Consider the following 72,089-nt stretch of genomic DNA (forward strand, 5'->3'; position numbering starts at 1 on the left):
GTATAGGAATGCTGGTGGTTTTTGCACATTGATTTTGTATCCTGAGACTTTGCTGAAGTTGCTTATCAGCTTAAGGAGATTTTGGGCTGAGACGATGGGTTTTTCTAAGTATAAAATCATGTCATCTGCAAACAGAGGCAATTTGACTTCCTCTCTTCCTCTTTGAATACTCTTTATGTCTTTCTCTTGCATTATTGCCCGGGCTAGAGCTTCCAATACTATGTTGAATAGGAGTGGTGAGAGAGGTCATCCTTGTCTTGTGCCAGTTTTCAAAGGGAATGCTTCCAGTTTTTGCCCATTCAGTATGATATTGGCTGTGGGTTTGTCATAGATAGCTCTTAGTATTTTGAGATATGTTCCATCAGTACCTACTTTATTGAAACTTTTTAGCATGAAGGGCTGTAGAATTTTATCGAAGGCCTTTTCTGCATCTATTGAGATAATCGTGTGGTTTTTGTCATTGGTTCTGTTTATGTGATGGATTATGTTTATTGATTTGTGTATATTGAACCAGCCTTGCATCCCAGGGATGAAGCTGAGTTGATAGTGGTGGATAAGCTTTTTGATGTGCTGCTGGATTCGGTTTGTCAGTATTTTATTTAAGATTTTTGAATATATGTTCATCAGGGATATTGGCCTGAAATTTTCTTTTTTTGTTGTGTCTCTGCCAGGTTTTGGTATCGGGATGATGCTGGCCTCATAAAATCAATTAGGGAGGCATCTCTCTTTTTCTATTGCTTGGAATAGAATAGTTTCAGAAGGAACAGTACCAGCTCCTCTTTGTACCTCTGGTAGAATTTGGCTGTGAATCCATCTGGTCCAAAAAGAGCCTTTCCCCACTCACTCTACACGTCTCTGGTCCCACTTCGCCATGAGCTGCTTTTTTTTTTTTTTTTTTTTTTTTGAGACGGAGTCTCACTCTGTCCCCCAGGCTGGAGTGCAGTGGCTCTATGTCGGCTCATTGCAAGTTCTGCCTCCCAGGTTCATGCCATTCTCCTGCCTCAGCCTCCCAAGTTGCTGGGACTAAGGCAACTGCCACCACGCCCGGCTAATTTTTTGTATTTTTAGTAGAGATGGGGTTTCACTGTGGTAGCCAGGATGGTCTTGATCTCCTGACCTCGTGATCTGCCCGCCTTGGCCTCCCAAAGTGCCCAGTTTATATCATATTAATTATGTGTAGTTTTGTTCCCTGGTTGTTCCATAGATGTTTTGTTTCTTTAACTAGAGTGTTTTGCTTGGCATGTAACCCCATAAGAGCTGGGCATGGGAAATATGCTTAGCTCATGTTGTGACTGAGGGTACCCCAAGCTTCTGCACTATGAGCCTCCATTTTGATTGTTTTAGGGCCTGTGCTAGGGAGAAATGATGGGGGTATGGCTTTCAGTCTTATGTCTTCAGTACTTAATAGAAGAGCCTTTATTCTGTATTTTCCATAGAATGGTACACCGACAGTCTAACCATGTTACTTGTTGACTTCAAATCTTCAAAGGCCCCTTATTGCCAGAGATAAAGTCAAATACTGTTTGGAATGACATAAAAGATACTCTGTATTCTCGAGCTTCATGCTCTACTACTCCTTCCCGCCTAGTTTTTGTCCCAGTAGTGCTGCATTGTTTGTAATTGCTCACATGGTACAAGCCATTTCATTCTTCAGAGATTTAACATGTTGCTGTCACAGTTGGGTATGCTAGTCTCCTCCTTTCTTGCCTGGGTAACATAGACACTCCCTTCAAAATTCAGATGGGTTACCTTTTTTAGGACACAGAAAAGTCCCCTTTGTCTGTGCTCATACTGTGTCCCATGTATACTTTCATCATTGCTTGTAACACCTCATTGATTGATTCCTCAAGCTTACTTTGAATACCTCCTGCGTGCTAGGTATTGTCTTCTGTGCTGGGAAGTCTGCATTGGCAAAACCAGATAGTTTCCTTTATACAGAAAATGTACTCTAGAAAATATTTACACAAAAACATTCTTTTTTTTTTTTTTTTTTTGAGATGGAGTCTCACTCTGTCACCCAGGCTGGAGTGCAATGGCACGATCTCGGCTCACTGCAAGCTCCACCTCCCGGGTTCATGCCATTCTCCTGCCTCAGCCTCCTGAGTAGCTGGGACTACAGCGCCTGCCACCACGCCCGGCTATTTTTTTCTTTTTGTATTTTTACCAGAGAGGGGGTTTCACCTTGTTAGCCAGGATGGTCTCAGTCTCCTAACCTCGTGATCAGCCCACCTCGGCCTCCCAAAGTGCTAGGATTACAGGTGTTAGCTACTGTGCCCGGCCTACACAAACACATTCGTAAATGACAAATGTGAAAAGTGCTGTGAATTGCAACCGTGAACACCAAGCCAGCTGGGTAAGTCGAGGAGGCTTTCTGCCATGGAGGAGTCATATAAGCTGACCCTGGAGGGCTGAGCTGCACTCACCCAGGTGAAGAGAGAAGGGGAAGAATGATTTATTGAAATTATTGGTTTACCCATCTGTGGCCTCATTCAGAGCTTAAGTCACGTAAGGAGAGATTCTGTATATATTACATTATTCTATCCCCAGAACCTAGTGCCGTGCATGGAACATTTATCAATGTCTGCTGAACAGAACAAAGCTGCTCAATGATCGCTCAAAAGTATGAGGTCTTGTTAATGAGTACCATAAAAGCTGGCTATTTGTAGCCCCTGCTGCAAGGGAGGAGGAACTCCTCTCATTTCTTTACTTCCTGTAACCCTCTTGGATTTCCTTTATTCAAATTGTCGTTTTCTCTCTCCATTCTTACTACACTGGATTTCTCAGAAGAGCTTCCAAGACTCTTCCCACAATTACTGTGGGACAACAGTAAATAGTCTGCAATTTTCAAGGGCTCAGTATCTTTTACTCCTAAAAATGGCTGTATGTTGACCTTTTGCCACCCAGCTGTGGTGTGATGGAAACTGGGGGGGCCCAATCTGAGAGTGAAGTGCCTTGTAATCCTGGATTTCAAGAATGAGCCTGAATTTATTTTCCTGTCAGCTCATGATGGTGGCTTGTTTCTGACACTCTTTGCAGTAGTAATAGACTGAGCCTTCTTAGGACTGCACAAAGAGAACTTTGAAAAGCCCTTTAATTTGTCTTAAGTTGATGTAGCTGTTTATTTTCTATTTAGTTCTATCTATTCTTTTTTAATATTAAAAGAAAGTTATTTTTAATACAATTAAAAGCTTAAAAATATAAAGTAAGAAATTTCTTATTTCTAGCCTGCTTTCAGCTAACAGTTAATAAATGTATTTTGGCTCATGCTCAAATAAAATACACAATTTGTGGCTACCATCCTTGTCCTAACCCTCTTTGCAGCCTTGAAGATAGCTTCTCTCACCAAGAAAAATCATCCCCATTGTTTAAGCATTTAACCCAACCCTATTGAGCTTTTTCATCTTAGTCCCTAAACTAAATGTTTAAAAAGTAGGTTAAATTTCAAAACTGACCACAGGTCGAGTTGAGAATGAGATGCAAAGTTGAGCATATGTCTCTAAAGCCCTAGATGACTTTCCAACTTGTTCTTTCAGGCTGGTAGGAGGGATTCTGGGTTGAAGCCATGGACTGGTACAAACATTTCTGGAGAAATATACATCATGACTTGCACATTCTGGAATAACAACAATCATGTTTTTCCAATAGCATATAATCTCAAATTTTTCTCTCCAGGAGGAAAAAAAGCATAAGCCATCCCATCTGGCAGTGGCTAGGTTAGTTTCACACTGGAAAACTGTTGTAGAGGGTAGATGGGTCTCTCTCTAAAGTGATGGAACCACAATAAAGATTCAAGAAACAAAATAATAATTGCAATTAAAAATGAAACACTGCCAAATTCTTGAGCTGCCATCTAGGGTTTTAGTGGTTTGGTTATTTGTATCTCCACTACTTCTACACTCTGGATACAGAGATTCCAGGGATTAGCGGGTGGCAATAAAGTTTCATTGTAGCACAATGAGAAATGCAAACAGCATTACAATTTTTGAGGCAGAATGAAACCAAGCTCTTTTTAATTCATGTTAGCATAGAAGCAATGTAACCAAAAAAATACAGAAATAGTCTTATATTTGGAAAAAGGACGGTAGTGGGATGCATTGTTTTGTGTAATGGATTGATTTGGGACATGCACTTACTCTTTTTTTTTTTTTTTTTTTTTTTTTTTTTTTGAGATGGAGTCTCTCTCTGTCTCCAGGCTGGAGTACAGTGGCATGATCTCGGCTCACTGCAATCTCCGCCTCCCGGGTTCAAGCGATTCTCCTGCCTCAGCCTCCTGAGTAGCTGGGATTACAGGCACATGCCACCACACCCAGCTAATTTTTGTGTTTGTAGTAGAGATGGGGTTTCACCATGTTAGCCAGGATGGTCTTGATCTCCTGAACTCATGATCTGCTCGCCTTGGCTTCCCAAAGTGTTGGGATTACAGGTGTGAGCCATCGTGCCCAGTCATACTTACTCTTACTGTGTCTATTTTGAACCTCTTACACAGTTTCTGTCTGTAGGAGATTTATTTTCACTAATACTTTATGGAATTGGCTCTTATATTGGTGTATATTGCTTGATTTTTTTCTATGTTTTAAATAATCTAAGAAGGAGACACTGAAAGCAAGCTTTTCAGTTTCAGTTTTAAGGCAATCCACTGAGTGCGTTGCCTTAATACAATTGTGTTGACTTGTGAGTTCATTCTGTTTCACTTACCCTTGAAATGAGGAAGTAAGATAGGGATATATAAACAACTCAAAACTTAATTACTTACGTTAGGATGGAAAATATATGATTTAACACACACATCAGGGGAAAAACAAGGTTCAAGTAATAAATATGTTTATGATTAAGGACCAGAGGAAATTCCATTGCAGGCACATCCAGGCTCACTCACACACAAGGCATGCCACTGATAATCCTGCACATCCTTCCCCCTCCATCTCTGCCTCAGCCTCCATTTAAATGCACATTCCTCCAAACAGAATATACACACAGACACAGGATAAAATTGGTAAAGAAAGCTCATGTCAGTTAAATGCCAGATTTTGATGAGAAAGGTTATTAATTAGATGAGCTACGAATCTCTAAGGCAGATTACTGTAAATGGGGAGGGGTGAGGATGTTGTTAGAATTGAAACTTAGAGCCTCACAAAACATGATTTGTGTGGTATCTTTCCCATGGTGATTTATTTTTGTGAACAAAATTTCATTTGTATAAAATATATTGTTGGCAATTGGTATAGTCATTTAATTTTATGACAGTGTATTTTAGGAATAAATGCATTCCCCAAAGGGGTATTGACATAGAATTAGCAATAGAAATGATGTCACTGCTATAAGGAAATCCAAAGTGGCGAAGATTCCAGGGAGTCCTGTAGAGGTCTATAGCCTATGGATTATTAAACACCGCTGCATGATAAGGGGTGAGAACAAAAAGAACAAATGCAAATGTACATGATTTAGAAATTCCGAAACATGGTTTGGGCAACTGGAAGTAGAAACCAAAAGCTTTCTCAAATATGTTTTAAGTGAACGATCAGCCTACAAAAGAATACTTTTTTAACTTTGACCAGCAATGTAAAACTTTTAAAATATGTATAAAATCTTAAATATGTAATCAGTTTATACAGAAAAATAGGCCAGGTGTGGTGGCTCATGCCTGTAACCCCAGCAGTTTGGGAAGCTGAGGTAGGAGGACTGCTTGAACCCAGGAGTTTGAGACCAGCCTGGGCAGCATGGTGAGACCCTATCTCTACAAAAAATTTAAAAATTAGCCAGGCATGATGGCATGAGCCTGTAGTCCCAGGAACTCCCAAAAATCAATAATAAGACTTGGGCAGCTCAAGAGGAAATTCTAAAGAAAGGGGATCTGATAATTAAATCATGAGATGTATCTTGGACCTCCTGGCGTTAACCTTCTGGGAGGCAGCAGGAAGGAGAAAATCTCAGCCAATGTCTCTATTCAGCAAAAAAATGGAGCCCAGAGAAGCTAAAATGGTTTGGGTAGAACTCTACAGTAGTTCTCTCTGACTGATAGGGGCTTCCTATGTTTGATTCAGTTGTAGGAATCCTATCAATGAAAATTAGTTATGGCAGGAGCTTGCTCTGTCAGCTGTGACCCACTATTGCCTTCTACTACGCTTCTAATTACATGTCTGGTCGAAAGGCGTTAGGACCTCCACAAATACCAAAGTGTACCGAAAGTAAATTGAAAACCAGTGGGAAACAAAATGCAGTTTAAAAAGCTTCACAAAATCAGCAACCTTAAGCAGAAAAATTACCATTTTGCCCCGGATAAAATCTCAGGATGCCCATCAAAAGCAATCCTTTGAGTATTTCAGGGTCTCAAATTGTATTAGTGGGAAGGAGGCAAAACAATTCTATTTGGACTTGAACTGAACCAAAGTTTAATTTGAGATAAATTCCATAATTTACCTAGGAATCAAGGTCTTTTTCCTTGTCTTTTATTTACTTTTTTTTTTTTTTTTTTTTTTTTTGCGGGGGGGTAGGGTCTTGCACTGTCACTCAGGCTGGATGGAGTACAGCGAAGCAATCATGGCTCACTGAAGCCTTGACTTCCCAGGCTCAGGCGTTCCTCCCATCTCGCCATCCTGAGTGGCTGGGAGTACAGGCACATGCCACCACCCCTGGCTAATTTTTCATCTTTTGTAGAGACATGGGTCTTGCCATGTTGCCCAGCCTGGCCTCAATATTCCTGGGCTGAAGCAATCCTCCCACCTCGGCCTCCCAAAATGCTGGGATTACAGGTGTGAGCCATAGTGCCCAGACTGTTTACAATATTATTAAAGTTATAGCTTTGAAAGAGTTGAAAAGTGTTTTCACTATCTAACTCTACCTATGCTCATTGTGAACAAAAGTTCTGTGTTTTGGGTCCTGTACGTGACAGAAGATAAATACTAAGTGCATCAGCAGAGGGTGGAAGAAGTGAATTCCATGAATGCTCACCCTAGCTGCAACAGAAAACCATCTATTCTCATCTTTTTTTCAGCTCTATAAAAAGGAAGACTGTTTCACAATCGTGGATGAGTAGCTGATCACAGCTTTCATAAAATATGCATACACAAGCACCTCAAAGAACCAGTCTCTTGTTCCAAACATTTCAACAGCAAAAGACCTTCCTGTAGCCAGCCATTTAGAAAGTGAAATGTTGCCTAGAAAATAATTGTTGGAATCAATAAACAATTAAAATTAGGGGTGGAAAAAAGCAAGAAAAAGCCATCATCAGTGTGTGTAAGAGTACAAAGTCCTGGATTTCCAAGCTGACTTATATAATTGTCTCAGGTTTCAAGAAGGATTCAGTGTATACTGGTGGCGGCTTTATTCTTAATAGGCCAAATAAAACTTGGGGTCTGGGAATCACAGCAAAATACTATGAGCATTATCATGCAGCTGTCTGCCCTGGAAAAGAGGAACCCGCTCTGTGATGATCAAAGACTGTGGCCCAGATAGGACGGCCTGTAAGGGTGATTTCCACCTCAATGGCTCTATTTGGGAGACGGCCTTCCCCAGACCTCAATAAGGCAGGTTGCAATTGCTCAAAGATTGCTCAAAGAACAGATTTAGATTGCACTGTATTATTTTGAGTATTAAGTAATAATCATTTGGTGAGTCAAAGTGCAAATAGTGCATATCGGAGGGTATTCTTTTGGGTGGCTACTTTTGCATATGGATTTGTCTGCTTTTTCTTGCTGTGAATTTATTTCATTTTAATTGATTTATTTATGGTATTCCTTTTTACCTTACTAGTTGTCCAAACCCCAAGTCCATTCCATTGTGAGATATCTATATAGCCCAGCAGCAGAGGAAAATTGAGGATACTCTCCTTTCTTCTGATTTCCCCACAGGACTGGTGATTTATCTTTCTTTACTTATTTTGATTTTTAATAACTGCAAGAATCCTTAAGTGGCCTAATTTAAAAAGAATTAGCCCAGCCCTGGCAGAAGGTAGTGCATACTTGGAGATCTCCCCCGAGACATGAGATGTTTCCTGCTAAATTGAATTCAGTTGTCTCGTATGAAAACAAGTACACAGGGCCTGAGAATTTGTCTGGGAAGCCATAAACAATGGGGGGCATCCAGTGGAATCGGTGCTTCCAAACTGGGGGTCACTGGTTCATGGGGTGCCAGTGGGGTGAGGGAAGGGTCATAATGCATTTAAAAGAATCATCCGGCTGGACGTGGTCACTCACACCTGTAATGCCAGCACTTTGGGAGGCCGAGGCAGGTGGATCACGAGGTCAGGAGATCAAGACCATCCTGGCTAACACAGTGAAACCCCGTCTCTACTGAAAGTACAAAAAATTAGCTGGGTGTTGTGGCGGGCACCTGTAGTCCCAGCTACTCGGAAGGCTGAGGCAGGAGAATGGCGTGAACCCGGGAGGCAGAGCTTGCAGTGAGCCGAGATTGTGCCACTGCATTCCAGCCTGGGCAACAGAGTGAGACTCTGTCTCAAAAAAAAAAAAAAAAAAAAAAAATCACTGAAGTCTGGAAGAGTGGTCACATAGGCTGCTGGTGTATCGCTAATTTCATGACAAGCACCAAGCTGTGCCCACGCCAGTTGATGCCAAGAAGATAAAGAGTGGGATGGAAGAGCATGGATGTCACAGGGGGCGTTCAGAGGGAGTTTGGGCCTTAGTTTCCCCTCCTTTCAAGGGAGAGCATCCACCATGAATGGGTAATGCCTGCCAGAAGAATGCCAAGGGAAAATTAGGCTACTGGGCAGCCATTTGAAGCCAAAAAAACAGAACAGGGCACTTGCTCCCTGAAGAACATGTGGAGCATTTTTGTGATCACTCAAAGTTGGCATTAGAGGACAGGACGATACCATAAAACAATTTGTTGTTATAATTGAAAATCAAAAGCCGACATCCCCAAATTGAATAATGTCACTCTTTGCTCTATTCTTAATTGCTATGGTGGGCTTATACTGAATCTACAATGGTGTTGTGCTCACAGTTGAGTGATGGAAAGGAAGCATTAGAAAATTAATTGAATGCCCTAAATAACTGTGAAGAGAGAAAAATGAGGATGGTTTTAGTTAGGAGTTCTCATGGGGGTCTAACATAGCACTTCACATGAAATAGGCACAACAAATAATGGTACATACTAGATATCCAGTAAATACTTTCTTGATTAATAGCTGAATGGATAACAGGCTTCATTGTGGGGAGGATCTCCCCTTAGGAGATGGCTTTTTTTCCTCCTCCAAAAGGAAACCACGAGCAAGAGGAATACAGAGTGACAGACACAGATGAGTTCATGTACTTATTCAACACTTACTATTAACAGCCTTTTACGTGCTTGGCACTATTCTAGGCACTGGGGATAAACAGATAAACAAAAAACAAAATTCTCTAACTTCATGGAATATGCATTCTAGTGAGTAAGATCAATCATACAAAAGAGAGCACGTATCTATATATGTTGACTAGCTTTAAAGATTTAGAAGAAAATCAAGGCTGAGTCAGGAGATAATGGGTGATTAGCATATGGTGGCATTTTCATGGCATGAACAGGAAAGGTAGTGATCATTTGAAATCAGGATCCGGAGGTGACATTTGAGAAAAATAAAAGAAAAATGAGAGAATGACCATGGAGAGACCTGGGGAAAAAATGTTCCTGGCAGGGGAAATAGCAAGGTAAAGGCCAAGAGGCAGGATTGAGCTTGGTGAGTGTGTTCTGACCTATAGGAACTCCAGGTTGGTTCAGAGGAGTGCAGGAGGGAGGCAGTGGAGGGGAGGGAGGCAGTGGAGGGGAGGGAGGCAGTTGGAGGGGAGGGAGGCAGTGGAGGGGAGGGAGGCAGTGGAGGGGAGGGAGGCAGTGGAGGGGAGGGAGGCAGTGGAGGGGGAGGGAGGCAGTGGAGGGGAGGGAGGTAGTGGAGGGGAGGGAGGTAGTGGAGGGGAGGGAGGCAGTGGAGGGGAGGGAGGCAGTGGAAGGGAGGGAGGCAGTGGAGGGGAGGGAGGTAGTGGAGGGGAAGGAGTTGGAGAGACAGGCAGGAGCTGACCATGCACAGGCAAGGCTGGCTACATTATTTAGGAATCTCAGTGCAAAATGAAAATGTGAGGTCCCTTGTTCAAAAAGCAATAAAAAACGGCTTCAAAGGTTACTAAAATAGAAAGCTTTTTTTTGTTTGTTTTGTTTTGTTTTTGTTTTTGTGTTTTTACAGTCTCTCCCTTGTCGTAATTTTATTTGCTGTTTATGTCTTACTCCCTTGGGTTTGGGAATATTCATGGGGGAGTACAGACCCCCATGGACACCTGGGGTCCCTGCTTTGCTACTTAGTGTATGCAAAATCCCCTGGCTTCATGGACTAAGCAGGGTTCCTCCTCCTGCCCAGCCACTAGGCCACCAACCTGCCCTATTTGGCTGCAGGGAGAGGAAGTCAATCTCCCCTTCCCATGGACCCTCCCCACCCAATGTGATGGGTGGCACCCATAGAATTGCAACTGCTGTGCTGGGATGTGCTAGTTAACTGGATTAGGGGGAGTAAGGGGCTTGCCCTGCTGCCTACCCCACCCTACCCCGCCATTGCCTGTCAAAGTGTTGTGGTTGCCTGGCCAGTCCAGGTCCGTTCTGGGTGCAAGTCGTCAGCTGCCATGTGTCAGAGAGAGAGAAGGTGAGGCCAGGTAGGGCCTGGGACACCAGGGAGTGGAGAGCAGGCAGCCAAAACCCATCCTGGGAAGGAAGAGAAGAGGAGGGAGGCGGGATTGCCCATGAGCTAAGGCTCCAAGCCCCGAGTGTATGCTCCATGGTTCCACTGTATTTCACTTACAAAGCTCAAATTAAGAGATACATGATTAAAAATTTGAAGTTATCAATTGTAAAGCATGAAGTACCAAGCACAGGACTCTTCTGGCACACAGACTTGAGTGATTGCACTGGTCAAACGTCCATGCAGGATGGCACAGGTTATGGCAAAGGCTTTGAGCTTTAAGTGAGATGGATCGATGGGGAATGGGTGGTTGAGGGGAATGGCAGGGAAAATGATCTGACCAATGTTTTAAAGAAATTGTCTGGCCTGGCACGGTGGCTCACAGCTGTAATCCCAGCACTTCGGGAGGCCAAGGCGGGCGGATCATCTGAGGTCAGGAGTTTGCGACCAGTCTGGCCAACACGATGAAACCCCATCTCTACTGAAAACACAAAAATTGCTGGACATGGTGGTGCACGTCTGTAATCCCAGCTACTCAGGAGGCTGAGGCAGGAGAATCGCTTCAACCCGGGAGGCAGAGGATTGCAGTGAGCTGAGATTATGGCACCACATTCCAGCCTGGACAACAGCGCAAGACTCCCTCTCATAAATAAATAAATAAGATCAATTGTCCCAGCAGCCCTGGCAAGGAAGAAAAACAGGGAAATCAGGAGGGTTATGAGATGTTGGTAGCTTGACTTCAGGCAGTATTGACAGAGGTAGTGAGAAGTGGTCACATTTCATATGTTTCATATGTGTTTTGTAGGAATGACTTCTAAGTTAGTTTTAAGGAAACTGTTTTGGAAAAACTGTTCAACATGGGGAGTTGTTTCCTGTAGACCTGAGGGCAGAAACCACTGACAAACAGTTGCATATGTGCCACCGTGATGGACCTGGATCAAATATTTCCAGAATCACAAATAGTAGAAAACAACATTTGGGTACAAAGAAGACAATTATTTTAAAATGGCAAATTTAAAATATATTTTATTAAGAAATATTTTTTCAACCAAGCGATCAGGAGTGCCAAGATCGCATGATTTATGTAAAACACAACTTTGGTCTGAAAGTAACAAGTGAATTTTACAAAAGAAAATATCCTGATCCCAGTTCCAGGGCTTAGAGAGAAAATGCTTTTGCTGAATGTTAACCAGGAAAGGTGGTAACCAGCTCTTCAGTCTTATAGAAGAACCTTGATTTGTTCATTCTGTAATCTCTTTGAGAGCTCATCAGGAAAAATGTACTCAGGAGTTTTTTTTTTTTTTTTTTGAACCTTTTTTTTTTAATTATACTTTAAGTTTTAGGGTACATGTGCACAATGTGCAGGTTTGTTACCTATGTATACATGTGCCATGTTGGTGTGCTGCACCCACTAACTCGTCATTTACATTAGGTATATCTCCTAATGCTATCCCTCCCCCCTCCCCCCACCCCACAACAGGCCCTGGTGTGTGATGTTCCCCTTCCTGTGTCCATGTGTTCTCATTGTTCAATTCCCACCTATGAGTGAGAACATGTGGTGTTTGGATTTTTGTCTTTGAGATAGTTTGCTGAGAATGATGGTTTCTAGCTTCATCCATGTCCCTACAAAGGACACAAACTCATCCTTTTTTATGGCTGCATAGTATTCCATGGCATATATGTGCCATGTTTTCTTAATCCAGTCTATCATTGTTGAACATTTGGGTTGGTTCCAAGTCTTTGCTATTGTGAATAGTGCCGCAATAAACATATGTGTGCATGTGTCTTTATAGCAGCATGATTTATAATCCTTTGGGTATATGCCCAGTAATGAGATGGCTGGGTCAAATGGTATTTCTAGTTCTAGATCCTTGAGGAATCACCACACTGACTTCCACAATAGTTGAACTAGTTTACAGTCCCACCAACAGTGTAAAAGTGTTCCTATTTCTCCACATCCTCTCCAGCACCTGTTGTTCCCTGACTTTTTAATGATCACCATTCTAACTGGTGTGAGATGGTATCTCATTATGGTTTTGATTTGCATTTCTCTGATGGCCAGTGATGATGAGCATTTTTTCATGTGTCTTTTGGCTGCATAAATGGCTTCTTTTGAGAAGGGTCTTTTCATATCCTTTGCCCACTTGTTGATTGGGTTGTTTTTTTCTTGTAAATTTGTTTGAGTTCATTGTAGATTCTGGATATTAGCCCTTTGTCAGATGAGTAGATTGCAAAAATCACCATTCTTATTCAACATAGTGTTGGAAGTTCTGTCCAGGGAAATCAGGAGAAGGAAATAAAAATCATTTCAATTAGGAAACGAGGAAGTCAAACTGTCCCTATTTGCAGATGACATGATTGTATATCTAGAAAACTCCATCGTCTCAGCCCAAAATCTCCTTAAGCTGATAAGCAACTTCAACAAAGTGTCAGGATACAAAATTAATGTGCAAAAATCACAAGCATTCTTATACACTAATAACAGACAAACAGCCAAATCATGAGGAACTCCCATTCACAATTGCTTCAAAGAGAATAAAATACCTAGGAATCCAACTTACAAGGGATGTGAAGGACCTCTTCAAGCAGAACTACAAACCACTGCTCAATGAAATAAAAGAGGATACAAATAAGTGGAAGAATATTCCATGCTCATTAGTAGGAAGAATTAATATCATGAAAATGGCCATACTGCCCAAGGTAATTTATACATTCAATGCCACCCCCATCAAGTTACCAATGACTTTCTTCACAGAATTGGAAAAAACTACTTTAAAGTTCATGTGGAACCAAAAAAGAGCCCACATTGCCAAGTCAATCCTAAGCCAAAAGAACAAAGCTGGAGGCATCACGCTACCTGACTTCAAACTATACTACAAGGCTACAGTAACCAAAACAGCATGATACTGGTACCAATACAGAGATATAGACCAATTGAACAGAACAGAGCCCTCAGAAATAATGCCACATATCTACGACCATCTGAACTTTGACAAACCTGACAAAAACAAGAAATGGGGAAAGGATTCCCTATTTAATAAATGGTGCTGGGAAAACTGGCTAGCCATATGTAGAAAGCTGAAACTGGATCCCTTCCTTACACCTTATACAAAAATTAATTCAAGATGGATTAAAGACTTAAATGTTAGACCTAAAACCATAAAAACCCTAGAAGAAAACCTAGGCAATACCATTTAGGACATAGGGATGGGCAAGGACTTCATGTCTAAAACACCAAAAGCAATGGCAACAAAAGCCAAAATTGACAAATGGGATCTAATTAAACTAAAGAGCTTCTGCACAGCAAAAGAAACTGCCATCAGAGTGAACATGCAACCTACAGAATGGTACTCAGGAGTTTGACCTGGGGCATCTCCAGCCTGAACTCTCAGCTCTGTCCCAGCTGTTTCTGGGCCCCAGTGAAGCTGTTGCTAACGTGCTGGTTCTCTTAGCACAAACACCAGCCCAGAATGCCGAAACCGCACCCATGTCAGCTCACAGCCTCCCCCTGGAGGTGGCCTCTCCTCTGCCTGGTTCTGCCTGTTTAGAGAGATGCCCACCCCGTATCTCCTGATTATTTTCCTTTTACACTCCTCAAGCTGAAAGTAGCCAACTGGAAAGAGAAGGTGATCTTTTCTGGGATATAATAATAATCCTTATTTTTGAAAGTGCTTTCAAAAACATTATTGAAGCTGCATTAACATTTCCCAGAGACATTAACTATCTTGACATAATAAGAAGTGGGAAGAGATGAATATCTGAAGGAAATTACATTGCCTTTCAAAACTTTACAGAGCCAAAGTTACTACATGATACTTAATGAGAAAAAAGTCAAAGTTCTAGAAAAAAAGGAAGGGTAAGAAAGACGATTACCAAGTATGTATGCTTCAGTTTATTCACCTAAAACATCAGAACTGTAGAGTCAAAAATGTGTTTTGCATTCCTGAGTCAGTGACGCTGTAAGATATAAATGGTGCATTCTGGTGGCAGAGAGACATTTTCCACCTATGTTTCTTTGCTTGGCAAGAAAATGTTTTGAGGTGGTGCAAGAGGCCAACCACACATTTTGTGTGTGGACCATGATCTGTCAAATCCTGTGTTTGTCATTTTAAAACTTTTCTTCATGGGGTATAATGTGGATCTGCAAATGTCCTTTTTCTTTTCCCCCCGTGTGAAATCCCAGGTTTTGTACCTTGGGTATTTTCAAAACCTGATTTCACTGGATTAATATTTCTTTTCCTGGTGTGAGAATAATGAGTGTCAGTGTGGTTTTTATACCAGCTTGTTTTCCTTGTGATGCCCTCAAGGAAAGGCGTTGTAGGAGCAGTCTGTGGTCTGTGGCCACAGGCAGAACCGTACAAAGTGGCACATTGTGCAAGTGCATAGATAAATCCAAACTCAGGGCTGGTCCTGTCAGTTCAGGGAGCTCAGAGACGTGTTTGGCATCACAGCCGGCACCTTTCTATTGAGCCCAGACATGTTTCCATGGCAAAGGAGCCGCATCATTAACTGCTAGGGTGTTGCTATGGCATTTGCATGTTATTACGAACTTGATATATGTTGAAATGGAAGCATTTTATATTTTCTAAAGGAATTATCTACTGGTTATTTTTGTGTAGACAAGTCAATATGTCTGAAAATAACCATTGTAATTTATGTTATTAATTAAATATAACTTACTGTGTTGAAAGGATGGATATCTTAATTGTCAAATGTGAAAGGGCTCAGAGGGGATTTTGACAGTCACCTTTCTAAATATATCTCATGCTCACATCAGAATAAGAATTTTGTTTGCTACTGAAGAGAATCTCACTTCTCCATCAGCATAAAGAGATTACAGCAGATGCTAATCCAAAAAGAAATTTGAGAGAAGGTGCTCCCCTGTTCTGCTCTTGGGCAATGGGATGCATGAACTGTTCCAGACCCCCTTTTCCTAGATTCCCTGTGCCCCTACTGTACCATCACTCCACTGGTACAAGGAGATCTAGCACCATATTCACACTCCAAGGATGTACACGGGAAACTAACACAAGTCTTTTCTACATCTGGCTTTCAAACCAGTGTTGCCCTGGGGGACAGTAGCAGTATGCAGGCCCCTCTCCCAAGGGACACGCTTGAGCCTAAGCACTACCTCTTCATCTCTTTTTTTCCTCCGCCACTCTGAGAAGTCTTATCCAGTCTAGAGCAAGAAAACAAGCTCTATATTATTATGCCTTCTATGTAAATCTATTCAGTCTGTGTTCTTTACTAGGGATTCCAGTCTGTTTTGAGAATTAAAAGCTGAAAATTGATTGATTCATTCTGTTATGCTTCTGAGATCTTACTGCCATAGCTGGTGTCTCAAACACAGATGAAAATTACGTGGAATAAAGAAAAAGAACACATCAAAATAGTCTAATGTTACCTGTTTGACATACAACATGGTCAGGCACTTCTAGAACATAAAATACTATGGGATGTGTCAATACAGCTTGTACCTGTGCAGCCAATTACCCACAGCATCATTTACCCATCAATTACCCATATGGTCTGATTTCATGTGATTATAGGTATTTTAGAGCTTGGAGAGACTTTAGGGTTTATCTAGTCCACAGTGGCAGTGTAGGTTTTTTCCCTTCCTTTTCTCTTTTCAACAGATATTGAAGAAATTGAAGAAAAGAGAATATAAGTAACTTGCACATGGTGACATACATATTTAGAGGCAGAATCCACAGTAGAACTTGGTACCTAAACTTCTACTAGTGGTCTCTTTCTGTCAAGTCTTGATGCATTGAATGCTACAATGCCTGGTCTTCCAGTTCCTTGCCATCTCCCCTCACGGCTTCCTCCCTTGAGAGAGACCCCAAGATGGGAGCACACTGAGCTTAGACAAAGGGCCCAGTGTGTAAGAAAGGATTCTCTGAGCCCATGAAATGGCCTCAATGAACAAATGTTTAGAAAAGAGAAAGTCATTGGTGGGATCACTTGGAAAATTCTGTAAAAGACCATCCAGTTAAATCTGTAGGATCCTGAGATACTGGGCTACTCTGAAAACCTGGTAAATGCTACAAACCCTTTCCCAGACAAAAGCAAGTTTGCATGAAGTTTGCACATGCATTTAAATGGTTTGCAGATCACCTAAAACCCAATCTGTGAGCCCATTTTAAGAACCCCATTATAGAGATAAGATAACTTTTTGAGATAGCAGGTATTGCCTGGGAAAAGACCAGAATGGTGACCTTCTCTAGAGCACCACCCTGGTCACTGTAGTAGATGGAATAAGTACAAACAGGTTGGTCCAAGGGGCATCTCAGAGGGTTGGGAGTAGAAATGTTTGGATTTGAAATATTTTAAGAGTGTGAGTTTTGATAACTGCACCCACCCTTCAATCAAAGTCATTCTTGATGGGGAGAGGGCTACAGTCTGCCCGGCAAGAGCGAGGCTAAAGAGGGCTTAAACAGAGCAAGGGCTGTGCAATTGAACAAAGGCAATCTTGTTGGCTCCTGAGTTCTATTTGAGCTAATAAGCTACGGGGGAGGGTGTACTTTTGGGAGAAGAGAGCTGTAACCTTCCTTAGCTTGGCAGGAAAGAAGGGGACATTGCTGATTTCCAAGTTCTCTGGTCCTTGTAGATTTTATCCAGTCGTAGTAACAACAATAAAAACATTAATTAAGAAGCCACATCACGGAATTTCTATTTCTTATTACTTTGAATCTGAGCCCCTTAACAGGAGGGAAAGAGGCTAGGGTGAGGGTTGGGGGTGGGTTCTAAGGTTGGGGGACAGTGTCCCTCACTCACTATGTAATCAGTACATATTCTGCACCCTCAACATGACAAACACTGTGCCGTGTGTTGGGAATAAATAATAAAATGTTGGTCATGGTCCCTGACTTTATGAAGTATAAATGTCAGTAAGATACGTTGACAAGCAAACTGACAATTGGTGTAATGCAGAAGGTGGTACAGGGGAACCCCATGGGGAGGTGTTCCTAACCAATTCTGTGGAGATGCTTCCTGGAGGAAATGGAGACTTGAAGGATGGTTGAGGTTAACCAGGAGAAGAGGGAGGACCAGGGTCTTTCAGGTGGAAGAAAATGCCCATGTGACAGCGCTGGTGCTTCATGGATATTGAGTGAAGAAGGTGAGGGTGAGGGAGGGAGCCATAAGGGATGAGCTACTACTGTAGGCAGGTACTAGACCACAGGATGAGGCTTTGTAGGATATTCTAAAAGGTTAGGGCCTGAAGGTGAGAACAAGAAAGGGCATTGAAGGGTTTTATGTGGAGAGATGACCCAGTGTACCATTCAGCCTGGTGTGACTACCAGGAAGAGACATCACAACAGAATCTCATGTTAATATGCTATTTGCCAAATTCTCATGACTCTTAGGCCTTTAGGGACAGAAGAAAACAGTAGTCTTGCCCCACATACCTGTTTAGGTCCCCACACAGATGCACATTACCTGCAGCTTTGGATGTAGATTTTAGAAATGAATCAACCATTGTACAGTTTTGTTTCCCATGTCTTGCTATGCAGGCCAGTGTTATAAGTTTGATGCAGCTGAAGATGGTAGTGTTAGTTGGTGGCCCTTCAGAGATAATTCTTATGTCCCATCCCATGGAAGATAGAGAAGTATGGGAGATAAAACTGTGGGCTCTTTCTTCCCTTGCCCTCATTCATTAAGCCCCTCCCACCTGCCTTCCTGGGAGGAGAGACTCATCTGATTGGTGAGATAGAGAAAAGGCTCTGATCACGTGTGGCTCCACTTCTCCTTGGTCCTCTCTGTTTGGAGCCACCTCTTGCCAGGATACCACTGCTCTGCTCATGCATTTGGAGCTCACCCAGGTGTAGTGAGCCTCTGCAGTGGGGAGACCTGGGCTTTGAAGTGTAGATTTTGTTTATGGGAGATTCATTGGAGCTACATTTTTGTTGTAGGTCAAGCTGCATTCTCAAATTCAGCTACCCTAGACATAAAGCTCATTATTTTAGCTTTCATCTTACTGATTCCTGTATTCACCTCATATTTGGCCTGAACTCAAGAGGGAAATCAACAAATGTTACTATGTAGACCCTGAAAACCTTCAGTGTTAGCATCACTAACTTTTCCTTACCTACACATGGATTGCTGGTTTTCTGTCTTGTCTTCGCTAAAGACTGAGTGTAGCAATAGACTCATCGTTATTAATCTAATTTGCCTCTTAACCCTTACAAGAAGGCAGTCTACATAGTGGGAGCAATCTGGAGAGGGAAGAAGTATAAGACCACCCCTCTTATCTTCCACACTCACCTTTAGCTAACACTTAATTTCTATCCCTTCCCCCAAGAAAGAAATGAGAGAATTGGTTAGCTTAGAGATGGCTCTTATGACATCCATTTACAGCATTTAGGAAACTAAACGGAGAAACTAGAAGGTAGTAGAGTGTGGAAGGGAAAAAACAAGAGATCTTTCTTACCCTTTTACGTCATCCAGTGTCCAGGGAATTCGCTTTTGGATATTAACCTCATCCCTGGCTCCATCTTATTTGCCTAACCTTATCTTCCCTTTCTCTTATTTTCCTGTTGTTTTCAATTCATCTTATTTCACCACATGCATCTTTAGAAACTTCTTAAATCATTTTAGCAACGAGGTAGGAAATAGGTAAATAAATAAAATCTACCCTAAATATTCAAGTCCCTTCAGAGCTGCTTGGCTGCACAATCTGCTTTGACATGTAGAGTTTCATTATCTAGAAACACTCTATGAAACATGGCAAAGTCCACAGTGAATGATTTCTAAAAATTATTAATATTGCTGCCATCTTCTACTAATACAGATTTTTCAGTTATATCCTTATGTTCAATTCATATTTAAGTTAATTGAATCATTAGTTTTAAGAGCTACTGTGTTTCTGTGATATGTCCAGAGACCAGCCTCTATTGGTCCTTGAGTCTCAAGGTGCAGCCTAGTTAGTATTCTGTTGTAAATATCTATAGGAAAAGTCTAAACACTCCTTATTAATCAGTTCAATGCCTCATTAAAGTGTTTCCCAGATTTTGGAGTGCAATCTTGGATGATCATGACTCATTTAGGGGAGGGATGGGGCAAGGCGAGCATCCTTAGCATCTGCCTGCTGCAAATACTAGATTGGTGTAAAAGTAATTGCAGTTTTTGCCATTACTTTTAATGGCAAAATTACTTTTGCACCAACCTAATACCAGTCAATAGAGAAGTCTGAGAAAGAATTATGGAATTACGGATGGTGGGAGCTCAGATATTAAGCTGAGAAACCTACATTTCTTGAAAAACATCATCTGGTCTGCATTTAGAAACCATTCAATCCAAACGTCCTATCCTTTGGAAGACTATCTCTATCTGTTTTAACAAGTATTTCTGTGACTTTGTCTTCAGCACGCTTTAATTTTGGTGGCTACTGTGTTAGGTGCTAACCATATCTCCTCCCGGAGTTCTGGCTCTGGTTCTAGTTCCTTCATTGAGTTTTATGAAGAGGGAAATTTATAGGCTGACTCAAAGGTCATGTATTTCTGTTCACTGATTCTTTAGTCCACTGACCCCATCTTATACCTGATTTTCCCTTTGAGCCCCAAATTTATAGCCTCATGTCTACATATATTTCAGTTTTCTGAGTGTAATTTCCTTATAGTCCAGAGCAAACATTATGCATTGAATAAGTGTTTTATCCCTTAATTGTTCTTGTTTTCATCTCTATTCTTGTTACTTTTCTGTAATTGCCTATAAGTATGTGTGTGTGAGTGGGTGCACACCCACACCCACATTTCCATACGTCTGCTGAGTTGGCAGACTGGTAGGCCTTGGGAAGAAGCATGTATTGGGAAGAAGAAAATACCACTTGGTAATAACAGATTCGGTAGGAAAACTTTTACTTCTTTAAGGGTAAAAAGGAGGAACCATGTTCCATGTTAAAAGAATGGTACATGTAATTATCATCCCAGCTGCAAATAAAAATACCCCACCACGGTTACGAAAAGGAGTCTCACAGCCTTGGGCCTCCAAAAGAAAGAACCCAACTGTATCAGATGCCCATTTCCTTCAGGGGTCACAGAAAATGAAGCTTGCTTCACCTCAGGGGCTCATGAATATTTTCCCTGTTGTTTCTGGACCATCTGGGTTGATTGTCCAAGACAGTGACTTTCCTGTTATGCAGTCACCCAGAAACAGAAGCAGAAGCGGCACACACTCTGTGATCTTTCCCACTTCCTTTCAGCCACTGCTATATTGAACTGTTCCTGAAATCACTCCAAACAACTGCCAATGGTGTTTGCATCTATTCCTATCCCCAGTTCCCACAATCCCCAGCAGGGGTGTGATGGTGCCCACAGCCTTTCCTCTTCACCTTGGTAATATCAGGTGAGTAAAACTGGCCCTCTATGCCCATTGTCTCCACTACACCAGTCATTCCTGAGATGTGGAATTAGATAGAAAGAATGTGGGTCACCAGCTGGTTTTAGTTAATTGAAAACAATTATGACTACCTGTTCTGTTCTGGGAACTGTGCTAGGTGTTAGACCCAATATGGAGACGGGAGGCTCTTCCTGGCAAGAAAGCTGTTCATTTATTCAGTTCTTTATTCATTTCACAGTTATCAACTGCTTACCACATACCAGATGGTGTTCTAGCTGCTGAGGAATACAGCAGTAAACAAAACCCAAAAAGTTGATTTTTTCATAGAGCTTACATTCTAGCATGAGAAGAGAAACGATAAACAATAAATGTAAATGAGTAAAATATATCAGGTTATGGTTGTCTTTTTGATGTGTCAATTTGAACAGACTATAGCCCTTAGTTATCCAATCAAACACAAATCTAGATGTTGCTGTGAAGGTATTTTATAGATGTAATTTAAGTCCACGATCACTCGATTTTAAGAGAGATTATCCTGGAGAATCTGAGTGAGTCTGATTCAGTCAGCTTGAAAAGCCTTAAAAGCAGGACTGAGGCTCCTCTTAGAGGAGAAATTCATGTGTAAGACAACAGCTTCAGCCCATGCCCAAGAGTTCCAGCCTGCCCTTATGGTTGGCCTGACCTATGGATTTTGGACTTATTTATGCAGCTGCCACAATTGCCTAAGCCAATCTCTTGCAGCAAACTTCATGTCATCCTTTATTGGTTCTGGTTCTCTGGTTGAACCCAAACTGATTCAGTGCTATGAAAAAAAATAAAGCAGGAAAGGGGATAAACCTGGTTATGGAATGGACATACAAACAAAAAATTAAAGCAGAATTTACTCTTGCTATCATGCCTTTATGGGTAAAGAGCTAGAGTAATACGGTGGAAGTTGAAATTAATCTGCTAGTATCACAGATTTCCTTTCTTCAAAGCAAAGATCTTAAAGCTCAAATCCTGTGGGATATTAAGCAGGGATGTTTTTTTTCTGAGCCCTTTTCAATTTTTAATTTCTAAAATAGGAATGCCAGCTTTATATGATTAATATGTAAGTGAGATAAGACATATATAAATTATCTAGCACCCTTCTTGGAACATAATAAACTCCGCCTCCCGGGTTCACGCCATTCTCCTGCCTCAGCATCTCCGAGTAGCTGGGACTACAGGCGCCCGCCACCACGCCCGGCTAATTTTTTGTATTTTTAGTAGAGATGGGGTTTCACCGTGGTCTCAATCTCCTGACCTCGTGATCCGCCCGCCTCGGCCTCCCAAAGTGCTGGGATTACAAGCGTGAGCCACCGCGCCCGGCCTACTTTCTCACTAATACCTGTGAACACAACTGCTATATGAATATCATGGTAATTCAGCATTGTCTTTACTTCATACGTATTCCCATGTATCTGTGGCCAATTCATACCCAAGGCAGACAGATAATGAAGCTGCTCAATGAATGCATTTACTGGTAGAATGCAGGTTGATGAGTGTGGGAAGATAGTGAACTGGGAATTACATATGGATGAAGGAAGGATTAGGCTTATCTATAAAAACCAGTCTACTCCATTATTCCCTATCATATTGAAACTTTTCTCAACTTTCTCTTAATTCTGTAGAGAAATATCTGGTACATCAAAATTTCTATTTAAATGTCTTCAAAGTAACCAAAGTGATATATCAGTGAACAAGTGCTCTTCCATTGCTAGGCTCCCACTAAGATCTCATTGTCAAAGAACTTTGGACAGTTGGTAGGGAGAGATGAGATAGGGAGGAATGCTCTCTTATGTGATATATTTCAGAACTGTACTTTCTGGGCAAAGGAAATAACTGTCATTTTGGTACACATTGGCATTGAGAAAATGCATAGAAGAGTAATTCTCTGCTTGAAACATTCCACATTACTATGTATACCCTTCCTTTTTCTGGTTAACTGGACTGGAAAACATATTTCCAGGGCTGTTTTGGCTTTGAGTAAGATGGTGCAGTATTCATCCTTGTAGTTTATTTGGAATAAGATGAACATCTAGCTTGTGGGGGTACATAAGGTGGTGTCTCCCAAGAGTCTCTTAAATGAAAAGAGGCACTCCAAGTCTGTAGTTCCTGGTTCTAGTTTAGCATTTTTGCTGAACGGCAAAGGATTACATTCCCACATCTTCTTGAAATAAAGGCTAGAATGAATCTTTAGTGATTCATTCATTCAAAAGGCATTCTTTTTCATTGGCTACTATGGGCTAACCATAGATCTCGTGATAGGGCCACATCAGTGAACAACTAAGGCAAGTTCCTGTCTTTGTGGTTACTTTACTAGTGGGAAGTTTAGATAGAACAAATAACTTTTATGGAACACTTTCTATATGCAAGCTCTCTGTCTAGGTAATTAAATGTGGAGCAGTCTAGCAATGGGCAACCTGTGTCCCTGCACATGGGAGGAATCTTTGAATGGGGACCATGGGCACACAGGAAAATATTGGACACTGTAGTGCAGCTAGTGATGGTGGTAGAGGGCTGGATGATGCAACTTGAGTCCCAGCCAGGGACTGTGGTTCACCATGAAAAGGGAAGATTGAGAAGTCTTGAAGGAGCTGGAGTTTGGCTAGAATATTAAGGCAGAATCCAGTCTTGGTGAAATAAGTCCCAGATACTTGGATCGGGTAACTAGAACTATGGTACAAATTCCAGTGCTAAGAACATCGCCTGGTGCATAGCAAGAGTGCTATCAATATTTGCCTAGTGAATAGAAAGAATAAAATTGACAGTAAATGTGATTTGATATTCACATCAGAACCTCTGAACCAGAGCTGCGAAGTCTTCTCATTAGGGTCAAGATCTCATCCAGGCATTTGGGGAGACCTGCGCTCTGAAGTAGAAGTTAAGTAGCCCCATTCTGGAGATAGGTGAAATTTGGAAGAAGGCTGTTCTGGACTAGTGTGACGTGTGGCCCACCCTTTGGTTCACAGGCATCATTGCTACCTGCCTTCTTATCCAGACACACTTCAGTACTGCGACCAGTGGGTGGGACAATTTGAAGTAGATCAGGAAATGTAGTAGCTGTTTTCAATACCATCAGCTATTCTTGTTTCCACAGTATAATACAACCCCAGATGAACTGGAAACTATTTGGGAAAGATTTCCTGGGCAGAGCTGAAGTCTGCTAAAGTCTTTGTATTAATATAGCTATGTCAAAGCTATCACTTTCTGCTGGGATTACAGGCATGTGCCACCACACCCAGCCAAAATGATTATGATTAATTCATTATCAGTCAATATTAAAATGATGTATGGTTAATGCTTTTTATAGGCTTATTTTTAACTTTGTTTTGTGATGTATTTTTACATTTTTGTGTTTGAAAATGCATTAGTTTCAGTTTTTAAATTTTTGTACATGTTTTTCTCTCTTATAATATATCAGTTTTTATATCACAAAAAAAAGCTGTCACTTTCTTCTTCCCATCCCTGAGAAATCTATTCAGCTTTGGGTCAGGAAAGAATATAAATAGATTTTATGTCTGTATTTACATATATAGTGCATGGCATATGTTTTATACTGTATGATCTGATATATATACAATATATAATTATACACAAATATGTATAGATTCACCAGACTATAATATCAGATTATATATTTTAGTTTCATTTATTAGATACATAGCAATATGTATAGTTTTGCATATAGTGTTTATAGTGTCCTGTATGTGTATGTGTGTGTGTGTGTATATATATATATATATATATATATATATATATATATATACATATATATATATATGTATATCAGATTAAGATATGGTGTTAAGATAGAGTCAGTAGGAAGAGCATGGTGAACAGCTGATACCAAGAGGAGGTGTGAAACCAGGGCAGAGACTGACTTCTGCCATTATTTATGCTGCCCCCTGGTGTGGGTAGCTCCAGGTCAATGAATATCAAATAAAGCCAAGAGGAATAAAAAGTTAAAGGTGAACCCTGCCCCAGATGAGGGCTGGGCAAGAGGTGCTGGCATCATCAGGAGCTCCTGATGGGGTGGCAAGGATGGCATAGGCTGGGATAAAGGGAATAATACCTGCCACAGCCAACACTAACTGTGCACATCCTGTCTACAAGCCCTGAGCTTATACACACTATCTCACTTTTTCCTCACATGGCCCTGGGAGGTACATATTGTTATCCTCACTGTTTAGATGAAGATACCGGAGGCTTAGCAAGATGAGCTAACATCTGAGAAGCATGCCTGCCATGTAGTATGTATCCTACAGGTATTTCTTAAATGAATAAATAAATGAATACAGCCACCCAGCTGGTAACTGGAGATGCAAAATTGTGCTCAGGCTGACTCCAAAGACAGACTTCTTATCACAGTTTTTCTTCAAGGATTTTATTCTTGCAGAGAGCACAGAGGCTACCGGAGTCACGTTTAGCAGTTTTGTTTTTGAGCAGGGAATGTCTGTGCTCTCCGTTAAGTAAGCCCGGCTGCCAGAATACACTGGTGGAGTTACGTTACGAACCAGGAGTAGCCTGCTGCCTACTGGTTATCTACATGAAGGAATGCTGTTTTGCTATTTCCCTCCCACTGATGCTGAAATTGAAATGGGGAAGGACTCCAAGTACAACATGTCATGCAAGGGGTTGAGGGTATCCTCATGGGATCACACTGAGGACCTGCTAGGAACACGCTGAAATCATTATTCTGACAGATCAGGAATACTTTCTCATCCACAGCCAGCAGCCACGTATGCTGTGCACACACTGTGGTCTGTCTGAGTTGGCTTCTTCCAGAAAGTAGGCTCACAGTGGGCATCCAAGGGCTACTCCTGCCGGGAAAGCAGTCTCATTTGTTCATATAACATAAACTTAAAAAAAAAATCAGGAAACAAGGACTCCCAGCTGGAGACGTGCCTTTAAAGACATGCTTCCAAGAGGTCTTTACCACAAGATAAGCACTGTGACTCCAGGAACAGACAGTGCATATCACACCCTCATCATTGGAACCACAGCATGCTCAGAGCCTTGGTCAAGATTTTTCCTGCATGTTGGTTGATCAGGCTTTGAGGTTAAGATTCAGTCTTTTAGGGAAATCACGTTCTGCAGTCAGGGCAGAGTGTCAAAATGAAGAAGTCAGCCTTCTTTTGGTTCCTCCCATTTCTACCAGAAAGTCCATTCTGTGAAAAGAGGTATTGCTTTTTCTGGTTTTAATATAATGTACTCATGGTTTAGAAAATCAGGATTGGAGACTGATGAGCCATTTCTCTAGATTCAGTTTCATACGGTTTTGCCTGAAAAGGAATCAATTCTCTTACATAGGGGATTTGGAAGACAGGGAAGGTAGAGGCTTCTGGAGCCCTGAGATGCCTGCCACAGCAAATGGCCAGAAGAGAGAAGCCACATGGCAAAGGGACTCTGGCCCCGAGGCATTCCTGCAACAGCAAGGGGGCTAAGTGAATGACACTATTGTTTCAAAAATGTACCTGATGATCTAATTTTGGGTATATGTGATTTCAAGATGCATACTGACCATTGATCTGTTCCTTATGCTCAGAGCCAGAGAGACAGAATCCAAAAACTCAGTGCAGAATTCTTTGTCTAACCCCTTGGCCATTTTGTCTAAACTGTCTCTGAGACACTGAACGAGTTTCTTTCAATGACTGAGAAAAGCATCATCCACTAGTAGTCAAATACCTGAAGTTCCGCATGCTTTCTACGGCTTCCTGGGCATTCTGCTCTATTTCATCTGCTTGTAGAGCCTTAGATTCAAATGTCTTTCAGATGTAAATCCCTAGTCCAGACCCTGAAATCTCTTCCTAAAGGTGCCAACAGTACCTCAACCCTGATACGCTCAGCTCATGCTCAGTCTCCCAAAACACAATTTCCCTATGTTCTCCATCCCAGTGAATGGCACCCCCACTCACCGTTCAAGGCTAAAATGAACCACACGGGACTCCCCCTTTTCCCTCACTCCCACATTCAATCAGCCAGTAAGGTGTGACCAACTTTAACCTATTAATATCGCCTGACCTGTCTCCTTATGTCCAATCCTGTAACCACTACCTTGGTTCAGGCCCTCATCATTTAAACGTTTCATTTATTTTTTGATCTAGACCCATTAAGTGGCTCCCTAAAGGGTGCCTGTCCACAGGGCCAGTCAGAAGGGTGTTCTGTATCCCGGATCTCATGTTGCTTCTCAGCTCACTGGTTTGTCCCCGGCATGGTGTTTGCAGTCTGATGTGCTCGAGTCCCTGCTTATTTCTCGGGCTCTCTCCTGCCCCTCTCCAATGGGTTCCCACAGTACACACCCCTACGGGCCCACACTTACAGGTTCCCACAGACCCCTGTGACTTTCCAAATCTGGTCCCTTTTCTTTCTGACACACAGCAATTCATCCTTGAAGCCTTACCTTACCTACAGCCTTCCTGATGCCTCCAGGTGCAAATCAGTGTGCTGTTTTTCACATCCATACAGCATCTACACTACAGAGTAATTACCAGTCTCGAAAAAGCAAAGGGTTTCAGAAAAATGGGACCTTCTCACTACTCCTCCATGTGCCACCTTCTCACTACACCTCCATCTGCCACCAGACTGTGAAACACTAAAGGCAGGGATATTTATTTAATTATCTTACATCTATGACATGCTCTAAGGAATGCTTGCTGACCAAGTACAGGAGTGAAGAAACTCTGTCTCCTTTTTCTTTTCATGTCTGTAAATCCTGTTGGAAAACAATCCTTCCTTCTGTTTGGCACTGGCTGCGGCTCCTGTTTCTTTTCTCTCATGGGTTTCTCCTCTTTTGCTGTTTGTGACTCTTTCACTGCCTTCCTCCACCCTCATGCCAGGCTCTTTTTGGTGCCCTCAGTTATATAACACCTGGTAACTGGTTTTAAATCTGGTCTGGAAACCACCCCCAAAAGTAGGGGTGCACCCAGCTACCTGCAGGTTATCCAGGAGTCTGCTACGAGGGAGTGTTACCTAGTTTGAGAAGACAAAATAAAAACTGCTTGACTCAGTGTTGGATTCTGAAGGAAATAGCTGGGCTGGGTGGCTCAAAGAGTTTGCATTTTGTGGCCACAGCTTTCATAAACAAATGCACCATTTTAGCTACCTGAACTTAGCTGACTTCAGTTTGTTATTAGGAAGGCTTTTGGGGCTCACACGGCAACAAAGAGCTCGTCTGTGTTTGCTCGGGTGAGAGAGAAGCATCCACTCTGAAGACCCAGTCCAAGTTTATCCATTATAAGGAATAACAGGAAGTCTTACTCTTACTGAGCATTTGCAAACCCAGGTCCCCAGATGGGAGACAATCCTCCATGTGGTGGCACCATGGCAACCAGACATTCCTATTTGATTGAAAGAGTATTGCATGTCACATTCTTGTTTCCCCAGCAGCCACCAGTACTGAGCTACCTCAGCGCCTTCCCAATACAAGTAGTCCTCCCTTATTTGTGGTTTTGCTTTCTGTGGTTTTAGATACCTACGGTTAGCTGCAGTTGGGAAATATTACATGAAAAGTTCCAGAAATAATCAATTTATTAGTATTAAATTGCTCACCATTTTGAGCGGGGTGATGAAACCTCTTGCTGACCAGCCCGGGATGCGAATCCTCCCTTTGTCTAGTGTATCCATGCTGTACATGTTATTCACCCGTTAGTCACTTAGTACCGTCTCAGGGTTCAGTAGCTTCCAGTTTCAGGCATTCACTGGGGGTCTTGGGATGTTTTCCCTTCGGATAAGGGAGGCCTATTGTAATCAGCATCACTGAATAACTTAATAGATATTTAGTTCATCAATAAACTACCAATTTTAAGTGAATTAAAAATATAAACATAGTAAAACATTGAAAAAAGTAAATTTTATCAGAAAAACAACTGTTTTATTTTATAATCTTTTACCAAGGAGTTTTGCTCACTTCAAGGCTAGATAAATCTTGAGTCTTTGGTCTTCCTGCTGTTCTCTGTGAGTCTGATGGGCCGACGTCTCACTGCAGGGTTCAGAGCTCCTTCAGATCAATATTGGTAAGGATATTGCCCTTCAAGCCTGGAAGGCAGGATGAGTCAACCTGGGAAGTTGGGCCAATGGCCTCAGAATACACTGCTTGTGTTTACCCTGGAAAGTGATATCATCTGTTGCAGCATTTGGGTGTGGTGTTGAAAGGTCCAGTCGTGGCATTGACTTCGTTTTCTAAAGAAAATCTTCAGGCACTGGGGAAGGGTCGAAGTCTGAACAACAAAGCCATTGCCCACGTGGTCGGCCCTCTTAAGAAATTCGGACCACTTATCTTTGATCTTAAGAATCTCCACACTTTGGCTTTGAATGAGAGACTTAGGTGGCTCACAATACTGATTATATTACTGGGACATGCTATTTACTTAGGTCCCTTAAATCATACTATTATTCTTCGTCGGCATTAGAGTAATGAAACAATATTTTTATCTCATTTCTCATTTTACTAATGTGTATGGGTATTTTCCTCTTCAATAGCAGATTATTTAAGTGGGGGGAAAAGCAGTGTTTATAGCTAGAATCCATTTCTTTGAATAGTGCTCTCAAAATAAGCATATTCAGTGGCTGAAAGTTGATAGTATTGAATATTCTCACCATTTCTGTCAACACTAAATGAACATCGGGAGATATTATTTTGGCCAGCAGTTACTCTGTGTGAATAAACAACATGCAGGCTGTCATTTGGATGCTGCCTCCCTTGTTCAAGTAGCTATACCCTTTCTTTATATCTGTCTCTCATAAAACAAGACTTGATTAAGTGAAAAAAATTTAATTCTGGAGACTAGGTTTTAATGATTAAAAGTACAGAAATTTGTCAAGCACTTCTTCCTCATATATAAACCTCATCTATACTAAGAGTTGATTCGTATTCATTATGTCTGTATTATGTAATTATCATATATAATGTTTTTTCTGTCTTTATTGATACATAATAGTTGTACATATGTATGGAGTACATGGGATCTTTTGATACATACACATAATGTATAATTATAAAATTAGGGTAGTTGGGATATCCATCACCTGAAACAGTTATCATTTCTTTGTGTTGGGAACATTATAATGCTTTTTTTGTAGTTATTTTGAAATATACTATAAATTCTTATTAATTATGTTTGTTCTACTGTGAACACTAGAACTTATTCCTTCTATCTAACTGTATTTTTGTACCCATTAACCAACTTCTCTTCCTCCCCCATTTCAACCCTTTGCAACCTCTGGTAATCACCATTCTACTCCCCACCTCCATTAAGTTTAGCGTTTTTAGCTCCCACATATGAGTGAGAACATGTGATATTTGTCTTTCTGTGTATGGCTTATTTCACTTAACATCATATCCTCCAGTTATATCCATGTTGCTTCGAATGATGGGATTTTAATTTTTTTATGAATGAATATTCTATTGTGAATATATACCTCATTTTTTTTGTCCATTCATCTGTCGATGGGCACATATGTTGATTCCATAATTTGGCTATTGTGAATAGTGTTGCAATAAACAAAGAGGTGCAGATATCTCTTTCATATGCTGATTGCCTTTCTTTTGGTTACATCCCTAGCAGTAGGATTGCTGGATCATATGGTAGTTCTATTTTTAGTTTTCTGATGGACTTCCATACTAATCTACATTCCCATGAACAGTGTAGGAGAACTTCCCTTTCCCTGTATCTTCATCAGCAACTGCTATGTTCTGTCTTTTTGGTAATAGCCACTTCAACTGAGGTGAGATGACATCTCATTGTGGTTTTGATTTGCATTTCCTGGATGATTAGTGATGTTGAGAATTTTAAAAGTAAGTTTTTCCAATAGTTTTAAATTTATTTCCAGAAATAACGAAAATAATAACAATGATTATTATCTTTGTGTTTTTAACCAATATTGTGTGATTGATTGCTGTTTAATATTTCTGTTGGAGATTAAAGGAGGACTTCCTCTCTCTGTATTAGTCAGGATAAGCTAGGTTATCCTGCAATAACAAATAACCTCTGAATCTAAGTTGTTTAAAACAACAATAGAAACAGTTTTTTCTTTTTTTCCACTCAGGGTGCATGTCCACTGAAAACTGGCTCATTGGAAGTGAGGAGATAGGGATGCATTCTTGATTATTCTCACTAAGAGAACCAGGATGAGTTGTGGTGATAATTAATTTTAGGTGTCAACTTGACCAGATTAAGTGGTACCCAGATAGCTGATAAAGCATTACTTCTGGGCATGTCTATAAGGGTGTTTCCAAAAGAGATTGGCATTTGAATCAGTGGACTGAGTGAGGAAGATGTGGCCTGACCCAATGTGGACAGGCATCATCCAGTTGGCTGAGGTCCTACTAGAACAAAAAGCCAGAGGAAAGGTAAATTTGCTCATTCCCTTCTGGAGCTGGGACACCCTTATTCTCCTGCCCTTGGACATCAGAACCCCAGGTTCTTTATCCAGCCTTTCGAATCTGGGGCTTGGATTAGTGACCCCCCAGTTTCTCGGGCATTCAGCCTTGTGACCTTCAGTCTTGTGGTGAAAGTTACGCTATTGACATCTCTGGTTTTGAAGCCTTAAGGCTTAGACTGACTCATATTACTGGCTTCCCTGCTTCTCTAGCTTATAGATGGCTTATTGTGGGATTTCTCAGCCTCCATAATCCTGTGAGCCAGTTCCTATCTCTATCTCTCCATCTCTCTATATATATATCTTATTGTCTCTGTCTTTCTGGAGAACTCTAATCCAATGAGGGAGGCTTATCTTTAGGAAGGGAGCGGCAAGGAAGGGGTATAGCTCAGAGGTAGAGCATTGGACTGCAGACCAAGAGGAAGGGAGTGGCAACGCAAATCATGTGCTGGCTATTAATGCTTTGACATAAAAGTAACACAAGTAATATTCATATTTCTCTCTATTTATTATTTTTAAATAGACTTTACTTTTTAGAGCAATTTCAGGTTTACAGAAAAATTATGCAGAGAGTAGAGTTTCCAGGTTTGCACTCTTTCCCCTTCCCCGACATTCCTCCTCTGCCCCCCCACCCCCTCTCCCAGAGTTCTCTCTCATTAACATCTTTTGAGACAGAGTCTCTCTCTGTTGCCCAAGCATGATCTCTGCTCATTGCAGCTTTGTGCAGCCTTGACCTCCCGAGCTCAAGTGATCCTTCCACCTTAGCCTCCCCAGTAGCTGGGACTACAGGCACGCAGAGTCACACTCAGCTAAAAGTTTTTTTGTATTTTTTTTTTAGAGATGGGGTTTCGCCATGTTGCTCAGGCTGGTCTTGAACTCCTGAGTTCAAGTGATCCGCCCACTTCAGCCTCGCAAAGTGCTGGGATTACACGCATGAGCCTCTGTGCTTGGCCCTCTTCCATGTCTTTTTGTGGCTTTCTTTCTTACCTTTTTTTTTTTTTATCACTGGATAATATTCCACTGTATGGTTGTAGCACAGTATTGCTGTCAATCATATTTTATTGACCAAAGTAAGCCACATGGCAACCCTGACTTCAAGGGAGGGAAGGGTTGTCCAATCACATAACTGGAAGAAGAAAGACTAGAACTATTTTGCGAGCAGCACTAATTAACCCTTTTGCTTCCATGTCTTGAATGAAGTAACAATGTTATGCTCACCATCAAATCTTTTTCAGGGGAAGTGAGAGAGTTTCAATTTAACGACAACCTGGACCCCCAATTTTTGCTATGAAGAAAGTAATAAAAGGAGCCAGAACACTCCTCATATATTACAAAAAATCTCAATATGATCTCAAAGATTGGTTGCAGGCTGCTCACAGATCCTCTGTGTCCTCCCTGAATACCATGTAAGTGACAGCATCTTTGGAGTCCTAAAGGGGCCACACCTTTGTCAGAAGCCATATGCACTTGTTAAACTGAACTAAATATGGCCTGAGAAGGATGCCATACTTCTAAATTTGAGTCCATGAGGACAAACTGTAACCTAACTTTATAGTCAGACAGGATTGAAAACCTAACTTAAGAGTATGTGCCTGTAACAATAGCTGAGGCCTGACCAATCACAGCAGCCATACTTCAACCACTCATACACTGCTGAGTGTTCAGATTTGTTCCAAAAAGGCAAATGTTGAGCTGTAATCAATCCAGCTGTTTCTGTACCTCAATTCTGATTTCTGCACGTCGCTTCCCTTTTGTTGTCTATAAATTTGTTCTGACCATAAGGCATCCCTGGACTCTCTCTGAATCTGCCGTGATTCTGGAGGCTGCCCAATTTATGAATTTTTTTTTCTTGCTCAGTTAAACTCTGTTAAATTTAATTTGTCTGAAGTCTCCTTTTAACACAGTATAGCCTCAGAATATTGCTCAATATTGTCCTGGACGTAGACAGAAGTGATAACAAATCAGGTAAAGGCTAGTCCAGAAAACAGACACCCACCAGTTTTCCTAGTAAAGAATACTTAATACAAGGAATTGAAGCACTGAAAGTGAGGAGGAGGACTACTGAGGGGTCATGGAGCTAGCAACTGCAGGAAGCAATCGCTACCCCTAGGGCTGAGAGAACAAAAGGGATGCGTCAGGTGCCTGAGATCTGGGAGCTTGGAGGAGGGCCCTGCAGGGCTGGAAGCTAGACCAGGAGGGAGGGGTGCTGCCTGGTGGAGGCAGGTGCCTTGGAGACTCAGAGCAGGGACCCTCAAAACAGGGACTTAATATCTGGGGAGGAGGTTCTGGTTGACAGACGCTATCACTGAGGGAGTGTGCTGATGTTCTTGCAGTGAGGAAAATAACTGCAAACTGGAGCTAAGGGCTGCTGGGATGATACTGACAGGACCAGCAAAAAAACAGAAGGAACAAATCCCTTCTTCCCCACTCCTTCCAGACTCCCTCTAGTGCCCCACTACTGGCAGCCTAAGAAAAATCCCTCTGGCAAAGCTGAAATGTGATTACAGAGGCCCAGCCCCAGCAACACAAAGCGGAGAATGAAGGGTGAGTGTGGAGCTTACAGGCAACAGCTTAATAATCAACACAGACACTAAACAAATATTTGGTCCCTGTCTCTTATGCTAATATTTGCTTATTACAGCTAAAAGACTCTGAGGAAGCCCTAGGTCAGAGAAAGAGTGAGATCTGCCATTGACATGTCCTAAAAGCCTTCCTTTTTGGTAACTGTCAGCTAAAAGAATCATCCCGGCAGTATCATCTGGAAGCTCATCCAGCTTATTTTTTGACCACCACTCAGTAAGAACTTAGTTTGAGTTCCTTGCTCTTGCTTTACGTAGCTTTTAGAGTTCTTTGAGACATTTGTACTTGGGATGGAGAAAAGAACAGCTCCATGACAATCTTGGCTTCCCCAGGGTATTTGAAGGGGCTTACTATCCATTTCCAGTTCTGAATCATCAAATTCCACTAAATAGCCAAGGTACTCACCAACCGTTCTTCCTTCTCCTTCTTTGCAGTCCTTCATGTTCCCATTTCTTGTTTTTATATATTTCTCTCCTTTCTTTTCCCTTTTAAAATCCTTCCCCTTCTTCTTTCCTGCCACTCCACTGCTTTTCCTGATACCCCTCACTCTTCCTGGGGGACAGCACCGTGTGCTTGAAAGAGCGTGACTCCTGCACAAGGAGGGCCTAGGGTTAAATCCTAATTCTGATGTTTACTTGCTTTATGATCTTGGGCAAGTAATTTTTCATTTTCAGTTTTTTAAAACGGAAATAATTGCCAGGATACGTGTACTTTGTAAGAAGTAAATGAGAGAATGTATATGTAGTGCCTGATAGATAATAGGTGCTTGTTAAATATTTACTTCCATCTCCCTTTTTGTTGTTGTTATCAAATGCACCCTTAGGTACACCTATTGAAAACCAACTTAATACTTCCTTATGTCTGCTGCAGAGCCCTGCGCTAGGCGCCTATCTTAGACCCAGCCTGAATTCTTCTCCTAAAGTACCGAATTGTTTATTTAATCTGGCCATATTTTATTTAACTCACTTTCTCTGTCGTAATTATTTGGAAACTAGCGAGGTTCAAAATTCAGTCTGTGGCAGCCAGAATTACTAAGCTGGTGTATTTTGACTAAAACAGGGGAAAGTTTGCAGCATAAGGGAAAGAAAAGACAGATTAGGTTTGGATTACTCTGACTGGAATCAGTGGGAGATGGAAGGTTCAAGTCCTAAACTGGCATTCCCTCACACTTCATGCCAGGACCAGCCATCAGATACCACTCATCGTCATGTGCAGACTGGCCCTAGAGCTGGAAAATGGCCACCGAGGGCACGAGAGAGGGTGGAAATAATATATTACTCTGTCTCAGTGTTATGACACCTTGCTGGTTATTTACCTTCTAGTCCTTTGGAACCCTTAACTAGAAGTAGTTGCAAAGTCACCCAGCCAGCAAGCTAAGTACTCAGCCAAGCATTACTGAAGAATTTATAAGTTGTTTTCTCTTTCTTATCCACCAAGTGCTGGTCAGGGTGAGCTTAGCACTGCCTCTTGAAGCAGGGCTCCTCTCCATTGCTTAGGTTAAATTACCTGTCAGTATTTGAGGAAATCAGGGGCACCTCCTAAAAGTGGAGGCGGTGCTCCTGAATCCCCTATCTTTCCTCTGAAGGTGGTACCACTTTCCATGGCTAAGTGGGAAGCCTGAGGTTTTCCTTTTTTACTTAAAAGATTTGCAGAGGTGGTAGAAAGAAAGTCTAGGCACCCAAGGGGGATTTCCTACTGTAGGGTATTTCTGTGGTTTCAGAGTTCCAAATTTAATAGTGGTGGTTTAGGGAATGTTGATTCTCAAGGGCGAAAAGGCAATTGAAATGTGCAGCCACTTCCTGTTGGTGAGGGAAGGGGCACTGTAGGAGGTAATGAGCTGGTTTGCATAAAAATGCCTTTTAAACATCAGGAGATTTTATTGATTTAAATACAAAGCCTGAGATCCAGTTCCAGGATTGGTTCAGCAACTCAGTAATACCAAAACACTGGTCTTTCCATTGCTTTGTTCCTCCTTCCTCAGGTGTGGCACCTCATGTTTGCAAGATGGCTGCTGCTGCAGTGCCAAGCACCATGTCTTCACTGACCTGCACAGAAACTTAAATTCTGACTTGCTTGATGGCATGGCATGCATGCCCAATGGGAAAAGCCATCTGATTCATGTACAGGTCAATGAAGGGCATGATTACTGGGAGCTTCCCTTTTGGACTTGAAGTATAAGATTTATTTCACACTGATGCCCTTCCTTGAGTAATAATAACACTAATATTCACTGAGCACTTATTATGTTCCAAGCTAAACCTTTTTTTGTTTGTTTTTGACACAGTCTCACTCTGTTGCCCAGGATGGAATGCAGCGGTGCCATCTTGGCTTACTGCAACCTCCACCTCCCGGGTTCAAGTGATTCCCCTGCCTCAGCCTCCTGAGTAGCTGGGACTACAGGTGTGTGCCACCACGCTGGGCTAATTTTTGTATTTTTTGTAGAGACAGGGTTTCAACATGTTGACTAGGCTGGTCTTGAGCTACTGGCCTCATGTGATCTGCCTGCCTTGGCCTCCCGAAGTGCTGGGATTACAGGCGTGAGCCACCCTGCACTGTGGCCAAACCCTTTTATGTGAATATTTTAGTCATCTTCATAACAACTCCACAGAGGATATTACTTACATTATCTTCATTTTACAGATGAGAAAACTAAAGCTTAGAACAGGGTTTTTCAAATTGCGGGTCTGAAACCATTAATAGACCATGAAATCAATTTGCTGGATTATGACTAGCATTTATAGAGATTTACTTAGAATAGAACCAATCAAGTGGTGCTCAGAAAATATAAAAATAATTATTTTTTATTAATCTTTTAATTTATATGGGTAATTGTGTGTGTGTGTGTGTGTGTGTGTGTGCATGTAGACTAGAGTATTATGTTAAATATATTTCTTATTGTGGATTGCAAAAAATGTTTGAAAAGACTGTTTCAGAGAGTTTAAGTAACTTGCCCAAGATCACGTGGTAAATTATGAAGCTGTAATTTGAGCCCATGAAGTCTGAGACCAGAACTTGTGCTCTCAATCTCTTTGCATTGCTGCCAACTTAACTTAGAGCATGGGGAGCTCAAGAAAGGGCAGGCGTGTGGAGAGGGAAAACAATGGGAGAGGAGCAGCTGGAGAATGGATGCAAGGCCCCAGACTCCTGGAGAATGTTCTGTGTTCCTGTTACTGGGCTCAGGTTGCAAAGGTTTAGCACGTGAATGGCAGTGGCGCTCTCTGGACAGCCCTCAGAACCACAGGTCACGGTTCCCAGCACAGTTCTGCTGGATGGCCAGGCGTAATTGCTATTCGCTACCCCTTGTATTTGCATATCTTTCCTGGTTTGAACAAAAAATTATCTTACTTTATTAATGTCACTCCCATACAGAATTTTAGAGCTGTAAGAGAACTTAAATCCTGAGTTGTTCGGATGCTAAATGTGAGACCTGAGAGATCAAGTGACATGCTAAGGTCACATAGAAGATGACAGGCAGCCAGACTCAGACCTTGGGCATGCAGGCCTGTGCTTTTCATTTCTTTAATCTGTGTCATGACCTGGTCCTTTTAGAAGGTGGTGAATTACAGGCTAGCAGGAAAGGTCTGCGTATGCCTCATCCTGGATGCTTATTTGAAAACTGGAGAAAAAGATGTCTTCTCTAATATCCATGCTGGGTTTCAAGGTGGGCTGAGATCTTCTCGTGGGAGTGCGGGGAAGTGAGAATGGAGAGAAAGGGGGTGTGCGTTGCCTCTTGGCTTGTTTTTCTAAGCACAAAATGAAACTTTTTTCCAAGCAACTTTTTCTGTTTTTTTTTTTTTTTTTTTTTTTTTTTTTACAAAAATAATTTGAGACTCTTTCCCAGGGCAAAAATACACTGTGCAGTTTTTGTGCCCACAGCACCTGTAGAAGGGATTGAATTGAAGTTTTGTTCAAGGTCCTGAAAGTTTATGGTCCATTCAGCTGTGAAGCAGAGTTTAATGTTGGCAAACTTTTGTGTTTGTTTTAGTTTCTGAAAGTTGCTAACCATTTTCCCTCTCTTGCGGAGGACAGCAGGCCTGGCAGGAAAGGCAGGGCCATCATTGGGGCAGGGTGGGTGGGGTGGGTAGTGTTTAGGTACAGAATCTTAATGGACCAGTAGGTATGTCTGCCTGATGCCTTTAGCACCAAAGCGCATTAGCCTGACCTGCTGGCACGTGGAGCTAAGGCCTCAGAGGCTGAGGAATGTGGGTGTTTTCGGAGCCCCTTCCTGCAGCAATTTCATCCAGTGTGGATGCTGATGGACAGCTACAATCCCCAGAGCCAAGTGCACATTCCTGCAAAAGATAAACATTCGTCTATTTGCTCAACTCTGCTCTCACTTTGTTACCATCTAAGCCAGATCTATCATGCCCTCAATGCATTTGGCAGGAGGGAAAACAGATGGTCATAGACCTGGCTAAACAGTTCCTATTTCTGCAGCCCTGGCACTAGTAATTCTGGGTCTACCCGCAATTTTGTGTAAGATGCTATATAAGAGGCCTAAAGCCCATCACCTGCCCTGGTCTATGCACTAGCAATAAGCAGATGTTACCTTGAGTCCGGAGTAACAACCAGCCTCATTTGGCAATTCTGGAGGCAAATTGCTTGTCAGAAACACAGAAATGAATATTTCATAAACATATTATAATAATCATGTGTCAAGGGTAAGTCTCATGTTCCTACCTCATTTCTTTGTCCTTTCCCCTAATTTCCATTTTCTCTAAGGTAATTCAGGACCCTGCTGCCTCTTGCCTAAATTATGGCAAGAACTTTCTATCTCATCTCCTTGCCTCTAGACTCTCCCCACTCCTCCCTACTCCTTGCAAGTCCACCTCATTCCTGGCTACCATAGGCACAATTTTCTCTCTCGTTAGTGGGAAGAGATCATGTCTAATTCAGCATGAGTACCTCAGCACCCAGCATGGTTATATCAGCACCCTGGTACATAGATGCTCAAATGATAGTTGTTATAAAAATGAATGCATAAATCAAGTGCTATAGTGTTGGGTTGGTACACATGCAATGTCTCTGTAAGTTCATTTTTAACTTCTCTATATAAAGGAGGGATCATGGTTCAGGGGAAAGAGCACTGAACTATGAGTCAGAACACTTGGCTTTGCGCGATAGCTGTGTCATCATATGCTAGCTGTCATGCTAAGTGCTTTGAATTCACTATCTCATCTCTTACAAATAACCTATGAGATATATATATATATATATAATCATATATTGATATATATCATAGGTTACATGATATATATGTGTCATGTATCAAATAATACATGAATAATACATATTATCATGTATCATGATATAATACATGAATTATACATATATCATGTATCATGATATAATATATGAAGTATATATATATATATATATATATATATATGTTATTCTTACTCAGTTTTAAGAGGAGTTAACTGAGACACAGCAGTTTTAGCAGACCTGCCTAAGGCACACAGCTTAAAATTCCCGGGTACTTTTTGAGTTTCAAACCCATTTGTTTAACTACTCTGCTAAACTGCCATGCAACCCTGGCCAAATTAATAAGTCTACAGACTCAGCTGCCTCCTCTGCAAAATGAGCAGCCTGAACTCTGCCGATTCTCTTTCAATCCTATACAGCTATTCTGTGAGTCTGCATTTCTGATTCCAAACACCCACAGAAACGTACTGTGAAACTCCAGTGAATTGTGACTTGTGTTATGAGTTGAGGGCAGGTCAGAGAACAGTAGCATTCCATCGGGAAGTGGCACGCATTTGCAGCCAACAGATGAAATCTACACTCCTGGCACAGAGCCATCCCTGCTCTCCATCCTAAAGCACACTTGCCTGGTGAGTCCATTTGGTCCTTTCCTGAATCCTCAATTGTCAAATCTCCCGCATTAGGAAGGATAGTATGAAGCCCCACTCCTTCACAGAGCACGGGTTGTTCATCTATGAATGTAATTTGAGGAAAGTAAAGGCCCACCTGCCTGAGATGGCTGGAGGGCATTGTATTGTAGCAATGGTAAGACCACATGTTATTAACTAGGGTTCTGATGACATCTTCAAGCTACACTCACTTGAGCGTCCTGTGACTCCCACTCTTTCTCAGTTGTCATCTCTGTCTTTACTTTCTCTGTTTACACTTTAAATGTTGGATGTTCCTAGGGCGTAGTTCTCAGCTTTCTCTCACCCAGAGTAGCTTTGTCCTTTCTCATAACCAGATCTTACTTTCTCTTAAAATCTCTATTTAAATTTCCTGCTAATTTTGAGATATGTCCATATCTCTGCCAAAGCACCCTTAGAAGTTTAGAGTTCAATATCTCCCATACTGAAGCATCTAGTGGTATATTATAGGTGTAAGTAAAATATGCGTAGAATAAATTGTGATGCATTAATTGATACATTAGTACAGGTTTAGGTGCTGGGCAAACTTTCACCTGTTTTTTTTTTTTTTTGGTTTTTTTTTTTTTTTTTTTTTTTGGTGAATGGAACCATTTTAGGTCCTGAGAACAAGGGGCAAGTCTAATTTATTGTTTTGTGCCTTTGGACTATAGTGCAGTGCCTGGATCATTGTAGGAGACCAGAAAAAGTATGTTAACATTAATGAACCCAATACAGGAGACTCAGGACTGGCACATTTTGAGAGGAGAAAAAAGGAGTTTTACATCTTGAAGTGTTGCCCAGAGAAGGCCGGCCCATGTGGGATGATGCAATGTGGGACTTGGTTTGTTGGGATCAACATGGGGACATTGGACTCCATGATAAAAATAATAATGTAGAAGGATCCAGCTCACAGTAAGCAATTGAACTTTGCCTGCCTCACTTAATTTGTTAAGGCCATCTCAAGCTCTTACGACCTTGCCCTTGGCGCTGAGCCTGCAGAGTAGTTCATACTTTTGTCTACGTCAGAGCCTTGGTATTAGCCCAGGATGATACTTCCATGAAGATTCCACCAGTTTCCAAAATTTACTTTTACCTTTTCACACCATAAATTTCCCTGGAGCATAACTCGTTGAAGTGGTCCCAGCTGGGTTTTGTGGCTTCCAGTGACCTCAGTACTCAGGAGAACAAACAAGGGCAGCTGGCCATGTGAACACTTAAGAAAGCTTTTAGAAAATATGTTTTCCTTCTCATAACTGGCCCGATGAGCTGGAGCTGGCATGCAGAGAGACGGTGAGACACTGCAACGCTGAAGATGTCCAGTTGTGTCAGCTGCAGTGTATTGCATTTGTATCTCCTGATGCCTGAATCAGAAGGGGTCTTTATCCCTGGGCAAATCCCTTGTATCTGCAGAGCCAATTCCCTTGGCAGGCAGAGGGATGCTCTGTGACTAGGGTAGGGAAAGCTAAGTGTTGGGATCTATGAATTGTATTTCTGCTGCCTTGGTACAATAAGCAGAGATGTAGACTGTCCTTTTTGGCTTAAATGTATCCCTCCTTATGCTTAAACAGTAAAACCTAAAACCATAAAAACCCTAGAAGAAAACCTAGGCAATACCATTCAGGACATAGGCATAGGCAAAGACTTCATGACTAAAACACCAAAAACATTTTCAAAAAATGCCAAAATTGACAAATGGGATCTAATTAAACTGAAGAGCTTCTGCACAGCAAAAGAAACTATCATCAGAGTGAATAGGCAACCTACAGAATTGGAGAAAATTTTTGCAACCTATCCATCTGACAAAGGGCTAATATCCAGAATCTACAAGGAACTTAAATTTACAAGAAAAAAACCCATTAAAAAATGGGTGAATGATATGAACAGACACTTCTCAAAAGAAGACATTTATGCGGCTAAAATCATAAGAAAAACTCATCAATGGTCATTAGAGGAACGCAAAGCAAAATCACAATGAGATACCATATCATGCCAGTAAGAATGATGATCATTAAAATGTCTGGAAACAACAGATGCTGGTGAGGACGTGGAGAAATAGGAATGCCTTTACACGGCTGGTGGGAGTGTAAATTTATTCAACCATTGTGGAAGAAAGTGTGGTGATTCCTCAGGGATCTACAATCAGAAATACCATTTGATCCAGCAATCCCATTACTGGGTATATACCCAAAGGATTATAAATCATTCTATAAAGACACATGCACACATATGTTTATTGCAGCATTATTTACAATAGCAAAGACTCGGAACCAACTCAAATGCCCATCAATGATAGACTGGATAAAGAAAACGTGGCACATAAACACCATGGAATACTATGCAGCCAGAAAAAAAGAATGAGTTAATGTCCTTGGCAGGGACATGGCTGAAGCTGGAAACCATCATCCTCTGCAAACTAACGCAGAAGCAGAAAACCAAACACCACATGTTCTCACTCATAAGTGGGAGCTGAACATTGAGAACACAGGGACACAGGGAGGGTAACATCACATACCAGGGCCTGTTGGGGGGAGTAGGGGAAGGGGAGGGAGAGTATTAGGACAAATACCTAATGCATTCTGGGCTTAAAACCTAGATGACGGGTTGATAGGTGCAGGAAACCACCATGGCACATGTATACCTATGTAACAAACCTGCACATTCAGCACATGTATCCCAGAACTTAAAGCAAAAAAAAAAAGAAATGCAAATGAGTTTTCTATATTGATGTAGGAATATCTTTTGGGTTTTCTATAAGAATCATCATGTCATCTGTGAGTAATGGGAGATTTTTAGTTTTATTTCTTGCTTCCTAATCCCTAAACAAAATTTTTCTTACTGCACAAACCAGGGCCTCTAATAAATAATCTTTAAATTCATGCCCATAAAGCTCAGATGAGCCCCAATGCAATCGCACTATATTCCATTTACTCTTCCAGTCGTCTGGAAGACTGTATCATACTTCCTTTCCCCTTAAATCTCCAAGACCTGCTCCTCTATCTGCGCCTTCACCCAATAACCTTTTTAAAGAAAATCTAATTCACTTGCAAAAAAATGGATGAAATCAGAAATTCTACACACTCCCAGTCTCAATCTCCTACCTCTTGCATGTGCACCCATGTATTTTGCTTTCCCGAATGTTACCATAAAGGATACAATCCTAGGATGAGCTCAACTTGATCGTGGTGTACAATTTCTATATTCGGATTTGGTTGGCAAATATTTTGTTTAGAATTTTTTAAGTCTCTGCTCATGGGAGAAATTAGTCTGTGATTTTCCTTTTTCAAACTTCCCTTGTCAAATGTTGGCACTGATGTGTATACTAGCTTCATAAAATGAGGAACAACCCTCTTCCCATTTTCTATTCTCTGGAAAATTCTGTCCAAGATTGAAATTACTTGTTTCTTAAATATTTGGCAGATCTTGCCAGTAAAACCATTTGATATTTTCTTGTCAAAAAAAAATAAATAAAAGGTAACTGCTGATTTATTTTTTAATGGGTTATTTTTCTTTTTTTTTTTTTTTTTTTGAGACGGAGTCTCGCTCTGTCGCCCAGGCTGGAGTGCAGTGGCGCAATCTCGGCTCACTGCAAGCTCCGCCTCCCAGGTTCACGCCATTCTCCTGCCTCAGCCTCTCCGAGTAGCTGGGACTACAGGCGCCCGCCACCACGCCCGGCTAATTTTTTGTCTTTTTTTTAGTAGAGACGGGGTTTCACCGTGGTCTCGATCTCCTGACCTCGTGATCCGCCCGCCTCGGCCTCCCAAAGTGCTGGGATTACAAGCGTGAGCCACCGCGCCCGGCCTAGGGTTATTTTTCTTGAATCAGTTTTGTTGAGGTATACTTTTCTAGAAATTTGACCATTTCGACCAAGTTTTAAAATGTGTTATGTTACAGTTACTCATAATACTCTTATCTTGAATAATGGCAGTATTTTAGTTATATCCACATATCCACTTCCATATCCTTGACATTAGTTATTAGTGCCTTCTTGCTTTGTTCTTGTTCAATCCCCGTAAAGACTGTCCATTTTGTAAGTATTTTTTAAAAAACCTCTTTTATATTTTCTATTTTGTTACTTTCTACTATTATTTTCTTTTTGTACTTTTCCCTAAGTGGATGCTTACCGCCACATCAAACTTTATCTCTTTCCTCCCCCAATACATGTATTTAAAGTTATAAATTCCTCTTTAGTGCTGCTTTAGCTGTATCCAACACATTTTGAAATTTAGTATTTTATATCAGTTAGTTCTGTATTTTGTAATTTATATTATGATATCTACTTTATCCCAATATACATGATGCTTCTTCCCATTTAGGTTTTCACTTTTAATTTTTTTTGTCTTTCTACAATCTTCTGTATAAATTGTACTCATCTTTTATTACGTGTAGTTCTAGTTACCTTAGAGTATTTGTCATTATCACAGATGTCATGTTTATGCCATTTTCTAATTAGTCATTGGCAATGAATAGTAAATACTGTTGCTTTTTTAATTGTTTAAATTTATTTTATTATTATTTTTTAGATTATTTGCCATGACCAGATGTGATTCATACCAGGGATCCAAGCATGCTGTTGATTTTTTTATATGTTGATTTGTATTCAGGAAATTTGATGCATTTACTTATGACTAATACTTGTGTCTTAGACCCTTTGAGCAGCTCTAATAAAATACCATGAACTGGGTGGTTTACAAACAACAAACATTTATTCCTCCAAGTTCTGGAGGCTGGGAAGTTCAAGATCAAGACATCTGCAGATTTGGTAACTGACAAAGGCCCACTTCATAGAAGAGGCGTTACATTGTGTCAACTCCTAAAAGCCTCACCATCTAACACCATCACCTTGGGGTTAAGATTTCAGCATATGAATTTTGGGGTCACACTAACATTCAGCTCATAACAACCTGTTTATAGTTGGTTCTTCATGGAATATCGTCATCTGAGAATGGGACCAATCTTTTATATTTTTTTCCAAGTGTTCTATACACTTTTTATTTTATGTTATTACAGCTTATCTTCTAGACAGTGGTGATAAAAGTGATGAAAATGGACCCTCTATGTTCTTTCCTGAATGTAAGGGAAATTCTTCTAAAGTTTCACTGTGGTGCTTATCTTCCATTCCAACTTCCTTCAAAAGTGTGTGGGTGTTAATGTGTGTATGTATACATGTGTATGTGCTTTTATACTTCGGAGACTACAGAACTCAAAATGACCTTCCCAGGCTGCCTCACATCCTGGATGTGATTTTTGGTTTGGACAATTAGATGTGCCCACACGCAGATTTCCCTAAAGCTGTAGAAAAAGCAGAGAACTCAAAACCACATCCTGGTGCCAGCATAGATAAGAGATCTGATCTGAAGCCTGAGACTATGAAGGGTACATTAGCCTTGAGTACATTTATTAAAGCCATCTGTTCTTATCCTTCTCTAACCACACTGTGTCTTCCTAAGCTACCAGAACACAGGTATCACCCACAAGCAATTGTAGTCAAAATTTCCTCTTAGAAAAGCAAAGAATAAAGGGGAAAAAAAACCACCATGTCTTTTCTTTCTAATAAGTATTTTGTTGTCTAAATAATATATTTGCATTGCCTAAAAAATGAAATACAGATGAACAAAAAAGGAAATAAAAACTACTCATAACTCTTCATCTCAGAGGCAATACCCCCTCCAACTTTCATTCTTTTTTTGTGTATATATACCATAAATACATATCTTAAGTCATCTTATTTTTATCAGTCCTGTGCAATGCAATTTTCAGGGTTTTATTGGTGAATAGTGTGTCTAATAGCAGATGCCACCCAGGTCCAACATGACTGCTCAGTAAAGTGTCTGTAAGGGAAAAAACTGCGTGCATCTAATTCTTTAGGGAGAGACTCCCAGCACTTTGGGCTGCTTAGGTGCTCTCTCAATCATTAATGTCTCAGCTTGTTTACTGTCAAACTAAAACATTTACTAAAAACTGCAAATAGAGATGGAGATACCTGCAGATAAATTCTACATCAAGATTTTTCCATGGCCGAGCTGGGCACGGTAGCTCACACCTGTAATCTCAGCACTTTGGGAGGCCAAGGTGGGCAGATCACTTGAGGACAGGAGTTCAAGATCAGCCTGGCCAACATGGCAAAACTTTACTAAAAATCCAAAAAATTAGCCGGGTGTGTGATGGTGCATGCCTGTAATCCCAGCTACTTGGGAGGCTGAGGTGGGAGGATCGTTTGAGCCTAGGAGGCAGAAGTTGCAGTGAGCTATGATCTTGCTACTGCATTCCAGCCTGGGCAACAGAGGGAGTGTTGTCTCAAAACAAAACAAAAAAGTCTGTCTCAAAAGAAAGAAAAGATTTTTTCCAGGGCTGGACTTAGATATGAACTATAGAAAACAGTCCTTGTGTAATAATCAAAAGAAGATACGCTTGCAGTGAAATTATATCATAAAATGAGAGCCTAATTAATGGAATAAGTTAGCACAGAAAAGGAAATATCAACAATATGATGGGTCATTTCTTCCATGGAAATGAAAAGCTTTTTTTTTCCTTATATTAGTTTGCATTTCGCCACCCCAGCTGCACAATGGGAGCCCTTAGAATTGTGTTTTCTTAGACCAACAGTCTCTTTACGAAAGCCTGATGAACTTTGGCTGCTGCTCTGGCCAAGTCTTCAAGGCAAACCATTTTGTTGACTTCTGATACTTGAGAGATGCCAGCAGATCAGGCTGAGTTGGCTCCCAGCGAGAATTCTGTCCAAGAATCTTGGGTCCCCTGTGACTTAAAAAAAAAAAAAAAAAAAAAAGTTTTCTGAGAAGAATTTTGTTTACATTCTGTTAATCTGTTCATCATTTATGATGATGTTAAGGACATGAAGCTTACAGTAAACTGGATCAACAGTAAATTTTACTGGCACTTCTTAGTAATTATTATAAAAACTCTCTGTCTAACCTAGTCTATTTTTGTTTTCACTCATCTCCTACCTCCCATAAGGTATATGTTAAAGAGATGCTCAGTAAATAATGGGCTCTGCATAGCAACTACTATCTTCCCAAGCCCAAATGCTCTGTTTCCACCTTTCTCTTTCTCATAAAGGGGTGATTTTGCTCCCGGAATAATACGTGAAATTCCAGTTGTCTTCAAAGTCAAAGATATGTGGCCATTCCTTCCTGTGTTCAAAACAGAAGGGAAGGCCAAATCATTTTTCATAAGTGTTAAGCTGAGTCTTAGCTTCTGGTTCATAGTTTGTTTCAGCGAGAAGAGCAGATAATCGTGACTTCTATTCGGAGATGAGAAAAATTTTTCTTGAGTATGACTCTTCTCTATGGCTTTGTCTACAACCCATTTCTCTTATTTCCACTCCTAACCACTCCCTCCAGACTAATAATTTTAAGTGGGGAGGAAGTGGTTAAGTTTAAAATAGCTCTATGTTCTATAAGAGAAAGCCTACAGAACATAGAGATTTTTTAAACTTAAATTTTATGTTCTGGGGTACATGTGCAGGATATGAAGTTTTGTTACCTAGGTAAATGTGTGCTGTGGTGGTTTGCTGCACCTATCAACCCATTAGGTATTAAGCCCAGCATGCATTAGCTACTTTTTCTAATGCTCTCCCTCTTCCCACCCCAGTACACCCCCTGAGAGGCCCCAGTGTGTGTTGTTCCCCTCCCTGTGCCTATGCGCAGAACACACAGACATTTTTAATGTTACTCATAACTAAAGTTCATTTCAAGAAAACTAGAAATGTCTAGAAGAAAGGAGGTTGTTGTATAAAGTGTTTACCAAAAATAACTGGTTAAGAGCCAGATCAAACATGAGAAGGCAGAAAATGATAGCAATAGACACCAACCTACATCCAGAAAGCACACTCATGTCAATGGCCAGAGAAGCGAAATCTGCATCCATAGGATGTGTTAGTCATGGTAGGCTCACTGATGTAATGCACAACCCAAAATTTAAAGCAACAGAAGGTTATTTCTCACTCATGAAATTCTTGGGTATTTGATAGAGGCAATCCAGCGGCAATTCGGAAACCCATGGACCTCTTCTACATCCGTAGAATCTTCTCTATTCGCTTGATGCCTGGGGAGAGAAGAGGGAGTTGCCTGTGGGAGGGTTTTATCAGTGGGGTCTGTTAATGGTACACATTGCTTCTGCTTAACCTTGCATTGGTTAAATATTTCATCACATGGCCACTTATAACTGTAAGGGAGGCTAGGGAATTTAGTTTACTTGCATGTCTAGGAGGAAAAGGAATTGGGTTTTGATGACACATGGCAGGCAGTCTTTACTGAGGATAAAGACACTTTTTGAGATAAATGTAGAAATGAAAGAATTCCAGTAAGCTCACTGTTCAAGCTGCTGTATCATTACTTCCTATCTCCATTTCGCTTTTAGCCCTTGCATCTGGGTCTACACCTCAACCCAGGCCTCCAGCTAGGAGTGAATTTAATCTACCCTGGGGAGCTACATGCTCTTCATAGAGGGGGATTTTCCTTCACTGAGTCTTGATACGTCTTCTGGTGGATGTCACTGAGACACTTCACTGTCATACTTTGCTACTGGGGATAGAGAAGCAGCACAAGACTTGATTCCTGCTCTTAGTGAACTTGCACAATTTCTTAGGCAAGTTAAGACCAATATGTATGAAGCAAGTAAAGAATAACCCATCACTGTAGATGACCAAGGTTGGGGGACTTGATGGTCTGGATGGTGTGGGCCATTCGTATCATGACACTGACAATGTGTCTCAACACTCTCCTGAAAGGATGTAGTGTTAGTCCTTTAAAGATATTCATATACATTTCTTTGAAATGTGCCCAGCCCCAGTCAAGCTCTTCACTGTGTGTCAGTGAAATAACTGAGTGGGTCATTTTTTTTTTTTTTTCCTAAGACAGAGTCTTGCTCTTTCAGGCTGGAGTACAGTGGTACACTCTTGGCTCACTGCAACCTCTGCCTCCCAGGTTTGAGCGATTCTCCTGCCTCAGCCTCCTGAGTAGCTGGACTACAGGCATGCGCCACCATGCCCGACTAATTTTTGTATTTTTAGTAGAGACGGGGTTTTACCATGTTGACCAGGCTGGTCTTGAACTCCTGACCTCAAGTGATCTGCCTGCCTCGGCCTCTGAAAGTGCTGGGATTACAGGCATGAGCCACCAATCCTGGCTGAGTGGGCCATCTTAACCATTTTTTTCATTCTACTAAATAAAATAAATAGGTTAGACAATCTTGACTGTCTAGATTGTCATTCTTATGGCTAAGGAGACCCATCATTTCCTCCTCATAAAGAATATAAATTATCTGCCTGCCTCAGCCCCTGAAAGTGCTGGGATTACAGGCGTGAGCCACCACTCCTGGCTGAGTGGGCCATCTTAACCACTTTTTTCGTTCTACTAAATAAAATAAATAGGTTAAACAATCTTGACTGTCTAGATTGTCCTTCTTATGGCTAAGGAGACCCGTCATTTCCTCCTCATAAAGAATATAAATTAGGCAAAAGTGATATCAGACTGGTGAAAACTGGGAGAGTTGGTTCAGGCCAATCCATTTATTTATTTTTTATGATGATAACTAACTTTTATTGAGTATCCATTATAAATTGAGTGCTATATATTTTTTAGACCAATAAATTTAGTGTGTGTGTTTATGTGGTCTACACACACTTTAATACATATGCTTTTTTTTTTTTGTCAGATAAAAGAGGAGAGAGCCCTATTCTATTTTGATATCCAAATTTCTAAGAAACCTTTGCTCTTACAAGAATTCTAAGTTTTAGGTGAAGAAGGAATCTAAAAATTGAAAAATATAAATGGAATGAGAAAATCTAAAAGGCCACTGTTGCCATCTCCCTTCCACCCCCTACTTGAGAAATGCTTCCCTGACTGAGGGTTGGGAAGGTGAGGCAAAGGCTGGCTCTCCCAAGTAGATGAGGACTGCCTCCACTGCTGTGGTCCCTGCACTGCTGAATATTTCCCAGGACAAAGGATTCCTCAGGTTTGCCATCGCAAGCAGGTGACTAAAGAGAATTCTTTGGCTTTGCACAGGCCTGGCTAAAGCTCTGTTGTTGGAAACTCTCTGAGGAGCTCACGCAGAAAACTTTTTTTATTATGATTTATGAGATCCCAAATGCCACCATTAGCACTTGGTGATTAAATTGGGACATTTGTTTGGACTGCCCTGACAGGGTTATATACTACCCTGAGGGCCTCAGGTGAACATTGCACGCCATTGCCATCATCGCTTGGACGTCACCAGCAGGAAATATCAGAAGCTTCCCAAGACAGTCTGTCCTTCTGGGCTTTCCAGAGAGGCCCTGGCAGACAAGAGAGGTCGGCTTTGTCTGGATTGGTACCTGGCCTGGAAGTCTTCACCCCCTAAAACCCAGAGCTCCACCATGCTGGATGGGGGCCAGGCGAGTGTCTTGTGGTAGCACTATTAAGAATAGAGTGTCACCACCTGTCAGATGCCCTGTGTCAAAGGTGACTGCAACTGCTGCCTCGTCATTGATCAGATTAACCAGGCACTCACTGGTGTTGAGTTGCAAATGTCTGGATTTTGCTTCCCCTGGCAGCAGCTCCAGGGATAGGAGAGAAAACAGCTTATAAATTCTTTAATGATTTTTGGAGCCAAAGGCAGCTTACAGACTGGATTTTCAAGTAATGTTATTTAAAAGGTTCCAAGGGACATGAAGGTAAATAGCTTGAAAAATAGGGGGAAAGTTATTTCTTTCCTCCTCTGAGAACATTACATAGATTGAATTAACCCCTAGTTAATTCCTCTTGTGATTATGAGACACAGAAGAGAGCATTGTGCTGGGGTGTCTGGATCTCACTTGCACAGCCCCAACCCTTTAGTCTCACTGAATGTTTCTCTTTTGAAGAAACATTTGGAAATCAGAATTTTAAAAGTTCTTTTTTCCCCAGATCAATGTATGTCCTTGCAGATATATAAATATCAGCTATTAAATATCTTTGGGGGATGTGTAAGGAAGTTTTATGACAAATGCACAATGAGTAATCTACCCTGAAGATGTTCAAAAGAAGCTGGGTATTAACTCAAAAGGGTTGTTTCAGGAAAGGTGCAGGCACTAGGTGGAAGGGAGGATGAGAGGATTTACAGTCCTTGCTGGACCTCAAATTCTATTATTTTCTTTAGCCTATGTCAGTTTGAATATTTGAAAACTAATGCATTACCTTTTTAATGGATGTGGAAATAGACGCTAGGTAAAGCATTAACTTTGTTTTCTGTATTCCCCAGCAGAAGCCTGTTATTAAGATTGGGGCACTTTTCTATTGCTATAGTTCTCCGAATCTATATCTCATGGGATAGTTCTTATTTCAAACCTGCAGACTCTCTGTACTGTAGGTCCACCTCTGTTTGACACATGACCTGTTCTGATTTGAGATTTGGAGAATATTGACAATTTATTGATAGGGCAGGGAGATGTCAGTGATGAAAAGAGCAAGGCTTTATATGTAGAGGCCATGTAGGAAAGCCTAGATTTTCTAACATCTTGAATAATTTTCAGTTTCTTTGGCCTTCAAATATTTCAGTCCAAAGAACCCCTCTTCCCTCAGTGCCTTCTTTATATTAAAAAAAAAAAAAAAACACACCAAAACGTATATGTACTGATCATGGGTTTAACCACTAGTTACCGTTACTTGCAAGTAATGCTCCCAAGCTTCGTATACACATGGTGTAATCTCAGGTTGATTTCCATGTCTGCTGTGGGACCAGTCATAGTGCTTGGTTCTCATAGCTACAGGGATGGAACTGGAATGAGCAGTGGGTCAAGGCCCTCCACCTCGACTTCCTATTGTGGTCCTGCTGTCCTGGGTGCTTTTTATGCTGCTGACCTCACCCTATTCCTAAGGAAATCATTGATTTCCCCACTTCCTTCTCTCTTTTTTTTTTCCATCTAAAAGCTGAGTTTCTAAATCTAACCTTTGAAATGATACTTAATGATGAAACCCTTAAAAAAGAAAGACTTGTCTTTCCCCTTGTCTCCTCAGTAAACATCTCTCCTTTGTAAGCAATTTGATGTAGAAAGTAAAATGCTGAGTTCATGGATGAAAAGGCTGAGCCAGATATCATAAAGGAAAATCCATTTTTGAAACAAATATTTAGTTCACATTTATTAGGGTATAATTTCAATGAGGTTAGGGATCTTTGTGTATTTTGCTCACTGACGTATCCTAAGTGCCTTAAACAGTCAGTGCCCAACCAGTATATGTTGTGTGACTCTGCTGTATACCAGGCTGTGTCTTTAGAAAACATGCTGTCTTATATAGGAGGCACCAGGGGTGTATGTATAGTGTGTGTGTGCATATGTGGTCGGGGGACCTTGTTAAAAGGATTTTATAGAGATAAGTTTACAATGCACTTGTAACATAGTGGGGGCATTATTGTCTGGCTTGTGAGGGCTGTGGCGGCTTCAGAGAGTAGGTGATATTGGCACTGTGTTAAAGGACAGGTACCTTTGCAGGGAGTTGGGACATCACAGGCAGAGGGGACAACATGAATAGAAACAGGGAGGCATGTGACTGCACATCGTGTTTGGATATGGGCTAACTACAATTTGGGCTTCCCTAGTTTTCCTTTATACAATTTGTCCACAACTTCCTGCCTTTGTCATTCATTCATTTATTCATTCATTCTTTCATCCATACTAAAGTTAACAGGCATTCCTTTTTTTTTCAGTTGGAGTCTCGCTCTGTTGCCCAGGCTGGAGTGCAGTGGTGCAATCTCAGCTCACTGCAACCTACTTCCTGGGTTCAAGCGATTCTCCTGCCTCAGCCTCCCAAGCAGCTGGGATTACAGCTGCCCACCACCACACCCGACTAATTTTTGTATTTTTAGATAGAATTTCACAATGTTGGCAAGGCTGGTCTTGAACTCCTTGACCTCAAGTGATCCACCCACCTCGGTCTCGCAGAGTACTGGGATTACAGGCATAAGCCACGATGCCCAATTTCAACAAGCATTTCCTGAGTATCAACCAGGTGTTAGAAATAATTCTAATTCCTAAAACTATTTTAAAATTCATATGGATTCAGAAAAGAGCCCCAATAGCCAAGACAATCCTAAGCAAAAAGAACAAAGCTGGAGGCATCACGCTACCTGACTTCAAACTATATTACAAGGCTACAGGAATCCAAACAACATGGTATTGGTACAAAAACAGACACATAAACCAATGGAACAGAATAGAGGACTCAGAAATAAGACCACACATCTACAACCATCTGATCTTTGAAAAACCTGACAAAAACAAGTAATGGGGAAAGGATTCCCTATTTAGTAAATGGTGCTGGGAGAACTGGCTAGCCATATGCAGAAAATTGAAAATTGATCCCTTCCTTACACCATATACAAAAATTATACAAAAATTAACTCGAGATGGATTAAAGACTTAAATGTTAAACCCCAAACTCTAAAAACCCTAGAAGAAAATCTAGGTAATACTATTCAAGACATAGCCAGGGGCAAAGATTTCATGACAAAAATGTCAAAAGCAATTGCAACAAAGCAAAAATTGACAAATGGGATCTAATTAAACCAGAGTTTCTTCACAGAAAAAGAAACTACCAGAGCAAACGAACAACCTACAGAATGGGAGAAAATTTTTGCAATCTATTCATCTGACAAAGGTCTAATATCCAGAATCTGCAAGGAACTTAAATTTACAAGAAAAAAAAGCAAACAACCCCATGAAAAAGTGGGCAAAGGACATGAACAGACACTTCTCAAAAGAAGACATTTAGGTGGCCAACAAACATATGAAAAAAAGCTCAACATCACTGATCATTAAAGAAATGCAAATCAAAACCACAATAAGATAACATCTCATGCCAGTCAGAATGGTGATTACTAAAAAGTCCAAGAAACAACAGATGCTGGCGAGGCTGCGGAGAAATAGGAACGCTTTTACACTGTTGGTGGGAATGTGAATTAGTTCAACCATTGTGGAAGACAGTGTGGTGATTCCTCAAAGACGTGGAACCAGAAATACCATTTGACCCAGCAATCCCAATACTGGGTAGGTACCCAGAGGAATAGAAATCATTCTATTAAAAAGATACGTGTATGCCATGCACATGTTCATTGCAGCACTATTCACAATAGTAAACACGGATTCAACCCAAATTCCCATCAATGACAGACTGTGTAAAGAAAATGTGGTACATTCTCACTGTGAAATACTATGCAGCCATAAAAAGGAAAAAGATCACGTCCTCTGCAGGGACATGGATGGAGCTGGACATGTTGGTTTGCTGAGGATAATGGCTTCCAGAACATTAATGCAGGACAGAAAACCAAACACCACATGTTCTCGCTTATAAGTGGAAGCTGAACGCTGTGAACACATAGACACAGGGAGAGGGACAACACACACTGGGCCTGTTGGGGGTGGGGGGCGGGGGGAGGGAGAGCATCAGCAAAAATAGCTAATGCATGCTGGGCTTAATACCTAGGTGATGGGTTGATAGGTACAGCAAACCACCACAGCACACGTTTACCCATGTAACAAATCTGCACATCCTGCACATGTTACTTGGAATTTAAAATAATAAGAAATAATGTAATTCCTGAGAACATAGCAATGAGTGAGTGAAACAAAGTCCCAGCTTCCATTGGGCTTACATCCTAGTGAGGAGAGACAAACAACAAGTGAGGAATTATAAAAGGAATAAAAAATAGACAGGATAAGGGGATATAGTCTAATTGGGGAGTGATTTTAATCAGGGTAGTCAGGAAAGGCTATATGTGATGAAGACATTTCCATAGAAACATGAATACAGTGAGAAAGTGAACTTTGTAGTTTTCTTTTAAATCATTATAGATGCATTCCTGTTAGGCTTGGAGAAGTATGAAATGAAAGAGGGATCTCCTAGTTGACTGATGTGGTCATTTCTAGGAAAGAGACACCCTGGGACTATAGACCCAAACTGCAAACTGAACTGACTCACTGAACTCTGTTAATGGGATTGCTCTATCTACGGGCCAGTGGCTCAGTGCTGGGACCTGGACTGGGCTGAAGACGAGGTACCCAAACAACTCTGGACAGGTGGAAGGAACCTGCTTCTTTGGTTCTCAAAGGAAAATAAAACCCTCATTTTGTAGGAGAGGCTGCTGCTGAAGTTGCTGAAGAATATCAACTGCTGAATGACATCCAAAGTAGATTTTAAATGTTCTTTGGGGACAGAGTTACAAGAGCTTTCTATGAACATACTTTGGGTGGGGTGATCAGGTATGTCAGTTTGCCTCAGCCTGATCTGTAATAATAAAAAAGACTTTGATGGTTGTATTGCAGGTATTTATAGATTTTTAAAAATGTTTCTTGTTGCGGATGAAATATGCTGTAAAGGGAGCCCCATCAAACAGTCGGTGCTTCAGCTGGTGTAGAAGCCTGTTGCATATTAAATGTTTTATAGCTGAACTTTATTACACTCAAACTTCACAGAGACATTTATGAACCTTATTGCATTCTGATGTGAAATGAGCCCAGAAAGGTATTTCTGACTTTATGGGAATGGAACTTTTCATTGTATGGAACATTCAAAAAGCTGCTGAATGCCAGAGTTCAAAGTGATTTTGCAAATGTCAATTCCTTTAATAATCTTTGAGACCTTAAGAAATTGCTGATGACTTCTACGTCTTGCATCTAACTTCTTTTTCTTTTGCTTCAGTTTTGGAAAACATGTACAGTTGCCTCAGTAAGAGGAATGTGTGGAGTTTGTGGTTTATGCTGTATTCATGCCATGGTGAGAAGAGAGACCCTGTTTATTGCTAGAGGAGACATACAAGGAAAATAAAAGGGGGAAAATATCATTTAATAGATAAACAGCTATGCCCAGCTTGACATTTTTCTAACCCCTTCAAGGACACACATTCCTGAAGGTCTGTGAGTCAGTACTTAGAATACATTTGGAAGATTAACCATTAACTTGCCTTAAGGAATTTTCTGCTATGCTGACCCATGGAAACTTAGGCCTTTCCAATTCTCGTTCATTTATAATTAATTTATTCCACACTTACTGAGTTCTTTGTATCAGACACTGTTCTAGGTTCAGATGATAATCAGAGGAAAGCCACAATTCTCAAAGAGTTTATGGTCCGGTCCTGATGATTAAGCAAAGAAATAGGCAAAACAGTTTTCTGATTACAGATGAGAAAGATCCAACTTAGTCACAGTGTGGGAGTTGAGAGGATTCAGGCAGAACATCAGGAAAGAATTCTGGGAGGAAGCAGCCCCTGAATTGGGTCTTCAGGGATGAGTAAGAGTTAGGCAGAAGACATTAACATTGTTATATGTGCACAGTGCTAAGATAGGCAGTGGGAAAGATATATACATGTTCTGAGACCAGGGAGGAGCATGCTTATTAAATAATTGTTTAGAAAAAGTAGGACTCAAAATGAAGACCTGCTTCCCATTGGGATCAGTTGTGCAAAGCTCAGGTCTTAAGTATATAATAATCCCATTATCTCACTCTGTTTATTTCTATTGTAATAGTCTTAATATTTGCATTGTACCAATGATTTATACATTGTTTTCATGTGTATTAAACTATTTAATCTTGATAGCAACCTGGTGAGATTGGTATTATAATTACTTTATAGATGAAGAAGTGAATCAAAGAGACATCAAGTGACTGCCCAAGGTCACATAGCCTAAATGTAGCTTTATTGGGCCTCTTAATAGTTATTGATTGACTTGATATATATTCATTCAACACTGTATGTAGATATCTGTGTATTTACTCAATGCACATTTATGGGGCACATACTGTATGCCAGGCAGGCACTGTTCCAGGTTCTGGAGATACCACAGTGAACAAAGAAGATAATTTAAGATTATGATCAATGCTATAAAAATAGACACAGTCTTAGTGTGACTGGAGGCAGGAGTCACATTTTAGATAATTGCTTTTATTTTCTCGGCTCTCCAATGTTTATCTAGGGTTTATTCCTTTCTGGGTTATTATCTAATGTATAGTATTCAGTGGAAATCTACCAAGTGCTCCCACGAATAAATCACCATCTGAGATTCGTCTGCTATTTTCATCAATGTATAAGAAACAATAAGAGCTCTCATTTATTGAGAGACCTGCAGGTGCCAGCCTCTTTGATGGATATTTTTTTATTAGTCTCATTTATGGGATGCTGGTAGGGTCTATCAAAGCCCCAGGATTGTTTCTCAGCTGATCTTTTATTACTTGGAATGTGCATTGATCACCTTCTTCCTCCCAGAGGCAGGGGATACATCCCAGGATAACTCTCTGTTCCAGCTTCTTAGATGTCCTGTTAATAGCCATCCCTGCTGACAGCAACCAGCAAAGGTGGCTGCCCTACCAAAACATCCTTTCAAAGTATTTTTCTCTGTAGAGCTTGTTTTTTTTTTTTTTTTTTTTTCCAAACCTTAAATGTTGGCGAGAATGCCTCACTATTTATTATTAAAAACATGTCTGGGGATGATGATAGTGTGTTCGTATGTTCAACAACCAAAGCTAACCACAAGTAGATAGTCATACAGGACACTCTCCAAGCATGTCATAAGGCCTCACTGATCCCAAAATATTATCAGCACCATCAGCCTGTAATCACACTCTGCCTTCCTCTCTGCCATGCCTGACTCTCTAATATTAGAGTAAAAGTCCAAACACAGAGCTTTGGGCAGGGCTTCTAGAGGAGTATGATGGCCCCAAGAAGGAAGGAGCCCTCCCTGCTCCGTCACAGCAGTCTGGACGTCTTCATCAGTTAGTGGATTATTACTTGGAAATCTAAAAGAACTGGGCTTAGATGGATTAAAGATGGGCAGATAAACCATTCCAGGATGGAGTCAACAGTTGCAGTCCTGGGGGAGGTGCCAGTGTAAGAGCACTGGGCCAGGAGGGGAACCTGGATGGTAACAATTCCCTCCTCATCCTCTTTGTTCCTTTTTTCTGTAGGGTTAGCCTTTGAGACGCCGACAGCATCATGGCTTTGAAGAACATGACATTGCCCCCCGCACATAGAACCTCTTCCATTTACTCCCTCTTGAGCTTTGGGCAAGCCACTTAAGCTTTCTGAGCCTGTTTTTCCATCTTTAAAACGGAATTAAAATGTTTACTTTTTATTTGAGATTGAAAACCTCTCAATCTTTTTTGAAACTGAAATAATAGGTGATGTCTTAGCTTCTTTAAAGAGATGTGTATAAGTAAGTCTGCTTCATCACTGGCAATTGCTGCACAGAAGCTCAAGAATGTGTGGTATTATGGAAATGCTTCAGAAGCAATCCTTCTTGTTCTCAAGGATTCACAAATAAGACTCAACAGAGTACCTCTGCTTGGTTTGCAATGACAGCCTGACTTTAAGTGATCCACTGACTTGAAGTATTTATACTTCTCCAAACAAGGGATGCGATTTGGTTTTTGCCTATTTGATATGAAACATTCTGGGATGGCAGCATTTGAGCCAGTTGTGAGTTGGGGGCCTTTCTAATACATTTATAGCATATATAGGCCTAGATAGGATTACTTTGGTTTATGCCATGATTCCTGTTTCAATCAGCAATAGCCGGAATGGTTCCACCCAAAGTCTAAGTTTGAGCCGCTTTTTCTTGGGACTGTTACCATGATAGGTATTGAGAGGCTAAAAGATGTGTTAGTGGATGCAGTAGGGGCATCAGAGAGCATAACTACATATATATGTAGACAAGCTCTACAAAACTGAAGCTTAATTAACGGCCTAAAGACTACACTGTGGGGTATTAAGGAACATCAGCCACTCTAGAGCAATGTGGTAGGCAGCCAGAATCTCAAAAGGCCCCAGTGTGGCCACATCAGTTCAGGATACTCACATGTGCCTAGAGAAGAGAACACTGCTTTGAAGCATCCAGTCAGTTACATGCGGACGACACCATGGGCAAGGTCTTTTTGACTCTGAAGGATCATTGTCATTTATATACAATGCATGCATATGATTACACATACTAATGAGAAGAGAGGGACAGCAGCTGAGTGTCCCAAGTATTTATCATGGTTAAATTGTTTATTTGATATCACTTAAAATAACTGGCTTCTAGACATAAATAGCTCAGATGAAGACATAAGACCCGATAGCTGTTTTGGCTCTTTCCCGAAGTGATAAAGTTCATAGTGAAATGGCTCCAGTTGACTTTTTAGAGAAATACATAGCTGCATTTGTGCAAAACAGGAAGTTAACTGCAGAGCCTCTCAATTTATTTCTTTCACATCTTTAGAAAAAAGAACCTCACAAGTTGTAAAACTGTGGGAAACAAATATCCTTTTTTGAGTGATGTGGGATGGGATAAGATCTGGATCCTATGTCCCAGTAGTAAGGAAGCCAAGTTTTAGGACAACTTTAATTTTGTTGTGAGTGTTGTGTTTGGGTTCTTTTTCTCATGGCTATGGCTGTGTCCTTTGAAGAGAAAACCCATGAGGACTGGCCAATGATTCAAAGAATCGTATGTGTTGCCAGCTTCTTTTGTAGCAGCCTCCCAGCCCTTGCTATTTTCCAAGTGGCTAATCCCACTGATTTAAATGACCTCTCCCTTCCCCCAAATCAGTTTAACTTGAAAGAGCTCTTCAATAATGCTCAACAATCAGAGATTTGGTGAAAAATCTGTGATTGTCAGAAATTGACTTAATCATGGAAAATTCTTATTGACAATCTTCTGGGGATACATGACCCAAGAGGCAGTGCAGTTTTCTATCACCTCTGATATGAAGCAGCAAGAAGAGATTTGCTATTCCTGGCTCCTAGGTTCATCAGCTATTCCAAGGATTTTCTGCTTATCCTTCTCTTGAAATGATATGAATACTGTCCTTGGCTCATGAATCCATCCCATTGCTATGTGGTATAGCTTTTTTGGTGACTTAGAAAAATAAGTCGTAAGAACACTTCTAGAATAAATCATCTTGGTTTTGTCTTTTACTGAAGACACTCAACACTGGTCTTTTCTAACAGGCTAATAGTACGGTGGTAAAAAACTTGGTACCTGTATTAGTCCATTCTCACGCTGCTATGAAGAAATATCTGAGACTGGGTAATTTATAAAGAAAAGAGGTGTAATTGACTCAGTTCTGCATGGCTGGGGAGGCCTCAGGAAACTTAAAATCATGGAAGAAGGCACCTCTTTGCAGCACAGCAGGAGAGAAAATGAGTGCCAAGAGAAGGAAGACGCTTATAAAACTAACAGATCTTGTGAGAACTCACTGTCTCGAGAACATCATGGGGGGAAACTGGCCCCATGATTCAGTTGTCTCCACATGGTCCCACCCTTGACATGTGGGGATTATTACAATTCAAGGTGAGATTTGAGGGGGGACACAGAGCCAAACTGTATCAGTATCTGAAATTAGATAGCCCTGCATTTGAATTCAAGATCCCCACATATTAACTGTGTGAATGTGGGCAAGTTTCTTCAACATCCTAAGCCTCATTTTTTGATATTTGAAAAATAGTACCTCCTTCATAGGGTTGTTGTAGCATTTACAAGCATTTAATTAATGGGAATTAATTATCACATGAGAATATATTTAAAAGAGAGCACTCCAAGCAATCATGCTTTGAAAATTAAGAAAGATGAGTTATTATATTTAAGGTGTAATCCTGGGTCCTCTGAATCAAAAGATTGAAACATGATCTTGGATTGGGAGTAAAAATGAAGAAGTGATTGAATTTTTTTCCTTTGGACAAAAATGAATATTTTGCAGTTGAAAAAATATTTCATTAACTAGATTGAAACTTCTCACAGTCGATGTGAGCCAGCTCAGCTGAATATCTGTTATTTGGGGCTGGACAGTGAGGGATGCCATACAAAGCTCTTCTGTGTCCAGGCTGAGTAACAGCCATATGATACTCCCAGACATACCTTTTCAAGCCACATGACACATTGCCATGCCAAGCACAGAGAGTCTGTATATTTCTCTTTCCTGTTATTACACATTCCATGCTGATTTCAATGTAGAATGAGCATTTGAATAACCTGTGTGTTGAAAATTGAACCCAGTGAGACAAACTCTTAGGGACTCGCTTTTAATAACAGAATGAGATGAGAGAGAAGGCAGGCCTATCCATTTCCCTCTGCTCTAACTAGCAGTCCCAGAAACAAGTACTGAGTGCCCATTGTCAATGACAATGTGCCTTGTAAAGAAGGCGCAGCTATCCCAAGAACAAGTAACTGTGTCTATAGGTAATAAGCAAATGGACTCTTGAATATATATTTGGAGTACAAATTTGGAACATGCATGAAGAGCTAGAGAAGACAATTTGGTTGTGTTGAGGTTAGTAGTGTGAAAGAATCTACTGCTTTATAGCTTTTGATTCTGTAATGCAAGCTTTGCAAGTGAAGCAGAATGTTATTTGGACTTTTTTTTTTTTTTTTTTTTTTTTTTTTTTTTTTTTTTTTAGACGGAGTCTTGCCCTGTTGCCTAGGCTGGAGTGCAATGGAGCAATCTCGGCTCACTGCAACCTCCACCTCCCAGGTTCAAATGATTCTCCTGCCTCAGCCTCCCGAGTAGCTGGGATTACAGGTGCCTGCCAGCAAGCTCAGCTATTTTTTTTTTTTTTTTGTATTTTTAGTAGAGACAGGGTTTCACCATGTTGGCCAGGCTGGTCTCAAACTCATGACCTCATGATCTGCCCACTTTGGCCTCCCAAAGTGTTGGGATTACAGGCATGAGCTACCGCACTTGGCCTATTTGGACCTTTAAGAGTGGGATCATCATGATTTGGTGGTACAAGGAGGCAAATGATATCCTTTGGAGGTGCTGGCAGAATAAAATACCTTACAAGGCAGCACCTTGAAGCTGGCAGAGAAGTGAAAAGAATCCATGCAGGTGAAGACACAGGCAGTCCTGGGAGTGAAAGGTGGAGGTGGCATGGAGGGGTAGAAGTGGGTGGAGGATGGAGAGGCAGGGCTTCATCACATGAATAAAGAGCCACAGAGGTGACAGCAGGAAACAACGATGTGCATATGAAGTGTGCAGCATGTGGAATCTGAGGGAGAAAGGACAGAGCGTGAGGGGGGTTTCAATGAAGGTGAGGAAGGATCTCTACAGTACTTCCCTGGTATCAAATTTCTTGTTTCATTGTATATATTGAAGGTGTCCAACATCATGTTGTGATATACACAGTGAAATGTTTACTAGAGTCAAGCAAATTATCCTATCCATCATCTTCCATCGTTACTTTTTGAGGTGGGATCACCTAAAAGCTACTTTCTTAGCTGATTTCCAATATACTACACAATACAGTCAGCCTTCTGTATTTGCAGGTTTCACATCTCTGGATTTAAGCAACTGCAGCTTGAAAATACTTGGAAAAAAATAAAAATAGCACAATAAATATAATACAAATAAACCAATACAGGATGACAACTATTTACATAGCATTTATATTGTATTAGGTATTATAAGTAATCTAGAAATGATTTAATGTGTGCAGAAAGATATGCCTAGGTTATATGCAAATACTATTTTAAACCAGAGACTTCAGTATCCATTGATTTTGGTATTGGAGGCAAGGGCAAAGGTGGGGGGTTGCCTGGAACAATTGGCTGCAGATGCAGAGGGATGACTGTATATAATTTGGCTTGGAAATTCACAACTTTGTAGGTCATACACATGCTGATATTGTCTTTTCCTTGCCTTTTTTATTCTAACAACATCCTCGCCCCCTCCTCAGTTGTATAATTCATCCGGTTTATGAACTACAGTCCTCATGCTGTACATGAGCTCTCTAGACTTAATCTCCCTCTCTGTTCTAGTTCTATGCTTTTTTTTCCCCCAAGACATGGGGTCTCACTCTGTTCCCCAGGCTGAAGTGCAGTGGCACGATCATCATAGCTCCCTGCAGCCTTGAATGCCTAAGCTCCCAAGCAGTGGGGACTACAGGTATATGCGCCACCCTGCCCCACTGATTTTTTTTTTTTTTTTCATTTTTTTAAAGATACAGGGTTTTCTATGTTGCCCAGGCTGGTCTCCAATGCCTGACCTCAAGTGATCCTCCTGCCTCATTCTCCTGAGTAGCTGGAATCACACGTGCGAGCCACTGCTATTGGCTTTTTCTACGTATTTGATGTTTGTTTTAGATTCCACAGTGAAATCATACACTATTTCTGTTTCTGTGCCTGGCTTGTTTCACTTAGCGTAATGACTTCCAGATTCATCCATGTCATAAATGGCAGATTTCCTTCTTTTTAAAGGCTGAGTAATATTCCATTATATATATGTGCCACAATTTCTTTATCCATTCATCCCTCAATGGACACTTAGGTTGTTTCTATATCTTGGCTACTGTGAATAATGCTGCAGTGAATGTGGGAGTGTAGGTATCTCTACAGGGTACTGATTTCATTTCCTCTGGGTATGTAGTTTTTCCATTTTTAATGTTATATAGGATGGAATCTCTCAGGATATTGTCAAGAAACAGCACCGTAAAAATGAGTAACATAAGAGTTTAATTAAGAAATTATGGTCAAAGTTGTGGGCAGGGTGCAGGGAAGCCATAGGGAGCCTTCAGGGTGGGGAGCATTTTCACTGCCACCTCCAAGGGACAAACGGAGGGAGGAGTTACTGGAGCCCTGGTGGAGAGTACCAGGTGGAGGGGGCTGCTGGATAGGAGCTGCAGCAGGGCCTACAGTCCGTATCCAGGACATGGACGGGGGAACAAGTGTGTAGGCTGATCTTTCCACTTTTCATAGACACAGGAACTCTCTGCATGTGGTACTATGTTGATTTCTACTACAAGGATTTCTTCCTTGATTTCAGTCTTCTCTTGGAGTTGAAGGAACAGAGAAAGAAGAAGAAAGACTTTTGTGGGATATTTTTTTCAACTTCTCTCTGCAGCTATCAAAAGAGAAATTGAACTACCACAGGAGCACTGTGATGTGTTTGGTGGTCAGGAGGGTAGTGAGACACGGAGATTCATTGAGCATTAGCAGATGGCCCTGAAGCTTCTTACCGCAGGACCATCTGCAGGTCTGCTTGATTTATAATCTCTTCCTTTGCTTGCTTTAAGAGTGTTGATTGAAACTATACATCGTGAACTACACCTACCTGTTTTTGGTTTAAATATCCACTATGAGAAACACCAACAACATAAGCACGACTCCAAAGAAGGAGAAACTCGGGCCGGGCGCGGTGGCTCACGCTTGTAATCCCAGCACTTTGGGAGGCCGAGGCGGGCGGATCACGAGGTCAGGAGATCGAGACCACGGTGAAACCCCGTCTCTACTAAAAAATACAAAAAATTAGCCGGGCGCGGTGGCGGGCGCCTGTAGTCCCAGCTACTCGGAGAGGCTGAGGCAGGAGAATGGCGTGAACCCGGGAGGCGGAGCTTGCAGTGAGCCGAGATTGCGCCACTGCACTCCAGCCCGGGCGACAGAGCGAGACTCTGTCTCAAAAAAAAAAAAAAAAAAAAAAAAAAAAAAACAAAACAAAGAAGGAGAAACTCAGACTGCCTCTTCCCTAGCCACAGGAGCTTGCCTTGGCCCTTTTTACTGAATGCCCTTATTCTTGGGGAATTCCAAAAGGAAAAGGGTTAAGGAGGCAGCTCTTGCTATATCTCAGAAACCAAAAATAAAATTGAGACAAATCTTTCCATTTCTTTCTTTTTTTTTTTTTTTTTGAGATGGAGTCTTGCTCTGTCGCCCAGGCTGGAGGGCAGTGGCACTGTCTTGGCTCACTGCAAGCTCCGCCTCCCAGGTTCAGGCCATTCTCCTGCCTCAGCCTCCTGAGTAGCTGGGACTACAGGCGCTCGCCACACGCCTGGCCAATTTTTTGTATATTTAGTAGAGATGGGGTTTCACCGTGTTAGCCAGGATGGTCTCGATCTCCTAACCATGTGATCCGCCCACCTCGGCCTCCCAAAGTGCTGGGATTACAGGCTTGAGCCACAACGCCTTTCCATTTCATTTAGCACGTGGTAGGGAAGAGGCGGAGGTTTAATAAGCGTGATATTGAAGTCAGGCAGATGTGGGTTTAGTTGATGGCTCTGTGTCTAGTTACATGATGTTGGGCATATTACTTGATCTTACTGAGACTCAGAACTTACATCAATAAAATTGAGTTGTTTTGAGAACTAAATATGACATTTAAAGTGCTTAGCATGCTATCTGGTACATACCAAGCACTTAATAAATATTATCTATTATTATTATTATTATTGTAAATCATCTCCCTTATCAATGTCTGCTTAAGAAATACTTGTCTTTTTTAGATTCAAAAGTTGTAAAACTTCTCTGTCCCTAATCCCAATACGTGTACTGGTGTTCTTTCCCGGTTCATTATGACCCCCACCACTTCCCTTCCAAGCTCCCCTGCTCTATTCCCTCCTCCCAGGCATTCCTCACAGGGTTTGGACTTCTCTGAAAAATGGTTTCATGGCCCCAATTACCTGCAAGCCAAAGAGTAAGTCACCGCTATTTGGCTTGGCTATTTGCTTGACACCAACCTACTGCTGGTGGGTGCCTGTGCTTTTAAAAAGAAAGATCTTTCCAAATGATAACAAACTTCCAATTACACATTTGGTGCCTTAAATTTATTAGGTCTATTGCAATGAACAAACTGTCCTTGTTACTTGTTTCCAAGAGCAACTCTGGTTTTAAACAAATCAAATTTCTGTCCATTTTTAATATTGGTTTTTCATTTTGGATTTAAGAGAAAAAATGCATGAGCTCTTCTTTCCTAAGGAAGCTGTTTCTCCAATTATTATCCTGAGGTGTTTTCTTTTTCTTTTTTTTTGCTTTACCTTCAGTTTAGCTTAAGTGGTATCAAAGGAGTTGAACTTGGCCTCCCTTGCTCTGTCTTCAGAAAAATTAATAATATATCCAATCAGACAATGGTCTGTCATCTTGGCACAGGTACATATTTATTTGTAAAACAATTTTTCCTTCATAAATATCATTTGTAAAATGTTAAAATTTGTTTTCAGTTCTGAATCTATGTTCTTCTTTCTTTACTTCTGTAGCTAATATTTTTAAAAAATGTTTTCAAATTTTTTGACTCCATCTTTTTCTCCTTCAGAGAACTTGATCCTTCCCTAACTTCCTAAAAAAGTCCTCGTCCTTCCTCTTCATCTGTAATGGGTGAGAAAATGACAACAACAAAAAAAGTGAAAACCAAAACATCCAGATATCTGTGTCGACAAGAGAAGCATTCACCTGCATGTCCTTGACCTCACGGCATTTACTACCAGTCACTCAGACCCAGCCCTTGGAGTGGCATGGGGCTTGTTACTCCATTCAGAGCTGCTCGGCAATGCCTGGTATTCCTGTTGACGAATGCTCTTGGCAAGGGGGAAGTGATTCTCTTCTCTTCCACTAAAGACTCATGAAAGGACTTTCAGACATCTTTACCCTAACATGGGTCTTCAAAGAACAGACCTTCTTATCTTCCATACTTTTCTAAGTAATGGGCAACTCGGCCATTTTCTGCCATTACTTAGGCACTTTTGTCTTCCTTATTAGTTCATTTCTTCATAGAATCTGGCCAAGGTTGTTGAGAAATCCAGCTCCTCGTATTGAGGTGCCAGGAGACAAGAGCAAATGTTGCTCTTTCCCTTCTCTAAACATAGAATTTTATTGCCCCAGCACTACCTAATCAATTCCCTGATTTCCACCCCGAAGCACTCCTCTGTTATTCTTAATTTGGAAAATACGTATATCTTGGTTGTAGGTTTTGAAGGTAGGAGGAGGATAAAAAGTCTATGTTGGGGACTTTTAGGGTTAGGGTGAAAGATGTTGGGGTACTTTGCCATACGGATTCCTACTTAGAAGTGTGAAAGCAGAAATTAAATATTCTTAACCACAGCAGCATGTTTATGTGCTCACTATTTCCTCCAGAGACCTTCTTACCTTCTTCACCATCCACAAGATGGGTAATTCAGGTCTGTGCCATTCAGGTTCTCTTTCAACAGCTCTGGTCTCTCCTGCCCTGTCCCCTTTGTCAGGTACTGTCTTAGTCTGTTTGTGCTGCTATCACAAAATACCAGAAACTGGGTAATTTATAAACAACATAAATTTATTTCTCAATGTTCTGGAGGCTGGAAAGTCTAAAATAAAGGTGCTGGCAGGTTGAGTCTGGTGAGGGCCCCGACTTTGCTTCCAAAATGGCGTCGTGTTGCTACATCCTTCAGCAGGGACTAATGCTATGTCCTCACATGGCAGAAGGGACAGAAAGGGAGAAGGGCCTAGCCTTAGTTCCCTTGAATCATTTTATAGGGGCACTAATCCATTCACAAGGGTTCCACCCTCATGACCTAATCACCTCCCAAAGGCCCTACATCTTAATATCATCACATTGGCAAATAACTTTTAACATATGAATTTTGTGGGGATGCATTCAGACCATAGAAGATGCTCTTTGTTTCCCTTGAACATTATTGTTTTTTAAGGATTTGGCCTCAAATTCCTTCTCTTGATAGATCTCCTTGTGGAATTACCTACTCTGAAAATGCTCATGTTTCACTAATTTTCCTATGACTTTTACATCTGTATCTCTCATCTTGAATTGAAGTTCTACATTTTCAAATGACTCATACATGGACAATGCACTGTCAGCAGGAACTCAACATTTGTAAGGCAGAACTCTTCAGTTTTTCCTCATTTTAATCTCCTCCCATACCCTTTATTTGTCAAGGACATACTTTTAGGTGTCCAGATTCAAAATGTTAGAAGCATCCTAAATAGCCTCTTTCCCTTAATTCCCACTTATCCACTCAGTAACTTCATCTTGCATATCATTATGATCACTTTCATGTATGTCCTTTTATTTTTAAAATTATTTTGAAGATTTTTTTTTTCCTATAAAAGCCATTTTTTCTGTACATTGCAGGAAACAAAGCTGAAAAATATAAAAAAGCATAAAGAATATATCTTCTATAATTACACTGCACAAAGATAACTATCCATTTTCAGTCCTCATTTCCTGTGTTTATATAGTAAAAAGACGGAATCATAATGTTTGCAGTTACTATATTTCTTAATGAGAAATTGTAAACATTTTAAATGTTGCTAAATAATTTTTGTTTGCTGTATGTTCATAGTTGTGTCACAATTTATGCAAATATATAATGCTATGAATTTATTACCCTTATTTTCACTATTAAAATATTTGATATGTACCAACAAGACACATAGGAAAGAATTGACAGATTTTTCTCCATACAAATTAAAACTTTTATATAGCCACTGATATGAATAAAATTAAAACAAAATGATAAACTGGGAGAAAATATAAGTATGTGTAACAGAATAGAGGTAATAAACACAATATATAAAGATAGCAAGCCTAATATATAGAGTGCTTTGGAAAAGTTTGAAAAAGAACAATCCAGTAGAAAAAGAGAAAAACACTGTAACAGACAACTCAAAAAGGGTAAACCAATGAACAAGAAAAATAGGTGGAAAATGGTGTCTCCTTTTAAAAAATTAATACTTTATATTTTAAAATATAAAAAGTAATACACATTTATCTTAAAGTATTTAGTTAATACAGAGGGGTATAAAATCCATCTGAAATTCAAACACCCAGAGATGATCACTGCAAACATTTGGTTTAATGTCTTCTATATTTATCTAATTATCAAAAAAGGGCTTTTATTTCCCCTCAAAACCATTCCTTTGCTTATTCAAAACATTTTCTACAGTTACAACTATAGCAGCAAAAGAGACTACGAAAGAAAGACTTGAAGAGAAGATTTAAAAATTGTAAGTTGATAATAATTGGGAGAAAATAAAGTAGCATTAATAAACTTATTTTCAGACAAAGTAGAATTTAGGGCAAGAAGTAAAGGCATTAAACAGAATCTAAAATTCTTTTGAAAAAAGCGCAACCTGCATGATTTTATCTCTGATTTAAAAAATTACTTTCATGTATTCATCCCTCTTTGCTTAACCAACTTTATTCCTCACTATAATTGCTCCTATTTTGAATTAAATCTTAATTCATCACATCACATAATTTTTGGAGGCTGTTTTTCAGAATAAGTAGTTTTTGATGATTCATTCTTCTCTTAGCATCTAAGACAAATAATGTCTTTGTTCCCTATCTTGCTAACTATTCTTTTTCCTCCTCTCCAGTTTGATCCTTCTCACCCAGCCTTTAAGTGCTGGTTTCTTGGAAGGTTAATCCCAGGTTTTATTCTCTTTCTATTCCATACTTCTACCTAGGTGATTTGAACCCCAACTAGTTTTTTTAATATTGTTTCATTTTTTAAAACAAATTTACTTAAGTTCCGGGATACATGTGCAAAATGTGCAGGTTTGTTGCATAGGTATACATGTGCCATGGTGGTTTGCTGTACCTATCAATCCATCATCTAGGTTTTAAACCCCTTCATGAAAATTGACCACATAATTGGAAGTAAAACACTCCCCAACTAGTTTTTAAGTAGGTGCAGATGACTTTAAGCTGAGTCTTCTGAGTGGCATATCTGATTTCTCTGAGTCTCAAAGGTACATTGGGCTGACTGTATCTGAAACTAAACATATGACCTTTGTTTCCAATCTGTTTTTTTGTTCGTTTGTTTGTTGTTGTTTGTAGAATTTTCTTCCTCAGTGAACTGCACCATCTTCCACCCATTTACAAAAGCCAGGAAAAATGGTGATCCTTAGCACCTCTCTTTTCTCCCATGAATAATCCATTGCTGATCCCATTGATTTTACTTCTTAAACATTTCTGGAATCAATCAACCCTCCACCTCCATCATCACTCCAGGCCAACTGATCATTACCACCTGCTGGAATACTGAACTTTCCTAAATGGCCTTCTTCTGAGTATGCCATCACCTGCCATGATTCACAGTTAACCAGAATGATTTAAAAAAACAAAAAATCTCAATTGGATCATGTCACTACAATTGTTTTTTCCTAGAATATAGAAGTACTTTTGATTTTATATTTGACCTTTTACTTTGTGGTCTTGTTATATTCAAGGTCCAATGCCTTTTGTAGCTCTTTGGGGACTCGCCAGGTGGACAATCAAGTCTGTGAATAAAGAAAAGTTTAATTTTTTCTTTTGCAATTTGTATGCCTTTTATTTATTTTTAATTTGTGTCGTTGCAGTGGCTAGTACATATAGCACAATGTCAAATACATGTCATAAGTACAGATATTCTTGCTTTTTTATTGCTGTTAGGGTGAAAGAATTTAGTGTTTCACCATTATGTCTGATATTAGCTATAGATTTTTGAAGCTGTCCTTTATCAGATTAAGCAATTTTCTTCTCGTTTGCTGAGAGAATTTTTCATTTGTTTCTGTTTTTCTTATATTATAGATGGGTGTTGAATTTTGCTTTTTCTGCATCTAAGGAGATCATATCCTTTTTTTCAGGCTATTGATATAAAAATTACATTAATTTTCTAGTTTCAGTACTTTTCATTTTTATTGATCATCTATATTGTTTTTTAGTTTCAATTTTATTTGTTTTTGTTCAGATTTTTATTTCCCCCAGCTAATTTTGGGTTTGATTGATTCTTGCTTTTTAAATTTCTTGAAGTACATCACTAAGTTGTTTATCTGAAGCCTTTCTACTTTTTTGACATAGATATTTATTGTTACAAACATCTCTTTTAGTACTGTGTGTGTTGTATCCCATAGATTCTGGTATGTTGTGTTTCCATTTTAATTTGTTTTTAAAAATTCTAAAGTTGTGTTCTTAACTTCTTCAGTGACCTAATGGTCATTCAGGAGCATGTTGTTTAATTTCTACATGCTTGTGTATTTTCTGAGGTTTTCCTTGTTATTTTCTAGTTTTATTCTATTGTGTTCAGAAAAGATACTTGATATGATTTCTATTTTTTTGAATTTGCTGAGACTTGTGCGGCTCAATATATTGTTTGTTCTGGAGAATTTTTTATGTGCTGATAAAAAGAATGCATATTCTGCCACAGGTGGATTAAATGTTCTATAAATGTCAGATCTATGGTCTAGTGTGTTGTTTAACGCTGATGTTTCTTTGTTGATTTTCTGTCTGGATGGTCTATCCATACTGAGAGTGGGGTGTTGAGATCTATTTTTGTATTGAAGTTTATCTCTCTTGTTAGATCTATTAATATTTGCTTTATATACCTGGGACCTCTAGTGTTAGGTGCACAGATATTTATATTAACTGTTACATATTCTTGCTAAATTGACCACTTTATCATTATATAGTGATCTTCTTTGCTTTTTAGTCTTTAATTTGTAGTCCATTTCCTGATACAAGTATAGTTGTTCCTGCTCTTTTTTGGTTTCCAGCTCCATGGAAACCCCTTCACTTTCAGTCTCTGTCTCTGGAGGTGAAGTGGCTTTCTGGTAGTTAGCATATAGTTGGGTCTTGTTTCTTTATCCATTCAGCAACTCTATGCCTTTTAATTGGATAATTGAGTTCATTTACATTCATTGTTATTGATAAGTAAGGGCTTATTACTACCATTGTGTTGCTTGTTTTCTGGTTGTTTATTGAACTTCTCTGTTCCTTTCTTACTGTCTTCCTTTGTGGCTAGGTGATTTTCTCTAGTAGTATGTTTTAATCTGTTCTCTTTTATTTTTAGCAAATCCTTTAGGTCATTTCATTGTGATCTCACCATGAGGCTTACAAAAAACATCTCACAGATGCAACAAGTTGTTTTAAAGGGATGAAAACTTACCTTTGATCACAAAGAAAAGAACAGAAATAAACAAAACATTTTTCAGATTTCTACTCTTTAATTCCATCTCCTTGCCCTCTCATTTTGGCTTCATTTTCACAATTTATGTATTTTTATATTACCTTCTCTTAACAGGTTTCTGTAGGTATTATTGTCTTCAATAGACTTGTCTTTTGGACTTCATACTAGAGTTATGAGTGGATTGAACATCACAATTATAGTATTAGGGTAGTCTCAGTTTGTCCACATGCTTAATTTTCCCAGTGGATTTTTTGCATTTAAATGTTTTCTTTTTGCACATTGGTTGTTCTTCCTCTCAGATTAAAGAATTCTTAGCATTTCTAGTAAGATGGGTCTGGTGGTGGTGAATTCTCTCAGCTTTGGTTTGTCTGGAAGGACTTTATCATGCCTTAATATTTGAAGGATAACTTTGCTAGATACAATATTCTTGGATAGCAATATTTTTCCTTTTACCATTTAAAAAATGTTATCCCACTCCTTTCTGGCCTGTATGACTTCCATTGAGAAGTCTGTTGCCAGATGAATTCGAGCTCTTTAAAATGTTGTTTCTTTTTTCTTGCTGCTTTTAGAATTCTCTTGTTGTCCTTGACAGTTGAGAGGTTGATTATTGT

Source organism: Symphalangus syndactylus, chromosome 5 (genome assembly GCF_028878055.3).
Source record: "Symphalangus syndactylus isolate Jambi chromosome 5, NHGRI_mSymSyn1-v2.1_pri, whole genome shotgun sequence".
Lineage (NCBI taxonomy): Eukaryota > Metazoa > Chordata > Mammalia > Primates > Hylobatidae > Symphalangus > Symphalangus syndactylus.